This window comes from Muntiacus reevesi, chromosome 2 (genome assembly GCF_963930625.1).
Source record: "Muntiacus reevesi chromosome 2, mMunRee1.1, whole genome shotgun sequence".
NCBI classification, from domain to species: Eukaryota; Metazoa; Chordata; class Mammalia; order Artiodactyla; family Cervidae; genus Muntiacus; species Muntiacus reevesi.
In genome coordinates this window covers 238,954,433-239,017,291 of record NC_089250.1, presented here as the reverse complement: position 1 = coordinate 239,017,291, position 62,859 = coordinate 238,954,433, and the positions used below count along the sequence as shown (strand labels likewise).

The window sequence follows — 62,859 nt, the reverse complement described above, 5'->3', positions numbered from 1 at the left end:
CCCACATTGTAGGCGGATTCTTTACTAGCTGAGCCACAAGGGAAGCCCAAGAATACTGGAGTGGATAGCCTATCCCTTCTCCAGGGAAATCTTCCCAACCCAGGAATCGAACCAGGGTCTCCTGCATTGCAGGAGGAGTCTTTACCAACTGAGCTATCAGGGAAGCCCTCTCTCCATATAAATATATATATACAACGAAGTAGATGTTCATCTACATTTTCCTTACCGAAACATTTTTCTTGAAATGTTTGAGAGTAGTTACAGACCCCATATGCTTCTTTATCCCTAAATAGTTCAGGGTGTGTTTCCTGAAAGCAAGGATATTATCTTATAAGATAATGTTAATCAACACATTGACATTGATTTCATACTCTTATCTAATACAGAGACCTTACTTAAATTTTTGTCAATTGCCTCATTGATGTCTTTTTAGTAAAATGGATGCGTGAATTCTTCCAGTCCAGAGCTGCATTTAGTGCTCATGTGTCTTCAGTTTCCTCTGATCAGGAACAGCTCCTTGGTCTTTATCCTTTGTTACCTTGACATTTATAAAGAGTCAAGGCCAGGTATTTTGATCTGTGCTCCTCGATTTGGGCTTGTCTGGTGTCTTGCCATGATTAGATTCAGGTTCTATGTCTTGGGCAGGAAAACCACAGCAATGATATGCCATTCTCAGTACACTGTGTCAGGAGGCATTTGATAGTGTGTGATTTCAACTTTGATCACTTGACTAAGGTGGTGCCTGCCAGGTTTCTCTGCTTTAAGGTTACTGGATTTCTCTTTCCTTTATAAGCATTTTGTGGAGAGACACTTTATGTCTGTAAATACTCTATTTTTCATCATGCTTTCACCCACCATCATTGGTAATTCTCGCCTGAATAAATTGTTACAGTGACAGCTGCCAAATGGAGGTTTTTCTAATCTTAGGAATCTTTTACATTTATTAGTCAAGATTGTACTTTATTTATTTATATCTGTATGGACCTATGAATTCTTATTTTATTTTATTCTATGATTTATAATCCCTTACTATCATTATTTAATTTAATGCTCAAATTATCCCAAATTTGGCCAGTGGGAGCCCCTTCAAGCTGGTTCGTTCATCTGCATTATTTTCTGTGTGGTTGCTTAGTTTCAGGCAAACTAGATGTTCATCTACATTTCCCTTACCCAAATCTAGAATCAGCCATTTCTCCAAACAGTCCTAGTTTCTTTTAGAAGACAATTCATCCTTCATTTTTTAAAGGGAAGAAGAAGAAGAACAAGGAAAAGGAGGAGAAAAATGTCCAAAAAGTGGGGGATGGGGGTTGTATACATTGCAGTGGATATTTAAGTGTTTACATCTAACAAATCAATAGTTTTTTTTTTAAAAAGGATATGATGCAAATATAATTGTACTCCACACTAGACCATTACACCAAAAGTCTACAGCTTAGGTTTTTCCTGAATGGGGATCTAAATTGCTTCTCTACCTCCCCAGTGAACCCCCTGGTAGCCCTCTACTATGGTGCTCAAATGAAGAGGAAAAGAGAATTCCACAGTAATGGTGAGTCTCAGAGAGTGTAGCTCTGTCTTCTCTGAACCCCGATTTTGACCCCCACTCTCAGAGAAACTTTGCTAATATCTGTCTTATATCTTGATATATTGGGATTTTACTCTGTTTTATTTGGGGAAGTTTTAGGACACTGGGGTGGGGAAGGTGGCTAAGAAGAGCCAGGCTGGTCCAGTGGTTAGCACTCCACACTTCCACTGCAGGTGGCATGGGTTCCATCCCTGGTCAGGAAACTAATATCCCACAAGCCACACGGTGTGGTTACAAAAAAAAAGGAAAAGTCAGATATCCTGGTTTCAAATCCTGGCTCTGCAAGTGACTTACTATCTCTATGCCTCAGTTTTCTCATCTGTAAAATGGGCATGTACCACCCCCAGAGGATTTTGAAGAGGGTGGCACCCTTTGATGTCTGTCAAACACAGAGAAAGATGTTGGTGGTTGTCATGACTTCACACAGAGGCTGCTGCCCTTAGAGACAACTTCTCAATCTTTTCTTCCCTGTCCCCGATGAGTGTTGCTCACAAACTATCCCTCGTGGCCCAGGAAGATCTCCACTCTGAGCTGCCTTCATCCCTGAGTGCCTTCAGGCAGCTGTGTATCAGTCAGAACCCTTTCGGTACAAGTGAAAGAATCCCAACTCCAACCTGCTCACATAAAACAAAATCCATTGGCCCTAAGGGTGCCCCCCACCTTCAGGCATGGCTGGATCCAGGGACACAATTATGCCATCAAGATACCAATTTCCTCCATTTCTTCTGGCCTTGCTTTTCCTCTATGTTGGCTTTGTTCTGAATCTTCACTCTTTTTATGTGGCCGCAAGATCATCAGTAGCACCAGGTTTAAATCCTACCAGCTGAGCAACTCCAGCAAAGAGAGAGAGTGAACTTTTACCCAGTAACTCCAACAAAGGCCCTGGGGCTGATGACTATTGATCTGCTTGCATCACATGCTGTGCTAAATCTCTTCTATTTGCTCCCTACCCTGCTTCCCCCCCACCGGACCCCCCCCCCCCCCACCCCGCCACCATAGCCACTCCCCACCCTTTCCATCCCTCTCTGTGCCCTGGGGAACTGACCCATGTAGCCTATAGGATCAGGCTCTCCTGCCTCCTGGGTTGGGGTTGGGCTCAGCAAATCCAAGGCACAGGCAGGAGACTGCAGGGCACAGAGTGGGTAGAGTCAGGGTGTGTATTTTCCAGCTCCTTCCCTTCCAGGTCAGCGGGGGCTGTCTCTGTGTCTGCACTGAAGGTTCCCTGTCCCTTCTTCATATAGCACCGTTCCTCCTGGGTCTAGTCATCACGCCCTCTCCTCGCCCCTCAGGCTACGAGAGACGACAGCTCCCTGCCAGGTCCAGCACCAGTTCTTGCTGGTTTCCCTACATCCTGCCTTCACCTTAATAAAGAGAACTTTGATTACCCTCTCCTCAGTGACCCAGTTGAATGTGTCACCTGTGTCCTGCCAATGCACATATGAAGTCTGTCCTAATCAACCACAAAAGAAGGGACAGATGGTGTGATAAAGATGTGAGTGTCATAATGCTTCGTAAACCTCAAAGCCTCAGTGTAACTTGGGGGGTGTCAGTCTGTAAGTCAGGATTTCTCTCAGCCTTGGTTTCAGCCTCTATCCTCTGAGTTCCACTGAATGACAGGATGAGGAGGGGGACTGGATTTGGAGTCCAAAGCCAACCACCCCCCTCTCTCTTCTAGCTCCCACTAGCCATGTGACCTGAACAAGTTACTCAGTCTTGCTGAGCCTCCCTTGAAGTGAAGAGACGTTGCCTGCCTCCCCCAAAGGTTGCTAGCAGAATTGATGCCTGTAAGGAGGGACTGTTGATGTCCGGGGTTCTCTACACTGTGTATTGGGAACTGACACATCTAGGGTACCCACAGGCACCTCCTTCCTTCTTCCATGCGGTTCTGTTTGTTTCCCTTTTGCCCACAAACGACCTCAGTCCTCTGCCAGCCACTCTGCATGACCTCAGAGGTAACCTCCTGCACCAGGAGGCAAGGAGAGGTGATGGACCAGGCTGAGAGGACACTGCGCTCAGCTACTGTCCTGCCTCTCAGATAAATGGTCTGACCTCGCCAGGCCTCGGTTTCCTCATATGAAAAACGAACATATGTGTACCAGTTCCTCGGAGAAGGCAATGGCACCCCACTCCAGTGTTCTTGCCTGGAGAATCCCAGGGACAGGGGAGCCTGGTGGGCTGCCGTCTATGGGGTCGCACAGAGTCGGACACGACTGAAGCGACTTAGCAGTAGCAGCAGCATATCAGTTCCTTCTACCTCACAGGTGGCCCTGAAGCCAAATAAGAAAATAACTATACTTACAAGCTCTTTTAAATAAAAGGTCACCAGGGATCTCCCCGGGGGTCCAGTGATTAACTCTGTGCTTTCAATGCAGGGGAAATGGGTTCAATCCCTGGTCAGGAAACTAAGATTCCACATGTCACATGGTCAAAAAAAAATTTTTTTAAGTCACTAATGAAGCTCAATGGATGACAAAATCCTTTCATTAGCCCAAACTCGCCCCCCCAAAGGCCCAAGGGGTCCCCAGATCCCTATTTTAAGACTCTTTCCCAGCACCCCTCTAAACCTCCTCTTCATCCTTTGCTTTAAATCAATGAATCTTGCCCAACCCCTACCCCCCACCCCATCCCCGGCTGACTCAAGAGAGCTTTGTGCAAAGGCCCAGATTGAAATGGTCCCTTGTTTCTACTGATTTGTAAAGGACTCCTCCTTTAGGATGGCTGAAACAGGGCGCTCCGTAGGCTGCAGCCCCAGGGGCGGCTCACAGACAGAGAGGGAGCCACCTCCGCCCGTCCTGAGCAGTGAGTCACTCTGTCAACATGCCCATCTGAAGTCGCAGCTGGTTCTACCAGATACCCCTGGAGCCCGCCCCACCCCGGCCAAGCTGGAACCCTCACCACCCTTCAGTATCAAAAGCCAGAGACACAGGCCAGCCAGGACTGCCAGGACCCCAGAACACCACTCTATTTAGAAGTCACTCAGATGATCACAAACTATTATTACTGAATGACACAGAGGAAAAAGAGGAAGTTTTCTCTCCTTCCCTGCACTCCTTCTCAAGCCAGGCTCCAAAGGAAACCATTATTAACAGCTTGGTATGGGACATTCCAGATGCTATATAATACATATGCAATTTTATTCATTACAACATTTTAAAAAATTTACAATGTTGGGGACTTCCTTGCTGGTCTAGTGGCTAAGACTCCACACTCCCAATGCAGGAGGCTGGAGTTGGATCCCTGGTCAGGGAACTAGATTTCACATGCCACAAGTAAAGTTCCTGCAGGCTGCAATGAAGATCAAAGATACCTACCTGCCTGCCTTGACTGGGAACAGGCCCAGTCAATGGATAAATAAATATTTAAAAATAAATAAATAAAAATTTAAAAGTCCTCTGTACTCTGCCTATTCACCCTTCTCTCCAATCCCTGGCAACCACTCCCTTTACTGTCTGCATAGTTTCGCCTCTTCCAGAATGTCTTATAGGTAGAATCCTATAGTATATAGCCCTTTCAATTGGTTTCTTTCACTTAGCAATATTCATTTAAAGTTCTTTCATATATTTTCATGCCTAGATTGCTCAAGGTTTGTTTTTTTTTAATTTATTAATTTATTTATTTTACTTTACAACATTGTATTGGTTTTGCCATACACTGACTTGAATCCTCCATGAGTGTACATGTGTTCCCCATCCTGAACCCCCTCCCACCTCCCTCCCCATCCCATCCCTCTGGGTCATCCCAGTGCACCAGCCCCGAGCACCCTGTATCATGCATCAAACCTGGGCTGGCGATTCGTTTCACATATGACAATTTACATGTTTCAATGCCATTCTCCCATATCATCCCACCCTTGCCCTCTCCCACAGAGTCCAAAAGACTGTTCAATACATCAGTGTCTCTTTTGCTATCTTGCATACAGGGTTATCATTACCATCTTTCTAAATTCCATATATATGCGTTAGTATACTGTACTGGTGTTTATCTTTCTGGCTTACTTCACTCTGTATAATAGGCTCCAGTTTCATCCGCCTCATTAGAACTGATTCAAATGTATTCTTTTTAATGACTGAGTAATATTCCATTGTTTACATGTACCACAGCTTTCTTATTCATTTGTCTGCTGACGGGCATCTAGGTTGCTTCCATGTCCTGGCTATTGTAAACAGTGCTGTGATGAACATTGGGGTGCACGTGTCTCTTTCCGATCTGGTTTCCTCAGTGTGTATGCCCAGCAGCGGGATTGCTGGGTCATATGGCAGTTCTATGTCCAGTTTTTTAAGAAATCTCCACACTGTTTTCCATAGTGGCTGTACTAGTTTGCATTCCCACCAACAGTGTAAGAGGGTTCCCTTTTCTCTACACCCTCTCCAGCATTTATGGCTTGTAGACTTTTGGATAGCAGCCATTCTGACCTGCATGAAATGGTACCTCACTGTGGTTTTGATTTGCATTTCTCTGATAATGAGTGATGTTGAGCACTAGATTGCTCAAGGTTTTTAACACCGAATAACATTCCATCGTTCGGACGTACCACAGTTTGTTTCACCATTCACCCACTGAAGGACATCTTGGTTGCTTCCATGTTTTGGCAATAATGAATAAGGCTGCTATAAACATCTGTGTGCAGGTTTTGGAGTGTGCTTGCTGAATCATATGGCAAGAGTATATTTAGTTTTGTAAGAGACCACTAAATTGTATTCCAAAGTAGTTGTACCGTTTTGCAATCCCATTAGCAGTGAATGAGAGTTTCCTGTTACCCCACAGTGTCTCCAGCTCTTGATGCCATCAGTGTTGCAGATGTGGGCCATTCCAATAGGTGTGTAATGATATCTCAGAGTTTTCATTTGCACTGCCCTGATGACATACGTGGAGAGTATCTTCTCATATGTTTGTTTGTCATTTGTATGTCTTCTTTGGTGAGATGCCTGTTAAGGTCTTTGGCCCATTTTTCTTTTTATAATTTTATCTATTTACTTATCTTTGGCTATGCTGGGTTTTTGTTGCTGTACAGGCTTTTCTCTAGTTGTGACAAACGGGGGCTACTCTCTGGTTGCAGTTCGCATGCTTTTCATTAGCATGGCTTCTCCCGTTGGATAGCACGGGTTCTAGGGCACATGGGCTTCAGTAGTTCAGGCTCTAGAACACAGGCTCAATAGTTGTGGCGAATGTCCTTAGTTGTCCCACAGCATCTGGGATCCTCTCGGAGCAGAAGTTGAACCCATGTATCCTGCATTGGCAGGCAGATTCTTTACCACTGAGCCACCAGGGAAGTCCTAGACCATTTTTTAAATTACATTGTTTGATTTCTTATTGAGAGTGTTAAGAGTTCTTTGTATATCTTGTGTTTTTTTTTTTTTTTTGAACAAGAGTAAAACAGTATTCATCTGTATATATATACATGTATGTGGAGAAGAAAATGGCAACCCACTCCAGTATTCTTGCCTGGAGAATCCCATGGACAGAGGAGCCTGGCGGGCTACAGTCCAAGGAGTCACAAAGAGTTGGACATGACTGAGTGACTAATACACACACATACATATATGTATCACATTTTCTTTATCCATTAGTCTGTTGATGGATGCTTAGATTGTTTCTGTGTCTTGGCTGTTGTAAATAATGCTGCAGTAGATAGGAATCCCTATAAATTTTGGATAACATTGCTTTATCAGAAGTGTCTTTTGTAAATAGTTTCTCCCAACCTGTGGTTTATTTTCTTATTCTCTTAATGTACATTCAACTTTTAAAATTTAATGTTACAAGTAACATAAAATTTTACCTTCTTTGAGAAAAAAAGAAGAAACAGAACAAAATCTGCCTTAAATTGTGTCCCCCATCTGAGTCCACTCCACATGGCCCATGTGTTATGCCTGTTACCTCTTCCAAGTGTATTTTCCCCTACTTTTCTCTTTGCTCTTTTATTTGCACCTATTTCTATTCTTATGGGAAATACATGGCTCTATTTTGTGTGCATGTGTTTTACATAAATGCTGGCATATCACACTCAGTCTTTGCTAGTCACAGTCATGCTGAATCTTGAAGATCCAGCCATGTCAGGACCTACGCAGCTATCTCGTTCTTGTAGTCCATTCAATGATACATCACAATTCATTCAGCCTCTTCTTATACATGGATACTTGGGTGGCTCCCAAGTTTTTCTTCTGTCCCTTTATAAAAGTTATTTTTTAAAATTTGATCATGCACATTAATATTATCAAAAATTAAATAACAAAGGATGAGATGGTTGGGTGGCATTACCAACTCAACGCACGTGAGTGAGCAAACTCCGGGAGATCGTGAAGGACAGGGACGCCTGGGATTTGCAGGCCATGGGATTGCAGTCAGTCACGACTCAGCGACTGAACCACGAAACAATGTTTATCTGTGCTGTGCTCAGTCATGTCCAACTCTTTGCGACTCCACGGACTGTAGCCCACCAGGCTCCGCTGTCCGTGGAATTTTTCAGGCAAGAATACTGAAGTGGGCAGCAGTTTCCTCCTCCAGAGGATCTTCTTAACCCGGAGACCAAACCCATGTCCCTCGTGTCTCCCCCTGCATTGGCAGGTGGATTCTTTACCAGAAGTGCCATCTTTTAGCAAAAGTCAGTAAGCATTCCCTACCCCACCGCCCCCCCACCTCCACATGTATACACACAACCCGCTGTTCCGGAGTCCTGCGCTTCTGAGAAAATGACTTACTCCTTCAGCTGTTTCTCTGGTGTTTACCTGCATATTTCTAAACAAGATGCTTATGTTCTATTTCCTGATTTATCAACATGATCTGCTGCCTTCCTATGGTAGTAGCTGCAGATTTCTTGCTTTATGTGCACCCGATCTAACTACTTACCTCCCCATATAGTTACATGACAATTTTCTGGTTAAATCAGTACTCTCTGTTTACTGTGACTGTGGAAGTATTTTTTCTTGCCAAGCAATGGTTCTCAACGCTCACTGCACCCAGGGAGGGTTTTTTTGGGCGGTGGCGGGGCAGGGGGTGGGGGCGCTGTGCTGGGTCTTTGCTGCTGAACGTGGGCTTTCTCTAGTTAGGGAGAGCGGGGACTGCTCCCCAGTTTCGGTGTGAGGGCTTCTCATGGCCGTGGCTTCTCTCCTTGAGGAGCGTGGACTCTGGAGTGCGTGGGCTCAGCATTGTGGCACTCAGGCTTAGTTGCTCTGTGGCATGTGGGATCCTCCTGCATCAGGGATTAAACCTGCATCCCCTGAATTGGCAGGCAGATTCTTAACCACTCGACCACCAGAGAAGTCCCCAGATCCTGTTTTGTTTGGTTTTTTCCTTCCCCCGGATTTTTTGTTAAAAACCAGGATTTCTCAACTTTGGCACATTTCCAGTTGTAATCAGAGAATTCTTAGTTGTGGGCAGGTCTGGAAGTTGGAGGATATTTCACAGCATCCTTGGCCCCTGCCCACTGTGCCAGCAGCATTTCTCCACCCCCACTCCACCCCACCCCCCCAGTTATGACAAACAGGAATGTCTTCACACTTTGCCTAATGTTCCCTGGGGCGAAATCACCCTCAGCTCAAAACCGATCTCAAGTTCTCTTAGCAACAAGTGACCCATTTAGCTGTTTCTGCTTCCTTTGTTTCTGGTAAAACCAGTTATTTATGATTTTTGAGGTTGTTGTTCAGTCGCTCAGTCATGTCCAACTGTTTGCAACCCCATGGACTGCAGCACGCCAGGCTTCCCTGTCCTTCACCGTCTCCTGGAGTTTGCTCAAACTCATGACCACTGAGTCGGTGATGCCATCCAACCATCTTGTCCATGTTGCCCCCTTCTCCTCCTGCCTTCAATCTTTCCCAGCATCAGGCTCTTCACATCAGGTGGCCAAAGTATTGGAGTTTTTTCAAGGAGAGGATGTATATTCTCAGCCTGCCATTCTCCTTGGTGACCAGATAAAGGGTGAATTTCTCTTCATTTATTCCCAGATTTTTTTTCTATCAAGTTTATTTGCGGGTTTTCTTTTAAATAACTTTGAGAAACTTTCAAATGTAATACATATTTATGACTGAAAGTTGAAAGATACAGAAAAACCCAGGAAAGAAAATTAAAATTTTCCCTTTAGTTTCCCTCAGATACTCTGATAACATAATTTTGGTGGTTATTCTTACACCCTTCTCCTGGTCAGGGAACTAGATCTCATGTGCTGCAATTAAGACCCAGCACAGCCAAATATTGATAAATAATTTTTTCAAAGTGTTTTGCAATCACTCTCTGCTCCTACATCCAGAGAGGTAATCCTTACTATTCAAGTTCTGATGGGTTTATACTGATTGAGGTGACCACTTGTCCATATCATTTTTTAAATACAGAAAATGACCTCTGTTCCCTGTTAAAGTATAACTTTAAGAACATTCAAAACACGGCTCATACAAATGAGCTGCATGCAAGATATGTTGAATTTGTTAATGAGGGAAACAGCAGCATGGGGAAAGATGGTTCAAAGAGGAATCAGAGTAAAAGGGGTTATCTAGTTCATCAGAAAAGACATGCTAAAATCAGTTTACTGGTTAGAGACAACATTAATCACTATTCTACAGGGCAATAAAACTGTGACCTTTGGGGTTATCTTTTCTACCAGGCAAAAATTATTTGCATCTTTACCAAATTCTACAAGTTAACAAACAACTTTATAGAACGTGGGCTCCAAGCAACAGGAAAGTTTAAGTCCAACAAAGATACATCTCCCAGACAGAGAAATAATTCAGAGATGGTCAGTTAGATAATGCTCCAGCATGAGTTGAAAGGAGATGTAGTCTTCCTTTTGCTTGATTTCTGAGTTTGGGGCAATTTTTCTTTTCTTTTTTTTTCCCAATTTTTCTTAATATCCCTATTCTTTACCTGGTTCCCCAAGCAAATCCTGCACAGTATTTCCCTAAGGGAAAGTGGCCGTGGATTCTTTGGTCCCCTTTGAATCTCTTATCTTTCTTCTATTCATTCACCTGCTAGAAAGGTAAGACCAGTCCCCAGGGACCTGGGTATTTCCAATGAGCTGCTGTATATGGCAAGATTTCCTAGTCAATATGGCTCGCTCCTTCCTTTCTTTCCCTCTCTCTCTGTTTCTTTTTCCTTTCTTTTTCTTTAACTTGTCATCCAATACTTTGATTTAATATGCTGCTTTTTTTTCTTTTTTTTTAGGCCACCCTGTGGGACTTGTGGGATCTTAGTTTTCTCTGATCAAGGATGGAACCTGGACCCTGCTAGTGAAAAGTACAGAATCCTAACCACGGAATTGCCACGGAATTCCTTCTTCTTCCTTTCTTCCTTTCATTAAAAAAATATAGAGAGAGATGCTATTTTCAAATATCTTTTGATATTGATTTCTAACATAATTCCACAGTTATATGAGTACAGACTCTGTATGATTCCAATGCCTTTAGACCATGAAATTTTTGCCCCTTGTTTTATGTCCCTGGATATGTTTCAGTGTCTCCTAGTCTATGGTCTACAGGAGCTTAAATAGAATTTGTAGCCTATTGTGTGAAAATTGTATAGATCTTAATTATGTCGAATTGGTTCACAGTGCTTTTAAGTTCATCTATGATTCTGTATATTCAATCCATTAATTGTTGAGAGTTTGATATTGAAACTCCAACTAAACTCCTAATTTATCTACTTTAAAAAATAATTGTAATGTATAGTGGAACTAAACTTTTTTCTGTATTTTCCAAGTCTTCTGTAAATGTGTTATACTTTCATAATATAAAAAATAAAAAAGGAAGAGATAAATATACATATATAAAACTGCTTTACTGAGATATAACTTACTTACTATACACTCATTTAAAGTGCACAATTCCAGGGACTTCCCTCCTGGTCCAGTGGTTAAGACTTCATGTTTCCTCTGAAGAGGGCACAGTTTCGATTTCCAGTCAGGGAACTAAGAGTCTACCACCCCAAAAAATGGTGTGGCAAAAAAAATTTTTTTAAGTGTACAATTCTATGTTTTATGGTTTATTCACAGAATTGTGCATTGTTTCAAAACATTTTTGTCACCCCACAAAAAAACCCTATACCTATTAACAATCACTCCCCATGACCTCCCAGCTCCTGGCACATGGTAGTCTACATTCTATATCTATGTAGTTGCCTATTTTGGACACTTTCTGTAAATGGAATCATACAACCTGAGTTTTTTGTGTCTGGTTTCTTTCATTCAGCGTTATATTTCCAAGGTCCATCCATGTCACACCCTGTGTCAGAGCTTCATTCCTTTTCATTGCCAAATTGTATTCCATTGGAGAGGTAGATCACATTTTAATCAGTTGATGAACAAAAATTTTTTCCATTTTTTGGGTCTTATGAAAAATGCTGCCGTAAAATTTAGTTACAAGTTTTTTTTGTGGACATATGTTTCCATTTCCCTTGGGCATATGCCAGGAGGTATGATTTCTGGAGCATACAGTAACTTTATACCTGACATTTTTAGGAGCTTCTGAGCTGTTTTCCCAAGTGGCTGCACCAGTTTATATTCCCACCAGCAGTGTAGGAGGGTTCTGATTTCTCCACATCCTTGCCAACACTTGTTATTATCAGTCTTTTTTATTAAAGCCATCCTAGTATTACCTAGCTAGGTTCATTTGCCCAGCATGCAATAAACCAAACACTGAGATACCGAGTTTTACCACAAAGAAAGGGTTTATTTACGAGGTAGCCAAGCAAGGAGATGGGAGAACAAGTGTCAAATCTACCTCCTCACCAGCGATGGGCTTGGGATATTTATGGGATAAAGAAACAGGTCGCTCTTAGGAACAGGGAAAAGAGGAAGGGAAAAGGTGAGGTAATCGGTGTTCCTTGCAGATCTATCTGAGCTATATGCTTCTTTGTGGGATGCATGTTCAAAGATAGAGGTGTTTAGAGGGTACGAGGAGGATTGGATTGGGAGTTTGGGATGAGCAGATGCAAACTATTATATTTAGAATGCATAAACAACAAGATCCTATTGTATAGCCCAGGAAACTATATTCAATATCCTGTAATAAACCATAATGGAAAAGAAAAGATACATAAAAAGGAAAAAAAAATGGAGGCACTTAACATAATCTAAGGGTGGAGTTTTCGGCCATCCGTCATCAAAAAGTCACTGAGTGGACACTTGCGCGTGCTCAGTTGGAGGATGAGTGGTCCTGTTGCAGGAAGGGGGACCCCTTCCAGGGCCCGAAACTGGGCTCTTGTCTAACACTCAGAAATGAACTGTCTGAGGAGACACATGTGCTGACAAAGCAAGAGATTTTATTGGGAAAGGGCACCTGGGTGGAGAGCAGGAGGGTAAGGGAACCTAGGAGAACTGCTCTGCTACATGGCTCGCAGTCTGGGTTTTCTGGTGATGGGATTAGTTTCTGGGTTGTCCTTAGCCAGTCATTCTGACTCAGAGTCCTTCCTGGTGGTGCATGCCTTGTTCAGCCAAGATGGATGCCAGAGAGAAGGATTCTGGGAGGTGGTCGGACACGTGGTGTCTCCTTTTGACCTTTCCTGAACTCTTCCAGTTGGCGGAGGCTTATTAGTTCCGTGTTCTTTACCAGGACCTCCTGTCGTAAAACAACTCATGCAAATGATTACTATGGTGCCTGGCCAGGGTGGGTGATTTCAACCAGTGTGCTTCCCCAAACAGTCCCATCCAGTCTTAATGTGCTCAGCTCTAACTAGATACAGCTGACTCCAAGTTCCAGGGAAACAACTCCAGCAAGCATCTTATTGTTTGGGCTATGTGCAACTTGAATGACATGCAAGGGATTTTGTAGCAATAAATTACCTTGATTGGTGAAGGCAAGTTACAGGTGTAATGGATTGAACTCTGATTATTCATAGTTCCACCAATGGGTCTGAAATGGTACCTCCCTGTGCTTTTGTGGTTTGACCTCTTAAACCAGCGTTGCTCAAAAACCAATTTTGCAAACAATCAGGACTTCAGCCCAGTGGCCTCAAGGTTTAAGTCTCTCTTGGGGAGAGGAGCCTGATGGATGAGTGAAGACTGCTCTCCTGAGCCATCCCACAGTTGGGGGCTCCTGAAGGGCCAGGGCAGCTAAACCAAGCCCTGACCATCTTGGGGAAAGCACCTAGAACTCGTGGTCTTCTAGCCAAGTGTGGATGTTGTTCTTGTGGTAAATGGAGGCGGGAAATACCCAGGTTGTTGTGGGAGGCAAAAGAAGGGAGGAATGCAGTCTGGCCCTGGGCTGGACCCCTTCAAAGAAATCCCAGATTTCTATAAGCTCTCCTTTGAGTACTGGCCAGAACAAAATGACCTCCTTCAACACCCTGCCACACTGTCAGAGACTCCACCCTTACCCAGTGCTAAGTAAATAAATTGTCACCTTTTAGAAAATATGAATGCTTCTGTGAGGAGTACGCACCTCACTAGATGTCAATACCTTATTGTGAATTAGTTTATCAGATGCTCACCCACATCCTGCAGGGACAGGGCTCAGAGGAAGTGGGAGTTTTGACTCACTGGGAAGGGTGGGGGAGGGACAGGTTTAAAGGGGTAGCTCTGTTCAAGGGGTAAGGTTGCCGGAGGCTAGGACGGGGCCAGAGTTGGAATAAGAAGCCTCCTGGCTAAGTTTTCACCTCCATTCATCAACTGATAAACAGTGATCATGATTAGTTTATTAGGTGTTCCACATTGTGCTAAGTGCTTTGCATACAAATGTTCTTCTTTATTCTTTTTTTGTTTGTTTGTTTTATGCTTTCGGGATCTCAATTCCCCTGACCAGGAATCCAACCCATGCCCCCTGCAGTGGAGGTGGGAGTCCTAACCACTGGACCACCAAAAGAGGATCCTACTGATTCATTTACTAACAAGCACTTAACGGAGCACCATTTGCCACCACCGATCTCTCACACCCCACACGTTACATCTAATTTATTAGAGTCCATTGGCTCCCCCTGAAAAATGATTCTGGAATCTGACCCTTCCTCACCACCTTCCTAGCCCCATAGCTCACCCACTGGTTTATTGTAGGAGTCTCCCACTGGTCTCCCGGCTTCCATATTTTCAGTCACAGCAACCCTTTTAAAAAGATTCCTCTCCTGCATTCAAAATGCTCCAATGGCTTCCTATCTCAGTTACTATAAAAATCGAAGTCTTTACCATGCAGGGTGCTGCTACCTGAACTAGCCCCTCTTACCTGGCGGATGTCATCTGCTTACTGACTCACCTACAGGACCCCAGCTGCTCCTCAGACACACCCGTGGGCTTCTGCTCACAACAAGGACTGCAGCCTTCTGCCTACAACACCCCCAGCATCTTCATGTCTCAGCGTAAATGTTGCCTCCTCAGAGAGACCTTTCTTACCACTCCCTCCTCCATCTAAAATAGCCTGCATGTACCAGGTTGCCCGCTGTCAGAAAAGAGGGTTACGAATGGAGAGAGGGAGAAAACTACGATGAATTCCATGGTGTTAGACTGGAATCGGAGATATGGAGAAATCCACATTGTGCTAAGTGCTTTGCACTTAGCTTTGCACTTAGAACATTTGTAAATGTTCTACTTTATTCTTTTTGTTTGTTTGTTTTATGCTTTCCAGATCTCAATTCCCCTGATCAGAAATCCAACCCATGCCCCCTGCAGTGGAGGCGGGGAGTCCTAACTCATGGTTTCCAATATACACAGATATAAAGAGAAATAAATATAGAAGGAAATGAGGTCTGTGGATGTGAGTGCACTCATGTATGTACACACACACATACCTACACTCACATACACACATGTATTCTACATAAATATAGCATATATACATTCTTTGGCTCAGTCCACCTGAGAAGGCTCATTCCAAAAAGAATGAGCATACATTGCACCCAGATCTTGGTTTCTAAATGTTCTTCTCCACTAAAAGGGATCAGGACACCTTGGAGAAATTCCAGGTGTCCTGGCCTGGGATGGGGAAAGTACAAGATGCACTTGGAACATTTTTTTTGGTGCCAAAAAATAAGAAAATGCTCAAAGGATGATGGAACATCGAAAGGATACAGGCACCAGCTTGAAGGAACTCCCACTAGCCAGAAAAGGGACAGTCTGAACACGAAAATAACTAATGACAAGAATTGATTATAACTCACAGAATAAAACAGGGATCTATGGGTTATGAATTCTTACCAACGGTGGTGGTTTAGTCACTAAGTCATGTCCAACCCTTGTGACCCCATGGACAGAGAAGCCTGACAGGCTACAGTCCATGGGATTCTCCAGGTAAGAATACTAGTGTGGGTTGCCATTTCCTTATATCAAAATAAAGAAACAAATGGAAAGTCTGATGAGGACCAGGATAATTACAGTTTTCAAAACACTTCCCTATAGAATACGTATCCCTTAAAAAGGTAAAAAGAGTGAGTTTACAGTGGAGAAATTTGGCAGACACTACCATGATAATCGCTTTCCAGTTGGCGCACTGGTAAAAGAATCCACTTTCCAATTCAGAAGACTCAGGAGACTCTGCTTCGATCTCTGGGTTGGGAAGATCTTCTGGAGAAGGAAATGACAACCCACTCTAGTGTTCTGGCCAGGAAAATTCCATGGACAGAGGAGTCTGGCAGTCTACAATCCATGGGATTGCAGAGTCGGACACAGCTTAGCAACTGAGCATACACACCATGATAACAAGTGATTGAAGTTAGAACCTCAGGTTAAGGGGACGATAGGCTTCTCTGGTGGCTCAGTGCTAAGGAACCCGCCTGACAATGCAGAGACTCAGGTTTGATCCCTGGGTCAGGAATATCCCCTGGAGAAGTAAATGGCAACCCACTCCAGTATTCTTGCTTGGGAAATCCCATGGACAGAGGAGCCTGGTGGGCTATAGTTCATGGGGCAGCAAAAGAGTTAGACATGATTTAACGACTAAACAGCAACAGCAAACAGGACAATAGAAATGATACATCACCTGACTGAATGCTATAAGAATATGGCATTATTTCTATAATATTTCTGTCAAGGCTATACAATCTGAATCAAATCATGAAGAAATATCAGATAACCCCCAAATGAGGATCAAGCTACAAAACTACTGGCCTATAATTTTCTAGAAGAAATTGAGGAACAATTCTCAACTGAGAGAGATTAAAGAACGATGACAATGGTTACTGTATGGCAATGGATGTTATCAAGACTCAATAAATGTCCTTTATATCTCAACTTGAAAAAACGAGCTGACTCATTTGAAAAGACCCTGATGCTGGGAAAGATTGAAGGCGGGAGAAGAAGGGGATGACACAGGATGAGATGGTTGAATGGCATCACCAACTCAATGGATGTGAGTTTGAGTAAACTCTGGGAGTTGGTGAGGGACAGGGAGGCCTGGGATGCTGCGGTCCATGGGGTCGCAAAGAGTCAGACATGACTGAGCGACTGAACTGAACAGAAATGCCACGTGGGTTCCTGGTTCAGTTCAGTTCAGTCTTTTCCAATGAGTCAACTCTTCACATGAGGTAGCTAAAGTATTGGAGTTTCAGCTTCAGCACCAGTCCTTCCAATGAACACCCAGGACTGATCTCCTTTAGGATGGACTGGTTGGATCTCCTTGCAGTCCAAGGGACTCTCAAGAGTCTTCTCCAATACCACAGCTCAAAAGCATCAATTCTTCGGCACTCAGCTTTCTTCACAGTCCAACTCTCACATCCATACATGACTACTGGAGAAACCACAGCCTTGACTAGACAGACCTTTGTTGGCAAAGTAATGTCTCTGCTTTTTAATATGCTGTCTAGGTTGGTCATAACTTTCCTTCCAAGGAGTAAGCATCTTTTAATTTCATGGCTGCAGTCACCATCTGCAGTGATTTTGGAGCCCCAAAAAATAAAGTCTGCCACTGTTTCCACTGTTTCCCCATCTATTTCCCATAAAGTGATGGGACCAGATGCCATGATCTTAGTTTTCTGAATGTTGAGCTTTAAGCCAACTTTTTCACTCTCCTCTTTCACTTTCATCAAGAGGCTTTTTAGTTCCTCTTCACTTTCTGCCATAAGGGTGGTGTTATCTGCATATCTGAGGTTATTGATATTTCTCCCGGCAATCTTCATTCCAGCTTATGCTTCTTCCAGCCCAGCGTTTCTCATGATGTACTCTGCATATAAGTTAAATAAGCGGGGTGACAATATACAGCCTTGACATACTCCTTTTCCTATTTGGAACCAGTCTGTTGTTCCATGTCCAGTTCTAACTGTTGCTTCCTGACCTGCATACAGGTTTCTCAAGAGGCAGGTCAGGTGGTCTGGTATTACCATCTCTTTCAGAATTTCCCACAGTTTATTGTGATCCACACAGTCAAAGGCTTTAGCGTAGTCAATAAAGCAGAAGTAGATGTTTTTCTGGAACTCTCTTGCTTTTTTGATGATTCAGTGGATGTTGGCAATTTGATCTCTGGTTCCTCTGCCTTTTCTAAAACCAGCTTGAACATCTGGAAGTTCACAGTTCACATATTGCTGAAGCCTGCCTTGGAGAATTTTGAGCATTACTTTACTAGCGTGTGAGATGAGTGCAATTGTGCAGTAATTTGAGCATTCTTTGGCATTGTCTTTCTTTGGGATTGGAATGAAAACTGACCTTTTCCAGTCCTGTGGAGTTTTCCAAATTTGCTGGCATATTGAGTGCAGCACTTTCACAGCATCATCTTTCAGGATTTGAAATAGCTCAACTGGAATTCCATCACCTCCACTAGTTTTGTTTGTAGTGATGCTTTCTAAGGCCCACTTGAATTCACATTCCAGGATGTCTGGCTCTAAGTGAGTGATCACACCATCGTAATTATCTGGGTCATGAAGATCTTTTTTGTACAGTTCTTCTGTGTATTCTTGCCACCTCTTCTTAATATCTTCTGCTTCTGTTAGGTTCATACCGTTTCTGTCCTTTATCCAGCCCATCTTTGCATGAAATGTTCCTTTGGTATCTCTAATTTTCTTGAAGAGATCTCTAGTCTTTCCCATTCTGTTGTTTTCCTCTATTTCTTTCCATTGATCACTGAGGAAGGCTTTCTTATCTCTCTTTGCTATTCTTTGGAACTCTGCATTCAAATGGGAATATCTTTCCTTTTCTCCTTTACTTTTCACTTATTTTCTTTTCACAGCTATTTGGAAGGCCTCTCAGACAGCCATTTTGCTTTTTTGCATTTCTTTTTCTTGGGGATGGTCTTGATCCCTGTCTCCTGTACAATGTCACGAACCTCCATCCATAGTTCATCAGGCACTCTGTCTATCAGATCTAGTCCCTTAAATCTATTTCTCACTTCCACTGTATAGTCATAAGGGATTTGATTTAGGTCATACCTGAATGGTCTAGTGGTTTTCCCTACTTTCTTCAATTTAAGTCTGAATTTGGCAATAAGGAGTTCCTGGTCTGAGCCACAGTCAGCTCCCGGTCTTGTTTTAGTTGACTGTATAGAGTTTCTCCATCATTGGCTGCAAAGAATATAATCAATCTGATTTCGGGGTTGACCATCTGGTGATGTCCATGTGTAGAGTCTTCTCTTGTGTTGTTGGAAGAGGGGTCCTGAAGGGGATCCTTTTGGCCCACAGGATATTAGTGGGGCAAATGGAAAATTAGGACGAGGGTCTAAGGATTTGGTGTCGGCAGAAAGAACCAATTCTTGAGCTAATTAGGGTGAGTGCCTGCCTGACTCCTCGATGGTTCCAGCAAAGCCACTGGCGTCTACTGCGCTCGCCACCAGGGCCATCTTCTCCCTCCCGTCTCTCTCACTGTGATCTGGGTCTCCTCTTCCACTTTTCCAGTGAACAGACTGGTCCCCAGTTAGGGGTGTGGAGTTGTGATTTTCCCCTTGGGCTTGGATTGCGCTTTTGGGGGCTGGAGGTTCATCCTCAGGAGCTCTGTTGTACGTTGTGCTCTTATGAGCAGCAGAGGGGGCAGCCCCTCCATTCACAGGGCCAGCCCAATACTAGCATTTGGGCTTTCTGTGTCATCTTCCAGTCAAACAGAGGAAGGCTTCCTCAAGCATCCAGAAGATGATGTCCTTTCTAAAACAAAAAGTAAAGCTTGCAAGTACATCATCTTTTCGTTTAGTTGCTTCTTTATTGGTTTATGTGCATGTGTTTTTTCTTATTTCTCAGGGTATATCCCCTAGAATCTATTGGGGGAAATAAAAAGTATCAAATCTCAGGTTCAGAGTCTTCTAAACAGAGGCCTCACGATGGCAGAGTAGGGACTGGAATCCAAGGGGAAAAGCCCCAAATCAGGAGGATTCCATCAGATCCTTTTGCCTCCAACACTCAGAGCAGCTGGTCCTTCTGGAGAGCAAACTTTTCTCATTTGAAATAATACCAACTGTAAAGTGACAAAAACTCATATCTGGGATTTCCATGGGTGACAAACTTGCAGGGACTGCTAATACTACTGTGCTGTGTTTGTTTTTACTTTTGTTTTTCTTACTACATCCATAATGGAAGGAAATGCTAAATTTTAATTAGATGTTAGTGAATAAAGATGTAATTACCTTTTACCCAGGGTTATGAAGCCACTGAATTCTAGCACACTGACCCAAGTTAAGGACCCTCCTACACACACACACACACACACACACACACACACACACACACTGGTTAGTACATGGTAAGCCTGACAACCAAGAAATGGCCACAGAAAAGGACCCACAGAAAAGCTAAGAAGGAAATGATCCAGGCTTAAATCAAGACAGGATGGTGGAAGTGAGATGCCAGTTGGACTTGGTGAAGGATGAGAGGTAGGAGTTGATGGTTAATTCTGGACAGTTTGGAAGAGCAGTTGGTTTGTCCAGACGAGGATAAATGTTTGTGAAGTACAATGGTCTTGCCAGGGGGTGCGGTGGCTATTACCACAGAGTTCAGCCCGTGCATGCATGTTAAGTCAGTCAGTCAGGGTCCCACTCTCTGCGACCCTATGAGCCGCAACCTGCCAGGCTACTTTGTCCGTGGGATTTCCCAGACGAGAATACTGGCGTGGGTTGCCATTTCTTTCTCCAGGGGATCTTCCCAACCCAGGGATGGAACCCTCGTCTCTTGCATCTCCTGCATCACAGGCAGATTCTTTACTGTCTAAGCCACCAGGAAGCCTCCCCACCTCTTTACAACCTCCCAACTGGTGAAAAGCTCCCATTAACCCATAGGTGTTGGGAGAAAGGCCAAGATAAGTCAACAGCCACTAAACATTAGTTATTTCTTCAATTGTATAAATAAATGATTACAAGACTCAAAGGCACTTAATGTTTCTCCTTGCAGTCCCTTTTCTATGCAGTTGTTACAAGACTGGGAATTTACCTGCAAAATATGTACATACACTTTGGTGCAAAGCAAAGCAGACAAGTGTATGCTGTATTCCATGTTCTTACTGAAGATAAAAAGGCCCGGAAGGAAACACATCAAACTGTGGGAGTGTGGAAGAGAAAGAAGACACTGTTCACTTTTGACTGTGCTGACTGAGTTTCTCGAGAAATATTTAGTAACTATATTCTACTGTTTCTTGTAGAGTTTCTTGTTGAGTTATGAGCTTCTTGTTGCTGTTACAACAAATTACCACAAACCTGGTGGTTTAAAACAACACAGGTCTATTATAGTTCAAGAGGTCAGAAGTTCAAAATGGGAGTCATTGGACTAAAATCAAGGCTGCCTTTCTTCTGGAGGTGCTAGGTGAGCATCAGTTTCCTTGCCTTTTCCAGTCTGTAGGCTGACTGCAATCATTGCTTCGTGGACCCCTCCACCTTTCAAGCCAGCAACTGCATCATCCTGACCTCTGCTTCCATCTTCGCATCTACCTGACTGACTCGCCTGCTTCTCTTTTTCATTTATCAGGACCCTTGTGATTACATTAAGCCCACCTGGCTAATCCTGGATAATCTCCCCATCTCAGAGTCCTTTATTTAATTGCATCTGCAAAGACTTTTTCCATGTAAAGTAACATAGTCATATGTCCACAGGTCACAGAGATTAGAAAGTAGATATCTTTGGGGAACAAGGCGGGGATGGTGGTATTATTCTGCTATCACAATTACTTGTGTAATTTTTTAAAAACCTTATATAATAAAATTTTTCTCATCACTAAAAATCCCTGACAATCATTAATTTCTAATGATGCCTATATTTTACTGTAGGGATACACCACTGTTTGTTTAATTGGTGGCCCCAATTGGGGATCTTTAGGCTGTTCTACATTTTCATGATTTTAAATATGATAATTCTCTTTAAGATTTTTTTTTTTTAATGTGGCCCATTTTTTAAATGGTACTTCCCTGAAATTCAAACGGTAAAGAATCTGCTTGCAATGCAGGAGATCTGGGTTTGATCCCTGGGTCAGGAAGATCGTTTGGAGAAGGGAATGGCAATCTACTCCGGTATTCTTGATTGGAGAATCCCATAGACAGAGAAGCCTGGAGAGCTACAGTTCATGGGGTCAAGTATCACAAGGGTCCTGATAAATGAAAAAGAGAAGCAGGCGAGTCAGTCAGGTAGATGTGAAGATGGAAGCAGAGGTCAGGATGATGCAGTTGCTGGCCTGAAAGGTGGAGGGGTCCACGAGGCAATGATTGCAGTCAGCCCACAGCCTAGAGTCGGATATGACTAAGTGAGTAACACTATACCTACCTTCACTCGAGTTTAGTACTTTACTGCAGCTTAAATGGTAAAGAATCGGCCTGAAGTGCAGGAGACCACGTTTCGATCCCTGGGTGGGGAAGTTCCTCTGGAGAAGGGAATGGCAATCCACTCCAGTATTCTTGCCTGGAGAAGTCCATATACAGAGAAGCCTGTGGGCTATAGTCTGTAGGGTCCCAAAGAGTCGGACTCAGCTGAGTGACTAACACACACATAACTTTTTTTTTTTTTTACATAACATTTTTTAAAGTGTCTATTGGATTTGTTACAATAATGCTCCTGTTTTATGTTTTTGTGTTTTGGACCCAAGGCATGTGAGATTTTAGCTCCCCAACCAGGGATCAAACCTGTACCCACTCCTTTGGAAATATGGAGTCTTAAACCCTGGACCACCGGGAAAGTCCGTAAAGATGATGATTTTCATGATAAACATCTTTAGGTCTTTGGGGAGATATACTGAATCTGAAATGAGTTAAGGAAATGGACTTGGTGGTTAGAAAGACCAGAGTTCAAATCCAGGCTCTGCTTCAGTTATCCATGTCATTGGAGTTGCGGTTTCCACAACTGCAAAAAAGGAGATCCTTACTATAGCCCCAATCTCACTGGATTTTTAAACAGCTTTCTTGAGATATCATTCACATACCATACAATCCTGTCAGTTAAGGGGTAAATTCAATGGTTTTTAGCCTCGAGATTTTTGCAGGATTCAATGATATTGAACACACAAATTTTCAATACTATTAATAATTCTCTGCTCATAATTTTCATCATTTTCTTGGGCTAGGCCCTTAGAACCAGCAATATAGCATAAATGCCTGTAAACCTCTCAAATATTTTGGAAATAAGCTTTGTGAAGACAAAAAGTGTTCTTATGACAGTTTTTTAATTTGGGGGGTTGGGGGTTACTTTTTAATATTGGATAGAATTTAGGGGCACAGATGCTGGTACAAAATTCTTGGACTCGTTGATTCAAGATGCTATCTTTCATTCTCCCTTGTGTAACCCTGAATCAGACTCATCCCTAAGCCCACACACAGAGAGTAATTAGGGGAAGTCAATTCAGGTTCACAGAATGTCCCTTCCCTGTTGGCCACCCTCACAAAGCCACTAGCCTGTCCTTCTCCATACCCAAGCGAGTCTTATTCCTTCAGTAAGAGCTTCACCTGTACCATCTCCAGTTACCCATCTTAACTGACACCAAGGATGCTGCACGGCAAACCAGCAGGAAAGACAGGAGATGGGTCTCTTTACCAAGTCCACTGGGTGCCCAACCTACCTACAAGAAACCACAAATGCATATTCCATTTGGCCGTGGGAGGGCTGACCGCAGGTTTCAGGGCTGAGTTAGCGCAGTGTCAGCCAAATCCAAGGGCATGTTGCACCAGACTGTTGTATGGGTGAGTCTTCAGGCATCCCGCAGGTGTGGGAGCAGGTTACGTGAGATGGGTGTGCGTTAGGCGGTGAGGGTTGAAAGGAAGGTGCAGAGATGGTGGGTGGGGTCAGAGGTGGGCGAGGGTGGAGGTGAGGAATCGGGCCGCAGCTGGGGTTGGACTTAGTAGTTAGACCTGTAGCTTAGAACAGTTTTTGGGTCATAGCTTCCTTTGAGAATTCTATGGATGCTAAGGAAAGAATGCACACACACACAAATGCATACGCACACACACACACACAAATTTGCATACAGCGTCAGGTTTCTGAAAGCCTAGGAACTTCAGCCAAAGACTCAGGATTAAAAACCTCTGTCTAGACTAGTTCATAGGGACTTGTCAGAAAGAAACCTTAGGGCTACACTAAGAATCTGAGACCGTTTGTGTCTTCTTCTGTAACAGAGGCTTGCAGGTTTGGGAATTAAATTCCAAAGCCCACTTAATCCATAAATACTTCATTTTCTTCCAGTTTTTATTTTGAAAAATTTCAAAGTACCAAAAAATCACAAGCTCATGCAATCTTCTATCACACTCTTTAATTGTCACCATGTGGTCAACATGTTCCCCTATTCTCTCTCCTCGCCCTGTGTATGCGTGTGCACTCAGAAACCTATGTTTTTTCTGGAGAATCATCTGAGAGTAAATTGCAGAAGTTACGTTACCACATCCCTAAACACTTGGCTTGTAACTCCTAAGATCAGGAGAGTAACCCACCGAAACATAAGGCAATCCTCACACTCATAAAATTTAACATGGATACAATACTTTATGTAATTTACATCCTATATTCAAATTTCCCCAGTAGTCCCGGTAAGTACTGACCTTTTAGCTGTATTCTTTTTCCTTCCCTTCCTCCCTCCCCTATCTTTCCTATCTTTTTTTAAAAATTAAGGCTTTAATCCAGGATGATACACTTCATTTAGTTATCTCTCTCAGGCGTCTTTGATCGAGAGCCCACAATTCCGGAGTTTTGTTTTCTTGTTTTCTCTTGTGACAGTGACCTTCTTGAACAGTGCAGGTGTTGTTTTGCAGAATGCTCCCCAGTTTGTATTCAAGTTAAAGTTTTGGGGCAAATGTTGTGTCCCTTCTTGATGCATCATATTAGAGGGTCAGCTGGTCCCTTATTGGTGATTTAAGTTTGATTCATGATTAGAGTGATGATCTTCATGTTCTCCTTTGTAATTAATGTGTGCTTTGTTTTCAAAGAATCCAGTAGGGTAACACTGTACTCAATGAAAACCTTGAGCTTTGGCAAATGCTGGGTGAGCCAGTAGTAAGAATCTACTCAGTCTTTGTTCTCAAGCTGTTTTTAAAGTGGACAATGTCCTAGGAAACTAGCTACAAAATACAGAGTTTTCTGAAGAATGTGGGTGGATGCTGAGAAGAGCAGTATCAACCCCAACATTTAAAACGAACTGAAACGTGAGACTTGAAGAGGAAAAAGGGAGTCAAGCTTAGAGGCTAGAAAGAACTGAAAGATGGGTATGTGGTAATCTCAAGGAGGGAAAAGTCATAGGAGAAGGTCCTGATCTGATCCTAATAATATTGAGCATGTAGCATGTGCTAGACACTCAGATTATAAGAGTTTTACATGGTTTGTTGTTGTTGAGTCGCTAAGTCATATCCAATTCTTTTGTGACCCCACAGACTGTAGCCTGCCAGGGTCCTCTGTCCATGGGATTTCCCAGGCAAGAATACTGGAGTGGGTCACCATTTCCTTCTCCAGGGGAATCTTCCCAACTCAGGGATCGAACCCATGTCTCTCACATTCGCAGGAGTATTCTTTACCACTGGGCCACCAGGGAAGCCCCTTTAACACGGTTTAACTTGTCTAATTTTCCCCATAGCCCTATGAAGTAGGCGCCATGACTGTTTTTATGCTATAAAATCTACAGCACAGAGAGATTAAGTGGTTGGCCCAAAGTCACAGAGCTTGTAAGTAGCAGGGCTGGGATTCAAACCTGGGATGGATCTGACTCCACAGTCTGTGCTCTTAACTATATCAAAAAAAGAGGAAACAGAGTCTCATCTAGAGAATAGAATGTGAAAAAAAGATTAGAATCAGAGCAAACTGGGCTGTGTGAGGAAGTTGTGTTGATTTTTAAAAAAATGTGGGATTGGAAAGCGAGACAAAAGAAAGGCCCAGAAGATCGAAGACAGAAGAATGTTCAGGGCCTGAAAGCAACATAATAAAATAGGCCAAGGGTGCTTGGCCACCCCACCCTCAGTCCATGCCCAACTCTACAGGCAGGACTCTCACAAATCCCCTGCTGCTGCGGTCCCAAACAAAACCAGAGTACTTATATGATCTCAAAGTATGGCTTATTAATTATGGAGGGAAAAATAGGAGCTTTACAGCGAGCAACTTGGCTGACTCCAGCTTACCCAAGTGTCCGATGTGAACTATACAGAGGGGTCTTGAGGGAAGGTTCTGGAAGGAAATTTGGGGGACAGTGTATGAGAAGGGTTTTATGAGGAAGGCGCTGGATGAGAGAGAAGGGCTAGTCTTGAGGTTCAAGGATCTATGGGTGACAGCTCAGGGTCCACTGGGGGAAAGACGGCGTGTCTCTGGGAAGGAAGGGGAAATCTTATGACGGAGCGGTTCTGAGAGCTAAGAGCAACTCATTAGGAAGGGACTTGATGGGAAAAGTTTGGGTGACAAAAAGGTCACAACAGGGTCCGTCCGGGAGGTTGGGGTGGGTAAACTCTGGATGACTAGAGGGCAGAGCGTTTGGGGCAGGGGTCTCTAGGGGAGTCCTAAAACGGTACACGAGGCATAAGGCTCTAGGGCCGCAGCCTGCTGGAGGGGTTGACCTCGTGGTGAGCGCGGCGGGCCAGACCCAGGATGGGGAGATTTGGAAGCGGGCCTTGAGGGGCGGGGCAGGGGCGGGGCAGGGGCGGGGCAGGGGCGGGGCCGGGCCCGGGCGGGTCCCCCCGCGCTGCAGGGGGCGCTGTGAGTCTGGGCGGACCCGAGCCGGGCGGCGGCCGCTCCTAGTGAGCGCGGCCCCTTTTCCGGGTTTCCTCCTCCTCCTCCTCCTTCTTCGCCGCCGCCGCCGTCGCTGCCCCTTTCCCGGCCGGCGGCTGCCGCTGCTGGTGCCGCCGACAGCGCCGCCGCCTCGGAGCCGCGAGCCGAGCGGAGGCCGCCGCGGAGCGCGAGCGCTGCCCGCCCCGCCGCCCCGCCGGCCGCTCCAGGGCCGGGCCGGCTCGGCCGGCGCCCCCCGCGCCCCCCAGCCCGCCCGCCCCCGCGGGCCCGGCCTGGCGCGGCCGCCCGCCGCGGCGCTCCTCCTCCTCCTCCTCCGGCGGCCCGCGGCCCGCCGCCTTCTCTGCCCGTCGCCCCGCGCCCCTCGCCGCGCCGCCACCCTCGGCGCCCCGCGGCGCCCCCCGCTCCCGCCCGCCATGCCCGGCCCGGCCGCGGGCAGCAGGGCCCGGGTCTACGCGGAGGTGAACAGCCTGAGGAGCCGCGAGTACTGGGACTATGAGGCTCACGTCCCGAGCTGGGGGTAAAGCCGCCGCAGCCCCCCGCCGGGCCCTCGCACCCCCACCTCCGCCCTGCCGCCCCCCGCCGCAAACCGCACTCGGCCCCCGCGGTCTGTCTCCCCTCTGGGCCCGCGCCTCTTCGGGTCTGGAGTGGGAAGCAGACCCTCCCCACCATATTCTCGTCTCCCTCTCCCCGCTTCTCGTCCCTTCCTCTCAGCCGTGCGCACCCCTCTCACCCCGGGGAATGCTCTGTTACTGACAAGTGTAGGGATCCAGGGACCAGAGCCTGGTGGAAGTGAAGGAGCAGCCCTTCCTTCTCACGCGTTGGGGTTTCTGTTGGGGTGGGAAGTCAGCAGCTGTCCTCTTGAGCTATTAAAATTCTCTGCCTTTTTGAGGTTTTTGAAATGAGACTGGGTGGGAGGAAATTTTTAAAAAACGTCCAGATTCTCAAAGCGGGCGCTGTCTACCTTGCGGGAGTGAAGTTAATAATAAGGCAGGCGCTGTGGGCAGAGGGGCACCTGTGAGCCTCCGGGATGGATGCTCTGCCATGCTCAGACCCCCACCTTCCCACCTTGTCTCCGCCGAGTTATGAGGGATCAGTTAGGTTAGGAGCTGCGTCCAGTGAAAGGAGCCAAGTTTATGTTGTGGCTTTCATTTAGGGAATGAGTTATGGCATTAGGTATATAGACACTTGCAAGTGCTTGATCAATGAAAGCGCCTGGATGGGGATGTGTACTGGGCATAGGCTTGGTTAATCCCAAGTCCTGGCATTTATGTGTGCTTCTTGTTCTTTCCCAGTAATCAAGATGATTACCAGCTGGTTCGGAAACTTGGTCGAGGAAAGTATAGTGAAGTATTTGAGGCTATTAACATCACCAACAATGAGAGAGTGGTGGTAAAAATTCTCAAGGTGAGTGTCTTATGAGTGGCATTAAAATTTCTTTTTTCACAGGTCAGAAGGATACAAACTACGCCAACTACATTCTAGAATGAGCAGGACAAACTCATTTTACAAACCTTCTGCCCCATGTGCCTCTGCTACTCCCCCCATGCTGTTTTTGTTTGAACTTTTTTACACACAGACCTTTTTCAAATCTAAGCATGGTAGTTAAGGAACATCCTTGTTCTGAAATGTAATTATGGGCTGCCAAAGTGAATGTTCCAAAGAGCCTTCCATTTGTTACAAACTAAATAGGAATTCACATTTAAGAAGAGCCTCTTCATGAAGAGCCCAGTTGATCCAAAGGCTCCTTGAGCACTGAATTTGTTATTCCAGAATGAAAGATGGAAACAGAGTAGCTTCAAAGACCAGTTTGAAGCCTGAGTGGAAGGAAACACCTCAGTGAATAATTGCTTGTTTTTTCTCCTTTGGTGATAAAAGTTTCAGATGGGGTACATACAGTGAGCCAGCAGGGCCAGGAAGGTTCAGTTGTTTATCAGTCAGTAAAAGTAAAGTTGGGAGCAGTAGAGAGTACACTTATAATCACTAAAATAATGATTGGAACAAAACAGCCTGAATCTGGTTTAGCAGCCTAAGTTTGTAACAGATACACACTTTGTCATCTCTTGGATGGAGGCATGATCCATCCAAGTATGAAGTTTGTATGAAGTATGAAGAGTTGGCTAAAGTATGGCCAAAAGTTGGCTAAGTATGAAGAGTTGGCTAAATTCTCTTCCAGGTAACTGATTGTGTAGCTTTGATAATGTTTTACAGGGTGGACTGAAAAATAGTTCTTACAGTCTGTGAAGGGTATTCATCATTGCCAGATCATTTCACTTGTGTGCATGTCATTTAGTAGAATCTTGAGGTGACCAAAGAGCTAATTAATATAAGCACTTTTACACAAACAAGAGTTCCAGTATGGCCATTTTGGAGAGGCTCTGTGGTTAAGAATGTAGGATCGAAAAGCTGTTTTTGTGATCTTAAGTAGAGTTAGGGCAGCTGTGTCCCTATTTAAAAGGAGGGGCAGGCTTGGACTGTCTGAAAATGGCTTTTCAGAAAAATGAGTGACTCTTATTACTCAGTACCAGCTTAGCCTAGTGATGAAGAGACAGGATTACGGTTGAAAGAAATAGGCAAGTTACTTACTTGTGCTGTCAGAAACGCTGGAGGTAAGAAGTGAGGAACTGTTATTGAAAAATGTGGAGATTTTTACTCTCCTCTTCCCTAAATATGAATTGCACCTACAGAATCATGTCATCTTTTTTGTTATTGTTTTTCTTCATAAGCATAAATATTTAAAGAGATACTTTCTTCAGTCACCTGGAAAGCCATGCAGCTTTTTTCTTAATATATTAGCATAAATGTTTTTACTATAAGCTACTTAAAATCTCTCTAGGAAGTAAGCAAAGCATAAATTAAAGTTAGGAATATCCACATTCCATTGCTGTGCATTTGGAAGAATGAACTGCTGACGCTAAAGCAATTTCACAAAAATGTCTAAACTTTCATGTGATGGCAGCATTTTTAGAGTAAGCGTGCAACTTCCTGTGGTGTCTTTTTTGAAAAGGACCAACATTCAGGTGTACATGGAAGTAACGATATGTTCAGTTAGAGAAGCATCATTGCTTCTTTGGTCAGACCTAGAGTTGCTCTTTGGTCATCCTTGTAGAGAACTTCGTAGCCTCAGTTACTAGATGGTTTTTTCCCTCCTCTGAAGATTCACAGGATATGTTTAGGGAATCCTGTATGGAAGCCGAAGGTTATATTTAACCCACAAGAAATGTAGGCCCAGAGAAACATATTTGACGTCACTGTGTTGAAGTAACCCTCAGCCAGGGCTCCTGTTTCCTATTTCTTCCTGTCTCTTACTGCTCATTTTGGCATTGGGTTGTAAGATCTTAACGTTGAGCACAGAGTAAGTTCCACTGTTCTGAAATAAGACTTGGGAGGTCCCTCTGATGTTCCAGCTGGCTCAGTGTCGTTTCTTGTATCTTTTACACACAAGTCCTTCTCAGGGTGCAGCCCACACCACCTTGTTTCTGCTGATGAAAAGTACACTCGCTTTTGTTTCTCCAAGCACCGTGACATTTCTATCCAGATTTTGTTCTGTCTGAAGGATGGGGTAAGAAACTACTGATGGTATTGTTGGCTTTTCTCTTTCCGACAGGCTGAATTAAAGTAGATTAAAAGTACTGCTGTTTTTTGTTTTATTTTATTTTTTTTAAAGAATGGGGCCTTTATCCAAAGTTATGTGCCCCATTCAGATAAGTCAGAGTTATGACTAATACTACTATTGTCATGTTTAGCCACAGGAAATTAGTTCCTTAACAGAATGCCAGTTGCTCATAATTTGAAGGACTCCAGAAAAAGCTTGCTCTTCATCTTGGCCTACTGGATTTCAGCTGCAGGAAGGAACTTCTGTGTTGATGTGCACGTGGTGACTGAGACAGAGTACGTTCCTTGAGGACAGGAACAGCCTGCTTCTTCGGTGAATGTTTCCACCCAGTGCTTTCCAACACATGAGAATGGCTGGATGATGAACGACTGCAGAGGAATTTCTTATCTCTTCATTTACATCCGTAGATGTCTAAATATTAATAAGAGATTTTTAGGAATTTAGCAATTGGTGAGCAGAATGTTGTGTCTGGCCTGAATTGAGATTCTGAAACCGAAATCTTCAAAGAACACTTCCCAATCAATAGGGAGGTTGTGTCTTTTTTTGACAGAAATTGTTTTGAGGAGTGGGGAGGATGGTAAGGATTAATATAGCAGGGCAGAAAGCCACTTTCATGCCTAAAGTTTCATCTTTTGATTTTGAAAAATCAAATTTTCAGTTCCTTTGTAGTACCTTCTAGGAGAGTGTACACAGAAATAAAACCATCTGGCCACCTTGGACAACTTTTGGCACTTTGTGAGCGTTACCTCTGTGTGTGGATTTCATCTCTGCTTGAAGTCCTTGGGAGGCTGCAAATTCAGCTATTTTCTAAATAGAAGTTAAAAGCAATACCAGATTTTAAAAAACAAAAGTGCAGGTTTTTGGACCCGTGCTGCAAGGACTGGAAGTCTTCATCTTAGGCTTCTTGTTGGTATTACTTCATATAGAGTTTGTCAATTCCCTGCGCCCCCCACCCCCGCACCGAAATTAATTATCAAGCTTCAAACAAAGAGTGGTAGTAACACAAGTTTAACTTTGTCCTGTCAGGAGGTAGTGTTAAAGATGATTGATCCCAGATCCTTTTTAGTTACTTCACAGTGAGTCAGTGGCTATGGAGGTTTTATGAAACTGATGTTTTTCTCTATTTCTACTTTCTCAGCTGGTAGGTTTTTTGCCCTTCGTTTGCTTTATTAGGCAAGTGTACCAAGACATCCTCTACATGAAACAAGACATTAATGCTAATACGTCTCTTGGTATAAAAAGAGGATTGTTAAAGTATTAAAAATAATACAAATTTTGAAAATTGTGAACGAGTCAATGCTGTATCCAATGCTGTGGTTGTGGGGTTGGAGATTTGAGAGTGTGGTTAACCTGTGAAACAGAATCACAACAGGGGAGCATAGATACTATTAGAACCCAAACCTGTTTTTACAGATAAAGCAAGACCCAGGAGAACCTGCAATTTGCTTGGGGTCTCATGGCCAGCGGGATAGAAGCATTGGGTTCATGACCTTCTGTCCCTGCTGCAGAGTCTTGGTAGATGTGAGGGGCACGAATGGAACATCAGCTGGATGTTCTGAACTGAACTGGAAAGATGGACGAGCATGCACTATAAGTCAAATGGAATTTCTTTGTTTCTAATGATTTTTGAGGTGTTCTTCTGGAAGGAATTACCTGACGTCTGTGGGTTGCTACTTGACATGTGGGGTAGATGAAAGCCCGAAGCGCTATAGGGACCCAGACTTGGCTTCTCTGGTTTGTATCCACAGCAGCATATTTAACATATAAGTGAAATGTTACTTTCCTTTCTTGTTTGACATCATAAGGACCAGTGTTTTTATACTCCTCTTTTGAAACATACAGTACCTCCAGGTCTCATCCTCATCACTTGCTAAGAGGGCAGAGCCCGAAGGAGAGAGGACTGTACCATCCTCTCTGTGAGATGCAAAAGCCTACTATGTACCTCACTGTTTTAAATTAAACAATTTTTAAACCCCAAAGGTAACAATTGCCCTCAAGAAATTGATCATGTATTTGGGAAGATGAGAGTTGAAAAATAAGGGAGAAATTTGTTGTGAAGAATAAACATTGCACAAATAATATTGATATTTAGGTCAGTTGCAGTGGATTCTGTCAGGGTAATAAAATAAAAGCCATCATCCAGACTGAGCATTCTTTCTGCTCTATCCTACAGTCCTGACAACCATTGTTCGTTGTAATTGTTTATTGCAGGTTATGAAATTAAAATCTTAGTGGGGCAGTTGTTGATTTTGTAGTGGAACAAAAGTAATCCCAGGTTTGAAAATTCTGAGCTGTGTTCCTGCCTTCCTTGAATGTATCAGTTCAGTTGTGCTTGGAAAGAAATTAAAACAGGACTTTGCCTGTTAATATTTGCTGGAATTTATTGAGGTCATAATTCTTAATGCCTTTTAGTAGACATTAGCTTGCAAATTCAGTCACAATTAAATTCTAGTAGTTAAAATCATTCTCAGATCCAGCTTTTTAAACATCAGCTCTGAGTAAATAAATAGGACTCTCAGTAAATAAAACTATCAACTTTCGTCTTTCTGAGCAGCCATCACTAAATTGGTCTTTGTTTTAAAATGTTTAATGTTGCTGAATAGGGAAAGAGGCAGGACCACATTGAACAAGATTTGGATCACGTTGAACCAAGACTGCTGACTACCTGGGACTCTTCACCTGAGGGCAGAAACCTCCTGAAAAAAATCTTTTTTTTCCCTTTCTTTTCAGAGCTCTCGCACAGAAAATTTTAAAGGAGTTTTTCCCCTTTAAATACTCTGTAGGTGTGTGCCGAAATTCATTTATTGTTAAAACTTGATTTAATACTTTAATTTCTTTTGTTTAACTTTTTTATCTACTAGAGTTTAAGTTTTTTTGTTTTGTTAACAGCTAAACTGATTCAGTTAGAGCCAGATATTCTCTGAATTGGGATAAATGAACCTTGGGTGAGAGAAGGGCTTTTAATTTAGCATGCAGATGAAATGTGAAATTGTGGAAATGTGTTTTCCACTGTAGTGGTGGCGAGTGAGTGTGGACAGTGGGCTGGAGGATCAGGGCAGCCTTACTTCTGTCAAAATTCACGGTCTGTCTTCCTTCAGATGCCAAGGATCCTCCCTTATAAATCCTAACTTTTTCTCTTGAATTCTGTTTATAAAATGTAAATCATCGCTGTCATAAGTATCTGGGTGTTCATTGGTTTTTCAGCTTCTGGAGGTCTCTCAGGTTCAGAGGAGTAAGCTTGAGGCTAGAGAGTTACTGCTTGATTCATGCAGAGACTTGGTGCCTCTTCTTTGGAGGGTAGTATCCCTAGCTGTTCATCACTTTTTTTTTACAGTCTTTTGGTCTTTTCTCAGTATGTGAGGACTCCAGCTGCAGTGTGACTACCTTTTGCTACTTCAGATTTGTCCTGCTGTCCCCAGTCTGACAGGTGACAGTTGGGCAGTCAAATGTGCTTCACTTGTTCTGTGAGTTACCTTTAGACATAGTGAAAGATATGTTCATCTGAACTGGGTTATCCAGGAACGGGTGTCTGCCTGATCTGTTGCTGAATAACAGAACAAGGCAAGGCTCTATATGGGACATTGTCATTGGAGCAGCTTATTTAATGTACTTGTTCACTTTTAGAGGGAGAGGGGGGCTTTGATGAACACAGGCTTCTGGCCATTGTTTTTTTCCTCCCTCTGTTGCCACTCCCACAGATTTGTAACTGCTTTACAGGAGTGGATGACAACTCTAGAATTTGTTGGGGCTTCCCTGGTAATTCAGTGGTTAGGATGCTGAACTTCCATTGTGGCAGGGCACAGGTTTGACCCCTGGTCGGGGAACTAAGATCTCACATCCCTTGCAGTGTGGCCCAAAAAAATAGAATTTTCTTACATTGAATATACCAGTTGCATTTGATTTTTCTTTTAACTTTGTGACAAAATTTCAGACTACTGAAAAATTGCAAAAATTAATATGTATCTTTCATAAATATCTTCTCTTTTTTATTTATATATATACACACACATGTTATACATACAGATACGTATGTATACGCTGATATATAACTATTTCTTAAGTGCTTGAAAGTATGTTGTTTATCCCTAATTTCCTATATTTCCTAAAAACAAAAGCAGTTTCTTACATAACTGAATGCCATGATTAAAAATAAAAAGTTAATATTGATGCAGTGCAGTTAGTTAATCTACAGCCTATGTTCTTATTTGCCAGTTGTCCTTATAATGATCTTTATAGCAGAGGAAAATCCCAGATCATGCGTTACATTCAGTTGTCATGTTTTTTTAATCTGGAGTAGTTGTTTAGTCTGTATGTTTCATGACAAACATTTTTAAAGCTTGTAGACTACTTATTTTGTAGTATATCCTTTGGCTGTTTTCTGACCAAGTTTGTACTTGATGTTTGAGTGCTTCACTTTTCCAAAGTATTGAGTTCTGTAATTATGAAAAAGGGAAATAGTAAAATTCCTAAGTGGGCATGGAGAAAGAACCACAGTAGCCCGATCTGTTCTACTGAGAATCCTGACAAAATGGAATGGGCACGATTGTGGCAGCTGGCTTGGAAGAATGCAGCCAGACTCCAATCTCTCAGTTGAGCACCCTCTTACAGGTGATGCAGGTGTTCTGTGTTTTATAATCTCTCTCTGTTTTGTGTTCAGAGCTGTAGCTTGGTGGCCAACAAGAGATGATGGTTTCTCTGATTTGTGTATATATTACGTTTCCACCCATCCCACTGCCACCACCACCACATAGACACAGTCTTTGTACATCTTTTCCATCATGGCTAATCCATTGGGCTCTTTGTCTTTGCCTGTGCTATTGTAACAGTGTCTCGGTGAGGCGGTACTCCTTTTCCTAAGTTACAGTTCTCCCATGGCCACACTTGGGAAATGAAAGCACAGTGGCTAAGGGTGAGGCCTGCAGAGTCAAACTGACTAGATTTGAATCCTGCCCCTGCTCTTTACTGTTAGCTGTGTGATCTTGGGCAAATAGCTCAACTTGGCTGAGTCTACTACATAGGAATTTTGTGAGAATGAAAATGAAAAGAATGGACCTAGCATTTATCAACTGCTTCCTATATATTAGTCGATGTTTAAGTACTTTATAAAGCATAATTGTGGTGATAATGCTTATTTTTCTAGAGCTACTTTTATTCTTCTTCAGACTCTAGCCCATTTACAACAAGAAATAACATGCATAATGCTGACATTTTTGATTAAGGTTTCCGGTTTGCCTGTCCAGCAGATTGAAAGGTTAGTGGGTAGCAGGGGTTTTCAGTCACTGCTGTGTCAGAGATTGGTCTTTTCCTTTGCTGATCCATCATCTCTTCCTTTAGGAATGGGGTCTGTTGGGAAGTTTTACTGGCTCTGAGCTGATTTCAGAGTCTAGATATTAAGGAAATGGGAGTGGTGACAGGAAACGGGAGCCAGCAGCTGGGAAACAAGTTTGTAACTTGATGTCAGTGAACTGGTCTTCACTCCTAGAAGACAAAATTACATGCGACTGGTTGAAAGAGCAGGTGTCTTAGCAGTTTGTTTCAGTTTTTCCATTTATGAGTGCGTGATAGACAGCTGCTGAGAGCTATAGCATTTTCCATTGGGCAGTTAACTAGTAAACATTTTATTTTTAAATTATGACATAGGCATTCAAAATTTCATGTGTCCTAAATGTAACTACTTAAAAGATTTGATATGTAAGCTGTATGAGTCTGTGAATTATTTCGAGTAATCTTAAAAATTCTTATGGGCAGGCCCCTCTTAAACCTCATTTTCTTCCTCCATCTCTTCTAATTTAGGCATGCCCTTGTGCAAAATAGTGCAATAACCATTTGATAGAAACATTGTTTTAAAGTTTTATTTATTAACTTCAAAAGGAGTCTTACTTCTGATTGCTCTTGTGTATTTAAGCCAGTGAAGAAAAAGAAGATAAAACGAGAGGTTAAGATTCTGGAGAACCTTCGTGGTGGAACAAATATCATTAAGCTGATTGACACTGTGAAGGATCCTGTGGTAGGTGCCTAGTTGTTGAAGAGGAGAGAGGGAGAGAGAGAGAGAGAGTGTGTGTGTGTATATGAGTGAGAGAGAGAGAGAACCTGAAAATAATGGGAAACATCATTATAATATGCCGGGAATGATTGTGTTTGTCTTTACTACTAAACGATTTTGAAAACCAGAAAAAATCATGGTGGTCCAATGATAAACTAGCCACTACCACTTTTTTGGAACCTTAAACCCTTTGTAGAAAAAAAATCCCTTTCCCACTTATATAGCCTTATTATTTTGATCCAGTCCACGAACGTTTGCTTCAAAGCTCCCTTATGCTCCTGCTTTTCTCCCAACTTTGAAAGCTTATTAACTGCCAATTAACATTATTTTACCTCACTTAAGTAAGCCTGACATTTGAAAATCTGGGTTTACAGAAGGAGATAGGAAGTGTGTCCATGTGGACACTTCCGTGGAGAACTGAACAGATCACAGACCCCTTGAGGTCACTACTTGCTGTTTCTCATACTGGTCTTTAATTTGGCATCCACCATTAGGGCTCACATGGTATATGCAGATGCAGTTTAAATATTTTTGTTAAAATGATTAATTTTTAGCCATTTAAAATATGCTGTTTAATTTTGTTTTCTCTTCTCCTCAGAAATAACCTAACCTTAAGTGTTTATGATTAGGCAAGCTTCCCATTCAATTTCTGTTCTTTTACCTCTTCTACCTCAGATATTTCTCTGTTTTCCCATGATACCTTTTTAAGAATATCTTTGCTTCTGTCTGCTAAAGACATTGTCATAATAATGTAGCTAGCACGCATTGAACACTTACTGTGTGCCAGGCATTATTCTGAGTGTTTAATGGAATTATGTCATTTAATCTCTACAACAGTCCAGTTGGGTGGGTACCATTATTGTCCCTGTTGTCACAGTGTACAGATAAGAAAACTGAAGCCTGCAGAGGTTAAGTAAGTTTCCCAAGATTACAGTTTTTCCTTTGGATCCTAAAAAGATTGAGAAGGGTGGTTACATGCTAGATTATATCTAACTGGCATTAAAAATATATTCCAGCCTGGGCTTCTCAGGTGGCGCAATGATAAAGAATCCTCCTGCCAATGCAGGAGACGCAGGAGATGCGGGTTTGATCCCTGGGTCGGAAAGATGCCCTGTGGAAGGAAATGGCAACCTGCTCCATTATTGTATTCTTGCCTGAAAAATTCCATGAGCTACAATCCATGGGGTTGCAAAAGAGTCAGACACACTGCTGAGCACACGCATGCACATGCACACAAGTTTCAGAAGTAGGAATAATGACTGTTAAGTGGATGAACATTAAAGGTTTACTGTGTTTAAAAATATATATATATCCCAGCCTTATCAGTTCAGATTGATTTTACAGTAACTCTGGACTGCATGATCCTTAGAAATGGCCTGCACTGTGAGCCAGCATGTAGTTTTATACCTAGTGTATCTCTGTTTTGCTTTATATTTATATACATCTATGTGTGTGTGCACGCGTTAACAAAACTTAGCAGTTCCTATCATTTTTGTAATGTTACTTAAAGCATGCGTGTTGCACATGATACATAATACAAGTAAAGTGAAGGAAAACCAACAGGGAAGCCTCGTCCCCCAACTTGTAAGGGGACAGGCTTGCTCCTAGCCTGTAGAGCGACCTGGTGGTCTTGTTGTTCAACACTGGGCTCGTGAGGAGTGCTTGGTCTGCTCCTTGTTCTGGTGAAGACATGCATGCACTGTGGCCTGTTTGCTACGTAACTTTTACCTATTTCTTTGAGCGGAACTGCACAGCCATAAAGATCTCCAGGATTTTATTTCTTCCTATAGCCCTATAAGCCCCTGCTTTTCTCTCAATTTTGAAAGCTTATTTCTGCCAATTAGCGTTATTTTACCTTACTTAAGTAAACCTGACTTTTGAACATCAAATGTTGACCATTTTGTCCTCATTACATTAAAATTTATAGTGCTTTAAAAATACTTCATTTTATATGGTTTTGGAGGGGCACACATCTTTGAAAAGAGACATTCTCTAATTATCCCTAGCCACGGCATAATTTCACATTATACCTTAGTGACAATCATAGACTTGGGAGTTTTTTTGGTTTTTTTTGATTGTGGAAAGACCAGTGGTAAATTCCCAAGACCCATGATAGTTATGTGAAATGCGTCTGGTTCATTAAACCAAGGTGAAAACCTACTACTCTCTTTGTAGTTGGCAGGCTGGAACACTGCAGAATATATACATCTTCACGTAATGTGCCAGGCCCACTGACAGCTTGGTCAGAGAATAGACTCCTAAAAAACAAAAACAAAACCTTTATAATGGAAACTGCAACCATTTACAAAAGTAAAATGAATAGTATAATGAACCTCTTTGCACACATCACCCAACTTTAGCTCAAGTTAATCTGCTTAAGGCACTTTGTTTCATCTGGACCCCACCCACTTCCCGACCACCCACCATGCCCAGTTGTTCTGAGGCAAGTTTCAGACATAACATTTCAAGGGGATTCTTTCTTAATAAGCTGTCCCTAATGAGTGAATCTCTCTTTCATCTAAGTGGGATTTGGGGATGGGCCAGTATGACAGAAGCAAATTAAATTTATTGTTTAAATACTTACAAAGCATTAATATTCTCTCTTGCAGTCAAAGACACCAGCTTTGGTATTTGAATATATCAATAATACAGATTTTAAGGTGCGTATATGCTGTTTCTTTCTGGCATGGGGTTAATGGGGAATGGGGAGGTGGTGATAATTACTGTTGATACTCTGGAGCACAAGGGGACCAGGAAAGGTCATTGCTGAGAGCAGGAGATAACATTGGATGGATTTCTTATAGCATTAGTACAGGATGCAGAAAGTGGTTAGATTCTTGCAGTTGGTGAAATTAAGCATTATTCTTTGCCTTGCTTACTCTGGGAATAACTACTTGACTGGGTCTAAGTTAATGCCTTATCTATAATGCTCACGTTGTAGACATGATGGGTGGATGTTAATTTTAATTTTCATAGGAATCTTACATTCCTAATAGGAAGTGATAAATGGATACAGAACTTGTGTGAAAAGAGTCAGTATTGTACCTTGGATTCAAGCTATCGAGTGGTGTGTGTGTTCATGCACACTGTATACAAAGTAAATGACAGAATCACTGTGCTTTAGAAAAGCCCGATTTTGGGGGCTTTCTTCTGTTTATAGTGCATGTTAGTTTAGACTTTAAAGTGTTCTAAAAGCATGGTTTTAAGCTGATTTTTCATGAATTTGTGTTTATTGTTGTTCAAACACTGCAACCTTCTGATAAGAGATCAGACATACTGAGCATGGTAGAGCATAATATGAAAACCAATATAAAAACAAATAGTATTGTTTATTTTTAGGGGCTTTTAGGTGATTATAATTCTTCATCAGTGTAGAAAAGGCTTGTGATTTTGTTGTGGAAGTTAGGAAAAAACCCAGTCAGCAATTGAAAGATGCTGTGCTAATGGGGAGTGATCCTTTTGGGTGAAAAGAAAAGAATTTTATCCTCACAGTTACTTTTTCTTAAGTAATCTTTCTTAAGTAATCACTCTAAAATGAAGTTAATTAGTGAAAATATGCACAAATGGGTATTATACCTTATAAAACAGTAAGCAGGTTTTATATTCAGTACAATCATCCCTTGGTAATGTCAGGCGAGTGTGTGCTCCTCGGTTTGTCTCATCACAACAAAGATTTGGAGTGACGGACATTAAAGCCCCCTTGGCGGGTCACAGCTCTCGGAGGACAGTCCGTGTTAGAGCTCTTAAACAAATCAGTGTTACAGCTCTATTTTATTTAGATAATAGCAGGAAAATCCATCTTCGAGGCATGAGGGCACGTCGATCCAAAGACGCGAAGAGAAGAGCACCCTATCGTGGGGGCGGGGCGGGGGGGGTGGAGAGAAAACGCTTTGGCTCCTCTTTTTATATGTTTTTTTCTCCCCCCCTGGGCCTGTCCTATGCAGATTGGGCTTAGGCAGGAGCACTGTTCTACCTGAAGTCCCGACTCTGGTCCTTGGACCTTCCTCTGCTCTATTTTCACGGGCTTTTCCCTTTCTTGTCTTTTAGCCACCGCCATTTTGGACTCCTTTTCCCTATTCTAACTACCTAACAGTATCCATGGGAGATTGGTGATTGGTTCTAGCCCCCCTCCCCAGAATACCAAAACCCCAGTCTTATATGAAAATGGCATTTATATTAAAATGACAGTATTTGCATGTAACATATGCACGTCATTTAAAGATGATACTCTAAATCATCTCTAGATTACTTGTTAAGCCTGATACAGAGTAAATGCTGTGTAGGTAGTGGTAGAACCCAGCAAATGCAACTTTGTGGGATTTTTGTTTTTTCAATCCATGGGTGATTGAATCCTGGAATACAGGGGGACAGTTGTGTAGCTTTTCCCATATTAACAAGTTTCCTTGTGATGTAACTCCTCAAAGGTGAACTCTGAACAGTGGGATGTGTATTTCTTCATTAACTGGCAGAGCAGTGCTTAGCTGGCAGAGTACTGTGCTGATGAATGTAACTGACACACTTTTGATATGAACAACTGAGGTTTATTATAATGTCTGTGAGTGGGAATGTGTGTGTGTTTCTGAAGAAACAGGCTTTAATGAAACCAAGCACTTTTGTAATGCAAAAGCCTAAAAGCTTGTCTTAATGGAACTTCATAGTGAAATGCCTTAGGTTTCAGTGTCTCTGCTTCCTTGATGAATTTTTACCAGTTATATAGCCACACATGTAAAAATTTTACTTCACCATTTTTGTGTTTCTCAAGTTGACAGCTGCTCTGTTGATTTAATGACATACAGAACATCAGTTTTGAATTCTAGAGAAATCTGACTTCATACAAAGGAAATGTTTTGATGACATATATTCTCTAGGAGCTTCCTTTAAAAGGATCATGGGAAATTGATGGTTTTTTGAGGCTTGCATATCTGAAAATACCTTTATTTTATCCTCCCAATTAATATTTTTGCCATGATAGAGAATTCTAGTTTGTAGTTAAGAATTGCCCCAGAATTTTGAAGGGATTGTTCCACTATTAGCCACTGAAGCCACTGGTTGTGATCTGCCTTTTTTTCCCCTTCCTCATGAAAGCTTTTAGTATTTTTTCTTTATTCTCAGTCTCTGAAATTTCACAGCGATGTGCTTTCACATGGGTTGCTTTCATCCTTTGTTCTGGGGACTTACTGGGCTTTTAAGTCTAGAAACTCATGTCCTTCCATTTTGGAAAAATATTTTTAATGTTCTTTTCTTCCCTTTCTTCTTTGTCCTCACTTTCTAGAACTCATTCAAATGTTAGACTTCTTATCTTGGAACTCTATTTTCTTCTCTGAATTTTTAAAAATAGTATTCTGTTCTTTTATGTTTTATGTAATATCTTCTATTTTCTCACTGAGAATGTCCCCCCCCCCCCCCCATTATGTTTTCTTCTTTGTGTCTTTTTCTGTTTTTCTTCCAAATTCCTTTTTTGGGGGTGTTTTAATTTTTTGTTTCTGTTACAGTTGTCTGAAATGTCACAGGTTTTGAATGCCTATTAATGAACTTTCTGAACACTGATTGTCAGCTCTTGTCTCGAGGATGCAAGCCTGGCTGCCAGCATCTCAGTTGAGGAAAGCTATAGGAAGTGCCTTGTGGACTTAAGACTTTGTTTCGCCTTTGCAATGTGGTGTGAAAACATTTTCCCACTTGCAGTTCAGTCTCTTTGGCCTTTTTCAGTGATACCTGGAGTCACCAATTCCTGAGCCTTTCTGTCATTTTTCAGTGTGAAGTGTTTGCTACTTACTGGGCCCCGTCTGCTGGCAGAATGTTGGCAGAATTCTCAGCTTTTTTGGTCTGCTCAGTCAACTGGACATCTGTTTTACAGCTTCAAAATTGGTTGTCTCTTCCATTCTGTTAGTATTGTGGGTGAATCCACCCCCTACCCCCGCCCCGCTTCTTTTACAGATATTTTTGTGGAACTTTGGGAAGAAGCGGAGGTAGGGATGGGTTGGTTCTACCAAGTTATTACTGGAGGTCCTTTTTGAATGTTCAAGCCATGCCATCGTAGTCAACTTAAAAGATCTTAAATATCAGGTAGCATATGTGTGTTTTGGAAGAGCAGACTGTAACAGGAAAATCACTTTCTTTTCTGGATAGTATAATTGGCCATAAGTGGGGAAATTGGTTGATTTTAATGTCTGTGTTCTTCAGACTTTTTGTTTTGTCCTGTGTCCATCTTATTAGGGAAGGTTGTTTTTATTTATTTTAGAGTCTTTCTGATTTTGCTATCAAGGTTATACCAACTTCATAAGTTAGATGAATTTTCCTTTCTGTTCTCTGAAAATTTACATAAAATGGGAATGATCTATGTGGTAGGTGTCTTTTGAGGTGGGGAGAAGAGACTTTGGACTACACTTTCCTTTTTAAAATGTACTCTTGGTTAAAGTTTTATTCCAGTTTTATATATCTTCTTAAATCTATTTAGATAATTATTTCTAAAGCTGTCTAAATTATATTCACATAAAGTTATTGATAGCATTCTCTTAGAACTTAAAATTTTAACCTGCCTGTAATTATGCCTTCCTTTACATTTGTAATATTATCTGTACCTTTGGTTTCTTTTTTCTCTTTTTTAAAAAACTTCAGATTGCTAGAGATCTCTTATTAATGCTTTCAAAGAATCAGCTTTTGGTTTGTTCAGATAGTTTTTGTTGGGTTGTTTATTTCATTGTTTCTACTCCTGTATGAATTATTTTCTTCCTTCTTTCTTATTTTCTTTTTTGCGTTTTCACTGTTTTTCCTGTTACCTTCTTGAGTTGAAGTCAGCTCGTTGGATTTGTTTCTGTCTTCCTTGACTGGTAGTAAGTGTGCTAAGTCTGTACAGCCCCAAGCACCATTTTGGCCGCATTCAGCGGTTACGTGACTCACGCCTATATATTTTTCAGACTACAAGTACAAATTCCAAACTTGTGGATTTGGAATTTTTCCCTCAAACCTTTTTCACTTTGAAAATCTACCGAAAATTGAGAACAGTAGCAGGTTAATACCCTTACATTACCCAAGTTACCAGTTCCTGCTTTGCCACATTTGTAGTTCTTTCTCCCCCTCCTCCACCCTCCCCTCTTTATCTTTTTGTTGAAATTATCTTGGAGTACAGTTGTAGACATCATGATACTGCACTCTCAGATATGCCAACCCTGGATCTAGGTAGGCCATTTTCCTACATAACCACAATACTGTTAGTACTCTTAAGAATTTTATATAATAATGCCATCTAATATACAGTATAGAGTTTATATTCAAAAGTTTCCCAGTAATTATTGTCCTGGAAATGTCCATCCAGGATCCACTTGGCTTTTTTGTTTGTTTTGATTTTTAAATGATTCTTGGGACTTCCCTGGTGGTTCAGTGGTTCACACTTCGAGCTTCCACTGCAGGGATGGCACGGGTTGGATACCTGGTTGGTAAACTAAGATCCCACATGCCCACATGGCATGACCTTCCCCCCACCCAACCCCCCAAAAAGATTCTTTTAATTGTTTCCTTATTGATTGCATTGTGTCCAGAAAACATGATCTCTATAATTTTGATGTTTGGGATTTGTTTGTGGTTACTTTGTGACTTTGGTACATGGTGGTTTTTTATATCAAGCTTGTTAATTTAGATCTTATTCAGATTTTCTATGGCTTTGCTGATTTTTTTCCCTTGATATTTTATTTTGTAGTAATGGTACTGGTTTGGTCAATTTCTCCTTAAAATCATTAGTTTTGATTCATATATGTCAAAATGATGATAAAAGATACATGGTGATATTTAGAATAAAAGACAAAACTTGAAAACAAGTGAATAGGAAAAGTCAGTTTCTCGAAGTTGGAATGAGTAGTTATAGAAAGCTCCCAAACTCAAAATTGTCTCAAGGAAGCTAAGGTACTGTTTTAAGGTAGAAAGAGTTTTTGTCGAGACAATGGGTCTCAGTTTTCCATGCCTTTGGAAAAAATGTAAATAAAAGTGAATATGCATTTTAAGTAAAATATACATCATTTGGGCATTTAGAAAATTTATAAGACATCTCAAATGGATTCCATCTGAAGATGGTAGACCCATATTAATCCATGGAAAATGTCATATCCCTCACATAAAATTAGGCCTTGACTACCTGATTAGCTTGAGGCCTTGTTAATGCTCTTAAGGTTTGAGGTGGAGATGGTGCATTCACAAACTAAAAGTTCCCTTAATTGGGGGAACAAAATTTACTTTTATTATAGATGACTGACATTTTGTTATTTCTCTGTAAGGCATTTTCAGGTAATTTGTAGTAACTTTGATGTGCTTGATTAATGATTTGTTCTGCTTCCTTAAATTTCTAAAAATGTTGCCCTTGGTTTCATTCTGGATTTGAGGATTGTGTGTGACCAGTGCCTCCGGCATTCGACACCTTTCACTTTCACACTCCCCTCACTTTTTCTTCTCCCTTCATGGGGACCACTGGTTTCTGGACGTAGACCAGGCTGTGTATGGCAGGGAATGTGCAGACTGTGTGTGTAAGGTGAGAGTTTGCTGTGTTGGTGGTCCCATGTCTGGTTGCAAACCCTCTTGAGTGAGAATTCCTCTTGAATGACGGCTGTCTGGAATGGAGGCTTGGAATCTGAAGCTGCACTGTGACCAGATCTCAAGAACTGTCTGTGTGTAGACAGCATGAGTGAGGCCCCCTTGTGGCCATTCCTTTCTGGGTGTTGGTTTTACACCCAGAGGGCACTGTGATTCTCTTAAGCAGATTTCATTTTTCCCATTCTTCTCGGACTTTCTGAGGTTGATTAAAAGTTCCAGGAAATTTCTACCTTGGGCCCTTTGAATAGTCCTGGTGTGTAACTGACTCCTAGGTCAATGCCAGTATGCCTGAGGCTTTGGAACCAAACTAGGATTGATGAATACTTTCTTCCTCAGCACCTTCTTAGACTTCCAGGAAGCGTAGGGTGGTTTTGTTTTTCAAGGTCACTTACTTTATGAAAATGTAAGTAAAACTAACTTCCTGTCAGTATTTGGCAGTTGGTTAGTTAATGTTCTCCACGTTAGCTAAGAAGAATGGAGGAGAAGTGTGGTTCTTGTGAAATTTCCCTTCCTAATTTGTCATGAAGCCTTAGTACTTGTGTTTCTTGAAGACGGTTTTAATTTTGTTCCATTGACTAGTGAGCATCATCAAAGACATATTTATTGACTGCCTTCTATGTGCAAGCACAGAAATGCCACACGTGGTGTGAGGTATATAAAACATGTCATTCTTCCATGCAGGGACTTAGAATATAGACAGAGTTGTACCTGGTTATCAAGCTTGTACCTTGACATGCTTGGTTGGGAGAGGGAAAGTTCAGAGGTCTTGAGTCACCAGATCAGTGACTGTCAGCAGCCATGGCACCCATTCGACCCCGTCACACATATGCTGTGTGCTGTGCAGGGGTGGCAGCATAGGACTTAGCATGTGGGCAAAGTGAAGAAGCCTCTGATTGTTCACAGCAAAGTGAGAAAGTATCTTGAGAATCTCAGGGTCACTGCCCGTACCCAAGTGTGGAATGTTAACTTGGGACACTGCTGCTGTCAGTGTCCTGTGAGCACCCAAGAGATCAGTGACCTGCCTGGGGATTCAGAGAAGGAGGAGACCGCTGTGGGCTCTGAGGAGCCCGGGTGGGATGGTCATGACTTCGCCAGTTAAGGTTGCAGGGCAGGCATTCTAGATTTTCCAGAGGGGAGAACAGAGGTGAAAAACACAGGTTTGTTTGATCAGAGTGGGGAACTCCTCAGGGCTTCGGTGGAGAAAGAGCTACAAAAGCTGGAGGAAGCCCAACTCTAGACTCCTGAGTCCTGTTACAGGTGTAGTTTGGTCTCCTTCCCAGAGCTGAAAAATGAGAGGGAATGTCAGTCTGTCACTCAGGACTTTGTGATGCGTTAGACCTAAACATTATAGTCAACAGGTGTTTGTTGTATCAGTATTGCAGTAAAAGTGATATTGGTTGGAGTAGCTGGAAATACTGTGTTGGCAGTCCAAGGACATTTGTTTTATGCCTTACGCCATTGCTTGATATGGATACCACATGATACAAAAGGAAAGCCTTCCATGCATGATAAAGATCCAAATAGCCTGCGTTTGTTTTCTAGAAACAGAATATTCTAACCCTCTGAGGATTATTAGAAAATGCTCTTTCCACTTGCATGGTCTGTTTATTGACTTGGGGTTCAACTTGGCACCATCTCTGGGTGTGATCTCCTTAACTCTCAGAGGAAGAGCTGATTTGGCACTCCAAGGAGATGGTATCCCTGGCCTGTGTACATACAGGCTGTTGGTCGGTGTGCTGCTGAGAAGCCTTTCTTGCTATGCAGACCTGGGGGAGAACAAAATGCCTGGGTGTTTTGTTACGAGTGAGTCTCTCCTGAGCAGAAGTAGCGGCATGTTCATGCCATTGGGCCTGAACGTGGTTCAGTCCCAAGCAGGCTCAGCCTCCAGTAGTGGAGCAGCTCCAAGGCACCACCAGTATACTGCAAAGGATGTTTTCGTTCTCTGTGGTGCTCTGAGTGAATCAGATACTCTTACTAAAGGAGGGAGAGTTACTTATAAAGGGAAATTTGAGAAAGACACTTAAGTCCTGGTGGTAGAAAACGTTAGGTTTAATTCTTGGCAAATTTGTTGTTTTTCCTAAAAAATTTTTTCAAACAGGTAATATGTTTACATGGATCTAAAATACTAATATATGGGCTTCCCAGGTGGCACTAGTGGTAAAGAACCCACCTGCCAATGCAAGAGACATGAGACGTGGGTTTGATCCCTGGGTTGGTAAGATCCCCTGGAGGAGGAAATGGCAACCCACTCCAGTATTCTTTCCTGGAGAATCCCATGGACAGAGAAGCCTTGTGGGCTATAGTCCATGGGGTCACAAAGAGTTGGACACAACTGAAGCAGCTTAGCAAAATATTAATATAAAGTGGTACACAGTGAATAGACATTCTTGCAGATACAAATACTCATATGTAGTTGTAGTTTCCCCCCCTTTTATACTGACACATTGTATATACACTGTTCTGTTCCCCTTGAAGAGAGTCCCTCCCTGGCTTGAGTCTTCCAATAGAGAAACAAAAGAGGTTCGATAGTGGTGTACTGATTCATTTTATAGAAGGTGTGGCTTGAACTGATGGGAAAAGAGATTTATTGTCTTTATTGTCAGTAAATATAAATATATTGGAATTTATTGTCTAAATAATAATACAGTTTCCAACAGGGGTTTGTGATGTTTGTGATATGTGATGATTTAAATGAACCTGGATATGCTAGATTCTTTTCTGTCTCTTAGAAATTGACATTTTAACAAACAAACAAAATTCTCAATCCAAAACAACTTTGGATTACCAATTACGAAAACTGTCATTTGTGTCATTTGTGTTAGGCCTGGAATCATTTTCAGAACACATATCCATCTATCACTCCCTCCTTTCCTTCTTTTTTCTTTTTTTTTTTTTTAACATCTCACCCTAACACTCCTCCCCCGTGCCCCAAACGTTTTGCATCTTTAGTTACCATCAGTTTTTGCCTATAAAGCGCTTTTTTCCCCAGCCTGGAATTGATTTTTGGAGGATTGGAGGGATTTTTTTTTCCTTTCTTTCTTTTTTTTTTTAGTTAAGTCTCTTGCCATCTCCAAATGCTATAGCAGTTCATTTTCCTGGTGTTTCATGAGCAGACTGTCTGTCTTGCCACCATTTTACCATGTGAACTGATGAAGTTTTTCAGGTTCTACTGTCCACTGGGAACTTGGTTCTCTAAAGTAAACTGGTGCTGCAGTGGGGCTTATTTGTTTGAAGTTCATTAAGAATATGAGGACAATTGGACAATTTAGACTTGACCTTTATGATAATGTAATTATGACTTGAAATCATGCAGCACTTACACAAGTTTTTAAAAGATCCAAGTTGGTGTAAATGGGCTTTTTTTTTTTTTTTAATGCCTTTGGAATTCCTTTCATTTTTTTTCTTCTGAAGACTGAAATGTTCAACCTTTGTCTTTAGTCTTTGCCTTCATTTGTTCCAAATCAGGTAGCAAGAGGTTCTGGGGTTCTTGAGTGACATAAGCACTAAGTTTACAGAGAATAATGACCAACTTCAGGATAGCAACAGGCAGTAAGGCTAAATTAACACTCTGTTTTCTGAAATCCATTTCAGCAACTGTACCAGATCCTGACAGACTTTGATATCCGGTTTTATATGTATGAACTACTTAAAGTAAGTAACAGTCATAAACAGTGACTTTTTTCAGGATTATTCATTAAAGGAGTTTTTTGAGAGGACATAACAGAACTCAAGAAGAATATATCTTGACACCCAGAGGATTTAATGGGTTTGAGGTAGGGGTGGGTGGGTAACTTATTGAGGCCTTCGTTGTGGGATCTTTACATAGAAACTTTCCAGTAGACCTGAGAAAAATGGCCAGGTAAGGGCTACTGGGGACATTATACTAGAGGTTAGAATCTCATTCTTCATAACTCTTGTTGGTTCTTGGTTTTTAATTGTTTTGTTTTTGCTGTTTAATTAATGCTTATTAGTTTTCATTACTTATCAAGTCACCCCAAACTTAGTGACTTTTAGAAAATAGTTTATTATTTGCCATAATTCACTGGATTGGATGTGTGGGTCTTTTGATCTGGGGCAAGAAGGTCCAGACTGGGCTGGCAGCTGGCATGGCTTAAGGTCTCATCCTCCAGAAAGTTGCTCTGGGCTACTTCCCATGGTGGTCTCATCAAGTCCCCACAACAAGAGAGGGCAAACCTTGATATATGTAAGCCCTTCTCAAGCCTCAACTTTTGTTAGGTTTGCTAATGCCCTATTGGCCAAAGTAAGGCACGTGGCCAGACCTGGATTCAAAGGGTGAAGTAGTAGATGCCACTCTTTCATGGGCAGAGCGTTAAGTTATATCATGTAAGGGCATGCATATAAGGATGGTGGACATTTTACAGCCATCCTCTTCTTGCCATTTCTCATAGTCCCTTTCTTATATGGGACAACTTATCCTGTAACCTATGTGTTTAGCCCTGGCTGATTAACCTGGACATGCAAGGAGAGGCAATGAGTAGGTTTTCTAGGAGACCTACTAATCCCAGGACTGAAATTTTCAGGTGTTACTGATTGACAAAGCAATGATATTTTTTAGTTTGTCTAGGTAAAAACTTAAGTAAAGAATTCTAAAAAGGTTTGTAAAATGGAGTAGACTAATGTTTTTTTAGGGTCAGGGGTCACTAAGAATCTAATGAAAACTATGAGCCACCCCCATGCATGTAAAATAACATTATATAAAGTTTTAGGATGGAATGCATGGATCTCAATTTAAGAACCTCTGGAAGAATGTAGAGGTGTCCTTAGATTAGTTCACAGCATTCCAATAACAGTGATAATACACGTCTTTGCAGGCTGGTCATTTCAGTGACCCCCCAGTGCCTGATGTCCTCTCTGCCTTCTGGAGGCAGCAGCTACACGGTGGGGGTCATACTTTCTGCTAATAAGGCAGAGAATCCCAGATGAAATTTGCAAAACATCTTTCATGCCTAATGGTCAGAAACTATCAGGTTTTTAAATTGAAATAATTCCCTCAAGGAATTTAAGAGCAGTCAGTACCTCCACAGGGAAGCCAAATAGTGAACTTGGTGAAAGAATTCATCCCCTTACTGTATTTGTTCAGCTGTTGCTTTCTTCAGGTATTTTTCACACCTTAGGTATTGTGGTCCTAATTAATTTATTCCTTTGGGCAAAGACTGGGCAAAATTACAGGATCAGCACTTGCTAAGTTTTCTCAAAGACGGGGAAAATAGGGATAGGGAAGAAGTGTAGAAAATGTTGAAGGAGCTGAGGTCGAGGGCTACAGAGTGATTGCTTGGTGACTCACTCAGGCTTCCTGTCAGAGCGCCTGGTTCAGGTTTAGGGAGTGTGTCCTCAGGAGCCCTGGTTCCCTACAGCACTGCCCCAGGGCCAATGTGGAATCTTGCTGCCACTGTTGATATAAAACAAGACAGAAAATTGAAGTATTCAATTTAATTGGTACTTAAATTGAAGTACTATATAGGACAGTGCAGTTACAGAAGATTTCTCTCCTTGCATAGATTATATTCTAACCTTTTCCACCATAGTTTGGTTTCACCTATTCTTGACCTTCATGTGAAGAGCATCATATACTGTATACTCTCTTGTGTCTGGGAAAAGCAAATTTGCATATTCCTGGAATGCTGCTTGTATGGATCATATTCTGGCTTATATATTCCTAGTACAGTGCCCTTGCTGCTCCAATCCCAGTGGTCCTCAGTCAGGTTCACTTTGTCCCTCAGGACGTTTGGCAATGTCTGGAGCCATTTTTGGTTCTCAAAATTGTGGGGAGAAGCCAGGGATTCAGCAAAGCAACACGAATAAACCTTAGAAACACTGTGCTGCATAAGAGAAGATAAAGTACTTACATTGTATTACTTCATTTTATGAAGATCCAGAAAAGGCAAGCCTAGCAACAGGTGGTAGAGCAGCAGTTGGGAGGAGAGGGGAGGAAAGGAGTAGGTAGACAGGATTGGAGGCTTAAGGGAGTTCTTGGGATGATGAAAAAGCTCTAAAACTGCGTTGTGGTCATAGTGGCACGACTTGAGGAATTTACTAAAAAACCATTGACTTGTACATTTAAAAACTTAGCTCCATATCAATGATCTTATAGGAAGCAGTTTTCTCCCTTAGGGTCATAATCATAATTTGTAAAGACCAACTGGCTCAGGGATTGTTTTTAAGGACAATACTATTAGAAGACATGTTAATCTAGAAAATTCATGGGACACTTACTTGAAAGACTAGCCGTGTTGCAGATAAGATTGGGATGTCATTCTTCATGTTCATGTGGATCCTTCATGTGTTGTTTGAACTCTTATGAGAAGTGACTCCAGTGTGGTTCCTCAATCTGGTTTTAAACACATCAAATTGAGCCAACATATGATCTCTAAATCCAGGTGGCTGGTCTATTGCTACCAGCGCCAAGTAGGAGAGGAGTGCCTGAATAAGTGTTACTATATCACCCCCCTTTTAAAGAGACTTTTATAAGAGCCCTTGGTGTCCTCCCCACAGCCCCCTTTCCGCCAGCGGCTAGCGTAGTGTGCCCAGAGAGCAAGGGTGCCTTCTGAGGCGTGTGTTTTCTCTTTTACTACAGACAGTAAGACTACCTTTTGGGAGACTGTGTTCAAATCAAGCTGTCACAGTGAGAATGTACTTGCATTGGGGGCACGGGTGGTTGGGGGTTTGCTTACTTTTCTCTGTGCTTTCTTATCTAATAGGCTCTGGATTACTGCCACAGCAAGGGAATCATGCACAGGGATGTGAAACCTCACAATGTCATGATAGATCACCAGCAGAAAAAGGTACCATTACAGCCAGGCAGCAACAAGCCTTTCATTGGAAGGCTCAGGGCCGACCCGAACTCTGGCCAGGACCTAGGTGGTTTCTAAAGACCCATGCTGTTTCCTTTGGCAGACTTACGATACTGTTATTTCTCCAGTCTCCACTGTTAGTTTCTACTTCACATAAGCGTAGCACACAAGGAAAGTAGACAGCTGGCCGTGACTGTCGTCGCTTGTTTACTATGGTCATGGTTTTCCTAGAGGGCCTCAGAAAGAAACTACAGCTGGTGATTTTTACTTCCTTTCTTAATGACCGTCAGACCAATCTGTCTGACCTTAAAAGTACACATGGGTCCCTCCTGTTTTTGAAACTCAGTTCTGATTGTCCCTGACTGGTGAGTAAATGAATCAACTAGTGTTAGATTAGTGAAGAGCTAGAGCAGTGCTTCACTCCTGGAGTGGGGCACACGTCCCCAACCCTTTCTGTTACGACTAGAGCTTGTAATGGAAACTGTGAGTAATGAGGGATGTGTTAACATATGCAGCTGGTTATGGGGGCAGAAGACAAGCTTAAGCTTTATTGATCTAGAGAGATGATAAGCCAGGATAATTTAAATGTTAAGGAAAAACAATTAAGATTCCAACCAAGTGCTCCGCTCTAGAAATGACCTCTTAGCAGTTCCCAGAAAGTACATGTGCCTTTTTAGCCAGTGCACTTGATAACATTTTTCATGTGACCAAAGATTATCTAATGGGATGTGGCCTTGTAAGACAGAGGCATCTGAAGACACTCCTTTCACATGTTTTATTTCTGTCGTATTTATAGCTGCGACTGATAGACTGGGGTCTGGCGGAATTCTATCATCCCGCCCAGGAGTACAATGTCCGAGTGGCCTCCAGGTACTTCAAGGGACCAGAGCTCCTTGTGGACTATCAGGTAAAGTTGTTAATGAGGCACCGCTGAGTTCTTTTTACTTTTGCTTAGGGCTTTTCCTGGTTTTTTCTTTTTCCTGGTTTTTTTTATAGTCAGTTTGGTTACATTAAAAATCCAGTCTATATTCTACCCCAAAATGATAAAATGATAATGATGGATTTGTCTCAGCTATTTTTTTTTGGCTTGAATTTTAAATTATCTACAGAGGTCAACTGAAGATTAGAAACTCAGGTCAGAAAAATGACATTTGTAACCCCCTTCACTGACAGGTTGTCTTTATTTCCACAGATGTATGATTATAGCTTGGATATGTGGAGTTTGGGCTGTATGTTAGCAAGCATGATCTTTCGAAAGGAGCCCTTCTTTCATGGACAGGATAACTATGACCAGGTAAGCAAACACCATCTGACTCCCATCCATTTGGGGGCAGATGCCAAGAAAATAGCATCTTGATAGGAATGCTGTTATTGAGCCCCTAAATGCCACTCAGTCTAAGCTTTTCTCCAGGGTAAAGAATTTCACAGAATCTTATCTATGGTCCCAAAGATAGAGACAGACAGTGCTGTGTTATGTCCAACTTCCAAGTTGAGTCTATGAAAAAGCTAAGTACCTCCTTGTACAAGATTCTAGTCGTTCGGTTTTGTTTTTTGTTTGTTTTTAGGCTGTGCTGGCTCGTCATTGCTGCACGTAGCCTTTCTCTGGTTGCAGAGAGTGGAGGCTACTCTGTCAGTTTGGTGCGCAGGCTTCTCATTGTGGTGGCTTCTCTTGTTGCAGAGCACAGCTCTAGGGCATGTGGGCTTCCGTGGTTGCAGTTCCCAGGCTCTAGAGCATAGGCTCAGTAGTTGTGGCTCATGGGCTTAGTTGCTGCATGGCGTGTGGGATATTCAGGGACCAGGGGTCGAACTCATATTCCTTGCACTGGCAGGCAGGTTCTCAACCACTGGACCACCAGGGAAACCCATAGGTATTAGGTTTTATGTCCCCATAATCATCAGTTTCTAAAAGATGATTGTCATAAGTTGTGTTATCCTTTTAAAGGCATTTTGAAAATGTGCGTTCATGTGAACTTCATATCTGTGAGTCTGCTGCCTGTCTGCCCTGGGCTCAGATGTGTATCTGTTCCCCGGAAGTGTAGTGATGTGGAAGCCTCTAATGCCTGGTCCAGCATCCCCGCAGGCTCGCCATGAGTTCTGTGCTCAGTGACTTGGTCAGTTTGTTCTGTGTTTCAGCTCGTTCGCATTGCCAAGGTTCTGGGTACAGATGAGCTGTATGGGTATCTGAAGAAGTATCACATAGACCTAGATCCGCACTTCAACGATATTCTGGGACAGTAAGTAAGAGAGAGAGAAAGAGGCTCTGAATTTATCCCATTTCAGAAGTGAAAAGGTTAGCCGAAATAGCTTTCTGAAGCTCTTTCCCCTTTCTAATTATATCAGAATTGAGATATTCTTTTTTTTCCCCATATATATTTTAACTTGAGCTATTTTAGCATTGTTTACATTTGTCTTCTAATCATTTTACTTCTCTAAGAGATAACCTGTTAATAGAAAATGGAAGACAAAAATCATGCCACAGGAAAGAACTTTCTGGAATAGCGTATGCTTATTTTAATGCAAAATCTTAGAATGCTGTGATTCTTCTTTGAATAAGAGAGTTATAGTTTCTTCTTATTCTGTATAATGGATTTTCTGTAAGAGCAAATTTTAAAGCATATTTTCAGATATAGTACAATGGTGTTGAGAAATAAATGTTGTGTTGACAATTTTCAGAGAGTAATTTTATGGAACCTCCATGTTTCTGCAGCCAGCTCTCTAAATATATCTGCTAAACAATAAAGATTACTCACATGCCTCACCCAGAATTGACTCAAAGCCTGAGGCATAAAACATTACATTACATTTTAATTAATTATGTATCCATCTCGGAGTACTGTTTTGTTTGAGGGTGCTGGTGGGTAGGGGTGTGACAAGTGGTACCAACAACAGTGAGGTTTAACCAGCTTGTAATCGGTGCAGTGCTCTAAGACTTTGCTGGCTTTAGCCCTAATAAGGATTTTTGTGGAATTTAATCTCCAAATACTAATCTTTACTTTTCTTCTCAGACATTCACGGAAACGCTGGGAAAATTTTATCCATAGTGAGAACAGACACCTCGTCAGCCCTGAGGCCCTAGATCTTCTGGACAAACTTCTGCGATATGACCATCAACAGAGACTGACTGCCAAAGAGGCCATGGAGCACCCATACTTCTGTGAGTCTCTGGGGGCCTGGTTTGTCAAAGGGGAATTCTTCCACCTTCTATCTTTGAGGCCAGACAAGAGAATTCTGGAAATTTGGGTGGATTGTCCTTGGGATTTGGCCCCATTAGTTTTAGGCTCTTGAAATAACTCTGCAGATCTGTTTCTTGATGCTCCAGGTGTTTGCTTGTTCATTGCTATAGTTCCCCTGAGTCAGTCTGTTGGACCATTGCCTGTGACCCCCACGTTGATAGATCACAAGTATCTAAAATTTAGTTTTCAAATAAATTTGTGTGGAAACCTAATCAAAGATTTTTTTCCCTCCAAAAAAACAAGTGATTTGTTGAAAATAATAAGGTGGTCATAGCGTATTTTTAAAGAAGGAAGTTAGTTAAATAAATACAAGGAATTTGAGGAAAGGATAGCAAGTGTGAAAAGACCTCCCTCAGATCCTATCTGTATTACTGACTTCTTAGGTCTCACTTTGAAGTATGTGTGTATATTCAGTTTATGTGACTGCTTATTTATCTGCAGACTTGTGGTTCTCCCTCTGGTAAAGTATGTCCCAGACTTTCTTAGAGACAGTGTGAGGTCATTTAGTCCAGTCACAGAGAAGACTTGAGCATAAGGGAGGTTAAGTGACCTGTCTTAGTTTTCTCTCTGAAGCAAGATTAGACCTTTCAGACTGTCTCTTGCTTGACCAGTATGCTATCTTTCCTTGATATCTTTCCTCCTCCTTTCTTCCCCCCTCTGGAGATGAAGTAAATCTTGCCCAAAGAATTCATGCTCTCTGGTTGTGAGCCTGCTTGCCCATGAACTGTAGTCGAAAGCAGATTTTAAAAAATCTTACCCTTCATTCTTCAAGTGCAACTGGATGTCATCTCTCCAGCTTCCATCACAGAAAGCTACTTTTACCCTCTGAGTTTGATTGGATTAAGAACACTGATGTTTATATTATACAAATCATGATTTGTCTGCTTTTCCAAATACATGGTATACTTCAAAAAATTTTTTATTGCTTAAAATACATAGATCTTCTAATGGTTCCTTTTATTCACCCTTTTCATCCTCTGAAGTGTTTATCACACATACTTTGAAGAGATTAGGAGTTGGATATGTCATTAGTATTCATGGAAAATAAGACATAAGAAAACCAGTAGAAATTTTGAACTGTGGACAGTGGGTGTTTCTGTGCCTCTCTTTCCCCTAAATCTCAGCAGTTGCACTTGTACTCTGCAGAGGTATGAGCTGACTATGAGAGCGTTTCCCAGTCATTTCTCAGCATTTGTAATTTTTGTTGCCCTCTCAACCCTGGCTTCCTGTGTTTCTGTCTCACTGAGGAAGGTTGGGTCTGTCATGGTGTCTGCCCCCAGCCCCTAACCCGGCTGGCCCTACCTCTGCTGAGCGTCCTCCTGTTTTCTTGCAGACCCCGTGGTGAAGGAGCAGTCCCAGCCTTGTGCAGATAACGCTGTACTTTCCAGTGGTCTCACGGCGGCCCGATGAAGACTGGAAAGCGACGGGTAATGCGGCATTGATGCTTGCCAATAAAACCAACCAACCAAACACAAACCTTGAAGGAAAACTACAGTGTGATAAAAAGAAATTCTAGCCATTCCTTCTAAACGCAAAGAAGAGTAAAGACCTAAAAGTCTGTCAAAAAGAAACTCCCCAGCACTAGTCTACAGGGAGCTGCCATTGGGCAGCCTGACGATGCACATAGTTGAGAATCTGAGGGGGACTCTCCCTTTGGAATGCATGGGAGATGAGAGACTCGGAGTTGTTGTACATTTCCTTTATTTAACAGGAGACCACTGTTGAATTAACCTGTTGAAGTCAACAAGCTCTGAATATCTGACTTCCTATCTATTCCACTGCGGTCTGGGTTTCCTTTGGTGAGATTCAGGCTCAAGTTTTAGCAAAATGTCAGCAGTCTGAACTGACACACCAGCCTCATTTATGAAAAGGAGATACTAAAATAGTGACAGTATTTTTTTTTCTAAACTCTTTTACAGATTCATGTTTTATGTATTTTTTCTTTTTTTTTTTTTTTAACGACATGCGCTCTCTGGGAAATGTACCTCATCCCTGCCGTTTTCTTCTAAGTGTATTCATTTGGGAGCAAACTGCAGTCACTCTCACCAGAGTCCCATTTGATGTCAGGAGGCATCACTTTAAACCTTGTGATGCCTTGGACAGGTCCATCTGTTCCATCAAAAGTTGAATGCTAAGTTGCATAACTTGGAGCTTACTGTAACCTTCGTTGATTTGCCTAACCTTAAAATCTTGTTGCTATTTTTTTCATGTAGCTTTTTTTCTTTTTCCAGTCTTTTAAGGAAAACTTCATTTCCCAGCATATCCCTGTATGTGCACCTATTTTAATGCACATCTCTGAAACAAAGACTTTTTGTTCACAACCGTGACTAAAGCTGGAAAGTCAGTCTTCAGGGAGGGAGGATAAAAACATCCTGTTAGAATTTATTCAGGAAAGACAAATTGGGTGGCGGGAGAGGGAAAGTCCTCCTTTCCTACCCTTTACCCCTTTTTATCCCCATGAGAAACAGTTTGCCTCTATAATCAGGGTAATCTGCATTTTTGAGCTCTGATAGGTATACATGAATGTGTTGGCAAAGAAGAGTCTTTCTCACGTGCAGAGCCTGGCGTTATGTGGGCAGGGCCGCCCATAACCCAAGTGACCAGAGAGAGTAACATACAAGGGACTTGGGGAAGGTAGTGGAGCTGCTGGGACAAGTGTCAAAGATTGGGATCCATTGTGCTAGCCTTCATGTTAAGCAGAGTAAGCTGTATTTTGTTTAAGAAGATTTAAAAAATGGGGGCTGATGTCACTCTGGGGACCTGTCATCAACATGGTTTGCACGCAGCCCCCTGACCCCAGCTGCAGAGCCATGCCACAGCTGTGGGGACCTTTCCCACTGGGCTAGAGCTCAAGGTGTCTACCACCACATCACACTTTAGGGTTTCTTTATTAACTATTTAATAATGCCATACATTTTTATAAGGTTAGATTGTTTGAAAGTATCTGTTTACATTCCATATTCCAATAAAATTGTATTGGTATTGGTAGCAGGTCCTATCTCTAAATGTAGATTCTATTTTTGTCATTTGGTCAGTGGGAACTTAAAATACAAATAAAACAAGGTCCCAAAGCCAGGAAATGCATTCAGTTAAGGTTCTCATACCAGGGCTTCCCACCTTCATTGCACGTCCTGTATATTAATGTATACGTGTGTTCTACCTGGAAATCAGAAGCAAGACAGCACTTCTTGGCTGAACCTATAGTGATACGGTAGGCAGCAAAACTCAAGTGTTTCTGACTGTCAGACACCTTCTGACATGCCCTTCTAGGCAACACCGAACTGTTGGTTATTATTTATTAGGGAGATGTGCCACTGTGTGTCTTTCCTGCCCTACCCATCTCCTCTTTTGTCACCCATTCCCTTCCCCCACCCTTCTTTTTTTTCTTCAAGTCACCTGTCTGGACCAGGCAGGGAGAGCCTGCTGGAGAGTCTTGATGAAGTAGTAACCCTGCTTCTCTCTCTTGAGTCCCCCAGAGGCAATAAAAGCATCTGGAGCAGGGTCAGGCGACCGACTTCTGCCTCTCTCTCCTCTGGTCATGATGTGGTATGTGCAAACACAGCTCACCTGCCTGTCCTCGGGTTCTATGGCTGCAGCTTGGCAAAGGAGTAATTTTTCCATTTTATGCATACAGTTTACTTTTCGCCACCGCTACTTTTTACCTCTGTTCATGCCTTAGACATAAAGCATAACTGAGTTTAAAATGCGCACTCCTTTCCAAGGCGGTCTTGACACCCAACTTGTGGCTGGCTGACTATGACTGGTTCTTTCCCAAACTGAACTGAGTCTAGTCTAGACCTTTCCTCTTTTCCTAGCTCCAAAACCATTTTGTGTGCAGATGGACCTAGTTCCCCTGAGATTTTAGAGTCTTTTCCTGGATTAGGAAGCAGTCTTGGAAAATTCAAAAGACGGATGAGAGAGTGTGTGTGTGAGTCTAGTCTTATATCTAGACAAAGCTATGGTAGATTCACCCACCCAGTATCCTTTCCGGTTAGCATATTATTTCTTAAATTCATCTCAGTAATTTTCATTAGACATTTTGTTTGCTTCATTACCTTATAACAGGTTCAAAGTGCCTAAGATAAGGATTTACTGTTTCCTAAAGAAAAGCAAAAATAATGTGGGGAACAGGGTAGTGTTACACTGTCATCTCAGGTACTGCCTATGTTCAAGAACATAGACCTGGCGTGGCGAGAACAGAAGGTTCCTGTGCCAAATACGGATGGGTGTATCAGAGGCTGTTGGCCACAAGTGGGTCTGACTGCAAGGTTTTGCTTCAGCTGAGAAACCCCATGGTGAGAGCAGAACTGATGAAGTGCTGAGATTTTCATCAGGTTTGCTTGCAGTTCACTCTCCCCAGGACCCTATCAGTTGGCCCACACCTATCCTGTTCTAGCCAGTGGTGGGTGACTGGGCAGGAGAAGTATACAAGGAGTGTATAATGCAGACCACGCATTCCCAGTTCTTCTTAGCACTCAGAGGGGTGTCTGTGCCAGTTCCATGAGGCGTGCAAACATTGGTCCTTCTGCTGGGTCCCCTCACAGGCATTTTCCAGCATACCAGTGCTCGTGAGGCTCAAAGCATGTGTATTCCCTTGCAGAGAAGGAAGGTACTCTCCATCTGATTGATTGGAGGAGACAGAAGAGTTTGTAATCCTTGGGGCAGGGAGAGAGGACAGGAGAGGGGATTGTTTAAAGAAGACAGGGAATCAGTTTAAAAATAAAAAACAAAAACGGTGCAAAGGTAGATCTTGAGAGGAACATGACTTTTGAGGGGTGAAAGCAGGGCGGGCACAGAGTTCAAGTTCTGGAACACGCCCTGAGATGGGCACTCCCCATGCGTCGGTTCCAGCGGGACCGCACGGTGGTGCTCTCGAGGCAGGCGCTGAGTCCCAGAGAGAGCCCGCGGCCGTGGGCTCAGCCCGCGCCTACTCAGGGAAATGACTTAGCTTCTCCCAGGTGCTGCTGTGATGAGGATGGAAGCAAAATCATTTTGGGACACAAACAATTGGAAGAATTTTTATATATGCATTGAAATGGATCTGAGAGAGCCCCGTCGACAGTCTCCTTTAATGCCAGTTCAGATTAATGATTCATCTAGGAACCTGTGTTACTGCGCAGGCATACACAGGAGAAAGCAACCTGCCCTCCTGCACATGAATAGGAGTGGACAGTAACTGATCAGCGTCGAGGCCATTGAGATGTAAACCCCAAAGCAAAAGCAGGGTCCATATTGAGCAGACAAGAAACCAAAATTTGTCAGTGAGCTTAATAAATCTAAGACTGAGTGACATCTTGCCATTAAAAAGTAACCCCAGGGTGGGGGTGAGGGGAGGGTAGGTGGCGAGGAAACATCTGGCTCAAAACCAGTAATAAATGCTTTGGAGCTATATGGATGTGTCAATGGAAATAACCCCAACCAGGTATTAATAGAGGCTGGGGGAAGCGATGGAATGGGATTATACAGGTGATGCATACTTTTATGTAGAGACTCAACAATGTGCTGCAAATGTGATACTTAATCCTGAACTGCATGTATTGGGGATTGTTTTTTCTTTTTTTTTTAAGTTCACTGAATCAATAAATTAACAGTTTTTCACTTGCTGGCTTTTCTTGCTGTAAATGGTGACTAAGAGGTTGGAACAGAAATCTTGACACCCAGTGGAAAGCTTGAATAAACCTTCCAGAACCACGGAGCCGGCTGTCTCTTTCTGTTTGCAGAAGAGCAACACTGCCTGGGTTGTGATCCTTTACTAAAGAGTACTTTAGTACACGGTTGACTACCACTTTGTATCACTAGATGACTGATGTATAATTTCTATGCTGCTGCCCTTTAGAGGAAAGAAAAACGTCATGTGAAATCCTGTTTTCGTAAATAAAAATGTTGACAATCACCAGCCTTGCCAAGTGGGACACAAGCCACTGCCATACGAGGACCTTAAACTTGTATTTCCTGTCTCTTGGGGGAGAGGAGGCATAAACCTGGAATTGAGAAGATGTGTGGGGGGGAGGTTGCACTTAATCACCTAGGTGTGAAGACTCCTTTAGCAGAAGTGGTGGAACTAAGGTGGTACGGGGACAGTCCTATTTCTTGGTACTTGCTCCTGAATTCAGGTACAGCTCAGAACCTGCTGCTTGGGGTTGACTGTTTCCCTGTACAACTGTAACCTTTGTGGCAGTTTTCTGCATTTATGTAAGAAAACCTCTCCCCAGCCCCATTCCTTGCAACGTAGGCGGGCATGTGCTGTTGTGTGGCCAATGGAGTCTTTTGTTAGTGCCCTTGTTCTCACTGCTCCCTTGGTGGAATTGGACACTTGAAAATCATTTGCTGAAGAGTCATTTCTTTCTTAGCCTTATACACCAAGCAGCCTTTCTCAAACACTAAGCAGGTGAACCCTTCCTGTATCCAAAGAAAGTGGGTCATGAGATGATTCTGTATGACAACTTCCTAGGGGCACTGTCCCTTCCCTTACTGCTGTGGTACCATTCTGAGATGCTGCTTCTAGAATTCCACTGGCATCTCAACCACCCACTCTGCTGTGCTGGACATGGCAAGAGGAACAAAGTTTTCAGGCCATGCCAGACGGCGACTTCCAGGGGAGAGTTAAAAATACTTGAGCTGCTGTTTTGCTCTTTATTCATCTGGGGCCTTTCCCTGTGTAAATAGTCATCTGATTCTTGGTCCAAAGACATCCTGAGTAAACCAGGTCAGATCTAATGACTCTGGAGCTGGGCTATTGAACTTCTAGTTCGGACTCGCCCAAGATGGTCAAGAGTGATGCTTTTAGGTGAGCATCCTGGACCTGAGAGCAGCGGAGGGGCCAAGACTGCCTCTGTAAGTGGTGATGGGAAAGGGTACTATTTGAAACCTGAAACCAGTCAGTCCTTACCTGGTTTTCCACGTAGTGCCATGTGCAAGTCAGGCTTGTAGACTATTTCCAGCGCTCCCCAGAAGGGAGCCACTCGCCCGTGGAGGCCTCTCTTCACTCCCAGTCAGATTGATTAATGTCGTCTTTCCCCTCCTCCCGTCTCTCCCCAGGTCTGTTGCTGTTCCTCCCACTTTTCCATAAGCAGAACAAGAACCAAATCAAACGTCTTAACGTGTGTAGAGAGATCACGTTCCGTGAGCAGACACAAAACGGTGGCGGGTTTGGCGAGCACGAACTAGACCAACCGAAGGGCAGCCCACCACCGTATATCAAACCTCACTTCCGAATGTAAAAGGTTCTCACACCTTTGGCTTCCTGTTGACTTCCTCCCAACCCAGAAAGCATGGGAAATGTGAAGGGTATGCGAAATGGTTGTTGGTTACTGTTGCTCCCCCGTGCCCCTGGTTCGTCCCGTGGCCACCTGTTTTTCCAGCAAACCACGTTAACCAGCCAACCACAGACTCCAGTGGGGGCACGGGGCGTATATGGCATGACGGGCGGTTACATATTATAATTTTAAGAGTATATATTATTGAATAAAAGGTTTTAAAAGAAACGTATGATGAGTTTTCAGTGTGGAAAGGGCCATTAAATGAGACCCCATGGCCACAGAGGAACAGAGCTAGAGAGAAGAGCATTTGAGCCAGGTTCTAGCCAGAGGGAGGAGGGCAGTTTGCAGGACAGAGATGAGAAGTGGAAGAGGTATGTGAATCCGTCTTGGTGAATGGGGCACCGCAGGTGATCCCAGCAAGACTTGGCGAGCCAGGCAAGCGGGCCTTGCCTTGAATGCATTTATCTCCCTGGACGGCTCCTTCCAAAGCAGGTGAGTCACCCAGCCATTCAGGTGGCAGGTAAACAGTATCTCTCATGAACTCAGGAAGCTGCCTTAATCCCTGCTTTGCTTTCCACTGCGCATGTTTCAGTATTCCATTCCATCCCCAAATCCTGTCCACCCTGGCCCCCTACTTCAGAAAAAGCATCCGACCTCAGAGGCTGGTTCAGTTTGTTGACCCAAGGTGGGGAAGGGGTCAGATCTTGGGTTCACAGCATCCTGGGAGAAGAACCAGCCCGTCAAAGGTGAAAGAAAATGGAA

General features: G+C 42.6%; 1 protein-coding gene across 2 annotated transcripts; it reads left to right on the top strand.

The window, feature by feature from the left end:
- Positions 1–26,826: 26,826 nt before the first annotated feature.
- Positions 26,827–62,322, top strand: CSNK2A2 (casein kinase 2 alpha 2). Of its 2 annotated transcripts, XM_065925427.1 has the most exons (12): positions 26,828–27,077; positions 27,853–27,964; positions 36,079–36,180; positions 38,826–38,876; positions 48,385–48,444; positions 51,513–51,596; positions 52,402–52,512; positions 52,798–52,899; positions 53,739–53,839; positions 54,611–54,759; positions 56,172–56,265; positions 61,877–62,322. In XM_065925427.1, the coding sequence occupies exons 1-11, from the start codon at positions 26,974–26,976 to the stop codon at positions 56,246–56,248; spliced, it is 1,053 nt and encodes a 350-aa protein (XP_065781499.1). In that variant the 5' UTR covers positions 26,828–26,973; the 3' UTR covers positions 56,249–56,265; positions 61,877–62,322. The 2 variants fall into 2 exon arrangements, with proteins under 2 accessions (XP_065781500.1, XP_065781499.1); XM_065925428.1 differs by lacking the exon at positions 61,877–62,322 and having other exon boundaries at positions 26,827–27,077; positions 56,172–57,826.
- Positions 62,323–62,859: the final 537 nt, after the last annotated feature.

Excerpts from the sequence above, each read along its gene's own strand:
- CSNK2A2 (XM_065925427.1), top strand. The coding sequence starts at position 26,974 with ATGCCCGGCCCGGCCGCGGGCAGCAGGGCCCGGGTCTACGCGGAGGTG. Across the intron at positions 52,513-52,797 it reads AGCTCCTTGTGGACTATCAG|ATGTATGATTATAGCTTGGA; the intron begins GTAAAGTTGTTA and ends TTATTTCCACAG. Across the intron at positions 53,840-54,610 it reads TTCAACGATATTCTGGGACA|ACATTCACGGAAACGCTGGG; the intron begins GTAAGTAAGAGA and ends TTTTCTTCTCAG.